This window comes from Eubalaena glacialis, chromosome 9 (assembly GCF_028564815.1).
Source record: "Eubalaena glacialis isolate mEubGla1 chromosome 9, mEubGla1.1.hap2.+ XY, whole genome shotgun sequence".
Lineage (NCBI taxonomy): Eukaryota > Metazoa > Chordata > Mammalia > Artiodactyla > Balaenidae > Eubalaena > Eubalaena glacialis.
Window position 1 is genome coordinate 34117224 of NC_083724.1, and position 60948 is coordinate 34178171.

At 46.0% G+C, this 60948-nt stretch overlaps 1 protein-coding gene and 1 non-coding gene across 2 annotated transcripts; one reads left to right on the forward strand and one right to left on the reverse strand.

The window, feature by feature from the left end:
* Positions 1-16925: 16925 nt before the first annotated feature.
* GALNT12 (polypeptide N-acetylgalactosaminyltransferase 12) lies at positions 16926-55788 on the reverse strand. The gene is made up of 10 exons (XM_061200201.1): positions 55362-55788; positions 41729-41898; positions 36870-37059; positions 33915-34100; positions 31023-31140; positions 29461-29637; positions 27247-27378; positions 25212-25325; positions 20043-20189; positions 16926-18052 (listed from the first exon to the last, which is right to left on the reverse strand). The coding sequence occupies exons 1-10, from the start codon at positions 55724-55726 to the stop codon at positions 17912-17914; spliced, it is 1740 nt and encodes a 579-aa protein (XP_061056184.1). The 5' UTR covers positions 55727-55788; the 3' UTR covers positions 16926-17911.
* TRNAE-UUC (transfer RNA glutamic acid (anticodon UUC)) lies at positions 44203-44275 on the forward strand. Its single transcript has one exon. It is a non-coding gene; the product is annotated as a tRNA-Glu (tRNA).
* Positions 55789-60948: the final 5160 nt, after the last annotated feature.

Genomic DNA, 60948 nt, shown 5'->3' on the forward strand with positions numbered 1-60948 from the left:
ATATTCCTCCCACTCATTAGCCTGTGAAATTACCCAGCCCATAGAAACTAAGCACACCCACACCTCAGTGCCAGTCTCACCTTTTGAGATATACCGCATTCTGTCTATGGAATGTGTATCTCCCAGGGCTGCTCTTGCCTTCTGAGATGACCCACACTCTGAGCATTCAGGGAGTGTGTATCTCCCTGAATAAACCTGCTTTCACTTTACTATGGCTCGCTCTTGAATTCTTTCCTACTCGAAGCCGAAGACCCTCACTTGGTGGCCCACCCCAGGGACTCACTCAAGACCTGGGACGTGACCCTCCTCTCGTACCCCATTTTTTCCTACAACAAAAGGAAGCTGAGATCACACAGGTGTTTACAGGAGACGATCTGGGGGGTCTGAGTTGAACCCTAGCTCAGTGTATCTGCTGTTGTATGCCTGTCCCCAGAGCTAGTGTTCAGAACAAATGGGTGAGTGGTCAGCTTTCCCCAGGCTGGTCAGGCTGCACCTGGAATGCTGTGTTCTGGGGACCAGCCCTTAATGGGAACACTGAGAAACAGAGGCTGTCTGGGGCCAAGATGGGCTGGGAAGTGTCTGGATGTCCCATCCTATAAGGAAAGAACCACAGCTGAACATTGTGGAGAAGGGCAAACTCTGGTAGATATAATTCCTTATCTTCTCATCTCTGTCACAGGGAGGACTAAGTGACCTCATCTGTGTGACTCTGCAGAGCAGGACAAGGACCAGTGGAAAGAAGTCACTGGGAGGCATAACCAGCTCCAAGAAAAGGCGGTAACCAGAGTAGAATGCAGGTGTGGCAGGTGCGGCAGGTGGTGAGAGCCTGCAGGGCTCTCAACAAGGCTGGAGATGCTACAGAAAGGATTCTTCTAAGGCAGAAGTTTTTACCTGGAGGCTCCTGTGGGCGTGTGCAGTCAGCTGTGATTGTGTGCAGGGCAGCCACATGCACACACACATGCATGCTCTCCTAAAGATGGGGCCCATAGCTTCCTTGAGATTCTCAAAGGTGTCTGTGATCCAAGCAAGATTCAGTGGGCTGGTCACTGGGAACCTCCAGGGTCCCTGCCCACTCTAAGATCCCACGGCCCCAGTGTAGGTGCACAAACATCCCCAGGGATGAGGGATAAGGAAGCTGGATTTTTCCAACTCTATGCCTCTGTCTACACCGCATTGCTGTTCCGTCCCAGTCCTGAGGTCCAGGGAATGACCTGGAGGGAGCCTTAATGACTGTCCAGACTTCAGTGTGCCTGAGAATCACCCAGCGAGGGTATTAACATGCAGATTCTGGTTCGGTAGGTCTGGGCTGGGGCCTGAGAGTCTGCATTTCTAATATACTCCCAGGCAATGCCAGGGCAGCTGGTCCATGGCTCACGCTTCGAGTAGCCAGGGGCTGGTTGGGTGGTAAAGCTGGATGGGTAAGTGAAGAGGGGAAGCCTGGCACCCAGAGTCCTGGGCACAGGTCAGAGATCTGGTTCTATGATGCTGGGCAGCAGGGGCCTGACCTCCCGGCTGCTTTCTCAGACCTTTAAGTTCCACTGGTTTTGTGGGCCTGGCCCATTTGAGCAGTTCTGTGCCACACTCAGCTGATGGTGCCAGGGTGGGACAGCACCAAGAAGAGGGAAGGAGGCCCCAAAGACCAGCTCTGGCAACCTCATGCTGTCATACCCACTCTGCCCAGGCCACTAGCAGCAGGCTGGGGCCAGGTCATTCTTTATGTGAACGAACAGAGCTTGGGGAGTGGTTGAATACCGTGCCATAGTCAGATTAGCTTTTAGAAAGACAACTCTGACAAGTGGGAAGGAGATATTGAGACAGTGAGTCTGAAAGGGAGGCCACTCAATGGGTTGTTTATTCCGTGGCTCAGGCAAGAGAGGACACAGGTTTGACCTGAGGCGATAGCAATGGGATGCAGGGAGGAAACTAAAGGGACGGCCCAGGACTGAGCCTTCTTGGATGTGGGGAGTGAATCTAAATGTGAACCCCAGGCTTCTGGCTTATTTGGTTAAGTGCTGCTGCCATTCAGTGAAACAGGTGTAGCAGAACACTTCTGGTTACAATTGGCTGAAAACCTAATCAAACTGACCTTTAAAAAGAGGAAAAGGAAAGTGTACTGGTTCATATGACTAAACAACATGAGGGTAGATCTCAATCATTTCAGGCCCACCTGGATCCAGGGACTCAAACCACATCATCAGTATATTCTCTCTCCATCTCTTGTAACTCAGGTACTCTGTGCTGACTCTGGTCTTGACAGCTCCTCCTGCAGTGTCACAAGATGGTCACCAGTCTCATAGTCACAAGGTGGCTGCCAGCCAGCACCTCTCAGAGCTGTATCCTTCCAGGTTTAAATCCAACAGAAACAAACGAGAGCTTGTGTCCTAGCATTTGCATGAAAGTTCTGAGATTCACCAGCCTAGGTCACATGCTCACCACTGAACCAATCGCTATGGTTGTGTTAACTGACTTAGATCCATGAGTTTTGCTGGAGTCATACAGACCACAGAGACTAAGAGGGAAAGGGGTGGATCCCGAAGAAATACTGGGGCTCTTGCCAGAGTAAAGGGAAGTAGAGGTCAGGGAGACAAACCACATCTTTCCAGCTTTGTGGACAGCAGGGGAGAAAGAATAGCAGGTTGGGGAAAGAAAAGATGATGAGCCCAGGTTAGAATGTGTTGTTTCTTCAGGGTGGATGGGACAACCAGAGGGAAGTGCTCAGCGGGCAGCAGGTTGGGAGAGACCCAGGCTGGGAGGAGATCTGCGAGTTGCCAGTGTGTACATGGCAAGAGAGAGGCTTAAGAGGGCGAGTAATGCCGTGGGCTTTGGAAACCATTCTGGGCTCCCTGTCTCAGGAACAGCACATCCAGTCTAGTGAACGTCTCTTCCTTCCTTTGCTCCTCAGGATTTGGTGGTGGGACAGCCCCTGCAGCCCTGAGGCAAGCAATGCCCCAACTTCCATCTTACAGCTCTAGCTCTTTCTTCTTGTCTTAGATGCTTTGCACCTTCCTCTCCCTTAGTTGATATTAGGACCTGAATATATTTGACAGCTATCTGAGCTATGGATACAGCAAAGGCAAGAGATCGAAGCCAGGTCTTGGTGCCAGGCCACGATGTGACAGAGCCAGGACCCTTCAGGGCTGATGAGCATGTGCTGGGAATGACACAGGCCAGCACTTCACTAGAGACAGAAGGACAAGCAACTCCAAATGGGGATGACGTCGATGACTTCTCCCACCTCTCCTGGTAATGTTCTCCCATGCCCTGGTGCAGTGGGACTTATGACAGCACCAAATAAGGGAGGTTTGTGAAATGTTGCAACAGGAGGAGGGGACTCGGTGGCCACATAAGTCTTGTGGTACGGCCTGTCTCTGTGTCCTGGTGGCTTCCCAAGGATAATAAATGTCACTAGTGTCACTGCCAGCCAGTGTGTTCTCTAACTTCATTATTTTTTACCTGGTAGTTCCTGGGACACAACTATTGAAAAAAGTCCTGCCAAAGTGTGCCTACCAGATTTCCGTTCTTCCCTCCTTCCTCACCATCAAAACCTTGAGTTTGTTTAGGATGGCAAAGTGCCAGCCAAAAAGCCCACACTTGTCGGCCTCCTGTTCAAGGAAGGGGTGACAGGACACAGGACTGGACGGAGACTGTGTGAATGTGGATATTACTCCACAAACATGTGCTCTCCTCTGCCACTGGGGATGGAGGGTGAGTACTCACCCACTGGTGTTGGACTTAGCTCCATGACTTCCTTTGGAGCGTTCGCAGAAGGAATAAGCAGAAACCTTAAATTTGCTTGCGCAGTTTGGCTTGCTTGCTCTGATGACTCGCCATGAGAAGAATCCTCCCTGGCTCATCTCTGCTTGTTCAGCCTGGGTTCCAGAACTAGTGCACTTGGAACCGACCTAGACCAAGACTGGCTGGCCCAAGTCTGGAGTGCTGCCCAGCTGAGCCTGGCCAGCTGAGTTTGGGGGTGGTTGTTACAGAGCGTTACTGTGGCAATAACTGACTAATACAGAAACAGGAAGGGTCTTCTGGGAAAGCTCTTTAATGGGGGACAGACTCAGTTAGCAGGTCTTTTGCTCTTTACCCTTCTCATTCTCCTTGAATGACGACCAACTAAATGCTTGGTGGGGGGTGGGGGAGCATATTACAACTACAGGGTGACAGGCACATGCTAAGCATGGCTGAATGGGAAGACAGAATGAGCACCATCCCTAATAGCACCACAAAGCCACCAAATCAGCCCTGAAATGCCTAACTCTGGACGTCCTCTTATGTAACAAAAATAAAGCCTTGAATTTGATTAAGACACTGGTTTTCAGGTTTCTGATACTTGCAGCTGAATACAGTTCCTAACTGATGGACACAGGTAACCGTTGGCATTGAAGCCACATCTGTGTTTGAGATCTCTGGGGGAGAACATAAAGGGTCCCCTAGGATCCTGGGGAATGTGGCTCAAGGATGTTGGAAAGGAAGCCCACAGAAGTCTGGGTTGAGTGGAGAACTAAGAGATGTGGTAGCCAGAAGCCTACATGGAGAGGAGGAGAAAATGCCAGGAGACAGGGGTGGACCAGGCCAAATGCAATGGTGAGATGCAGGAACCTAAGGAAGAAAACTTACCAATGGATTTAGCAAACAAGAGGTCCTGGACTTTGGCAGGGGTGGTTCAGTGCAGCGTTGTGGACAGAAGCCAAACCACAGAATGTGATAGAAATCTGCAGCTCTGGGGGATGGACGCTCAAGGGAGGATGATGCAATGGGAGGAAGCTGCCCCTCGGCCAGCTGCAGTCTTGTCCTGACTGCAAAGACCATTTTTCCTCGTTGCCTCCAGGATGACCTCTAAACTCCTCAGCTTGGCATCCAAGCCCCCCACAAGATGTGGACCCTGCCAGGACCTGGCCTCACCTCCCAGCCTCTCTTCCTCACATTCCAGTAACACCACTGCCCACCATTCCTGGCCAGGCTGCCCTCCCCTTGGACCGCCTTCCCCCTACCTATCCACAGGCTGCTCAGCCTTTCAAGATGGCACAGATGTCACCCCTCTCTGAGGAAGACGAGATCAGCCCTTTCTTCAGGCTCTTCCCATCTCTCTGTTTCCACCTTGAATCATAATCTCCTGGGTCCAGGTGGGAACAGGGTCTGTGTTGTCTGGCACTTGTACGGGGCCAGTAGCCTTGGTGAGTGTCATCAGGGGCCGGTGACAGTCTGCCCTCCATGAAGTTCCCAGGTCAGGGAGACCATGCGGGCATCTTCAAGTCCACATCTGTCCCTTCTACTCCCACAGAGAGGGCTTTCGAGAGCTCAGGAAGGAAGCAGAACAATTAGCAGGGAAGCCTGAGGGCTTTCTTCCCTTCCTTCTCCTCTCTGAAGCCTTCCCAGAGGGCAGCTGCTTCCTCCCTCTCTTTTTAGAACAAGACGACATGATTGTGACCAAATTTAGAAAACAACCAAAAATTACAATAAAATACAACCCATATTTTAAAATCCACTTTGACAGCTCCACGCCGCTAAAAGGAATGTCTCTTCTGAGGGCAGCAGCAGGAGCAACGGCAAGGCAGGCTGCCATGTCATGCGCTGGGAGGCTGGTGGGGGGAAGGGGGCCCTTCGCACCAAAGACAGACCTACCATATCAACCACCGGCTGGGATGATGAGACCCCAGCGGAAGGGCAGGGCCAGGCATGGGGCAGAGGGGTCCAAATTCAAGGGAGCATCTTCTTGGCTTCTTGTTTCTGCCAACAGCTGGAAAGGAAGGATGTTCTAGAAGCCATCTCAGAGACCAACCATGGTGGATGGACCCCTCCTTAGCACGATGCTACTTTTAGCACATTGTTCTGTGTTTTGTGGGGAACAGAGGGAAACCCAGGTAACCAAACAAACAGTGTCACCCACCCCATATAATAATAATAGCAACCAGGTACTGGGTGAGTACTATGTGCCAGGCACTGTGCTAGGAGGGTTTTCTTTTCCTTTTTTTTTAAATCATTGCTAGGAATTCTACATGAGTCATGTTGCATCAGAGAGATTATCACAAGAGAAAAAAAAAAAAGATCTTTGTGGGCCAGAATCAAGGAGATAAATTTGTCAGGAACAAATGTAAAGGTGTGATTTGCAAGTCTGGCATTCAAGAAGCAGTTTTAGTAAGGCTGCATTAATAAAGATAAAAAGGCCAGATTAAGGGAGGTGATAATCTCACTGAACTCAAATTCCCATCAGTTCAAATGGGACCCATTCTCTCTGAGCCTCAGTTTCTTCCTCTATAAATTGAAGCTAGAAAATACCTCCTTTGTAAGACTGTTGTGAAGATTAAACAATGTATGAAAATATTAGTTCAGTGCCTTTTAAGTAGCACGCTCTTAATAAATGGCAATGACCCTAACTGTTAAAAACCTTGGCATTTAAAATGGAGTTGTGGTTTTCTCCTAGAGGAGGGAAGAATCTGGGGGTGCATATTGTTGTCACACATCTACACCCCTGTTATAGGCAGAGGAAGGAGACTAATTCTGCATTTCCCCAAAGGACAGAACCATGTTCATTTGGCAAAAGCTAATATTGAGCCAATTCCAGACAAATAAAAGGAATTGTAACAATGAAAAAGGACTGGAAGGAAATGCTTCCAAATGGTGCTGTCATTGGGTTGTGAGAACTTAAGTGATTTCTTATATTCTTGCAGTTTCCAAATTTTCAGCTGAGCATATATATTTTTTAATAATCTGGAAAAAATAAAGTGTTTAAAAAAAAAAAGAAGATGGGACTTCCCTGGTGGCACAGTGGTTCAGACTCAACGCTCCCAATGCAGGGGTCCTGGGTTTGATCCCTGGCTGGGGAACTAGATCCCATGCACATGCCGCAACTAAGAGTTTGCATGCCACAACTAAGGAGCCAGTGAGCCGCAACTAAGGAGCCCTCGAGCCACAACTAAGGAGCCTGCCTGCCGCAACTAAGACCCAGCACAACCAAATAAATAAATAAATAAATATTTAAAAATTTTTAAAAAAGAGAGACATGTCAGGAATGCTGTAGTAGAAGTGGGAGACCAGACTTGATTCGAGATTCTGCCAAATGTGAATCTCATTTCCAAGCTTCAGAAAACTGAAATCTGGGACTTCCCCGGCGGTCCAGTGGTTATGACTCCACGCTTCCAATGCAGGGGGCACAGGTTCGATCCCTGGTCGGGGAACTAAGATCCCACGTGCCCTGAGGCATGGCCAAATAAAATAAATAAATAATAGCTGTAATATTTTTTAAAAAACTACATTAAAAAAAACTGAAATTCATTCCCAATACAGGCAATTCAGTAGGAGGGCATCCTGCCCTCACCCTCAGAGGACAGGGAACAGGCACCTGACAAAGTACCACTTCCAGCTCCAGAAGCACAGGGACTGACTGCTCCAACAGAAGGTGTCACCCAGGGTCTCAGCAGCCCGTGAAGTGGGGAGGGAGCTTTCCCCCCAGCATTAGGGTGAGCCTGGTCTCCTCACTGGGCAACTTACCATCAGAGTGTGGCAGAGTTAAGTCTTCCCTCAACTTTTGATTAAGAAAACAACCTTGGGCTGGATTCTAAAAGGCAGGAGTGAGAGGCAGGGGTGGGTGATGAGACAGATGTTGGTACCGGCAGCAGCAGATGTGGCTTCTGGGTCCAGCCTTGTCTCCCCTCCATGTGTGATGCTGGGTAAGCCCCTTCCCTCTCTGGGCCTTGGGGTCCCCATCTGTAGTTTCAAGAGGTTGGACAGAATGAGTTCTAAGCTGTTTTACAGCTCGGAATCAGCAGCTGGAAGCCACAGGCCCTTGGCCATACTTTCTCAAAGTCTCCATGGCCCAATGGACCTCGGAAGTCTTTCAACCCCATTGTTCTACCCCTGCCCTTAATGAAGCCACATCTGGAGTATATCTCCTCTGATCCCTGTTTTGTACAGTTCCTCACAGCTGGATCCCCATAAATCAATTTGTTTTGCAGACAAGTTCCCAGAACTGTCCAGAATCCTACCCAGAAAAGGCAGTTTTATTTTGTCTCAGTTTATGGTTCCAAAAGGAGTGAGCTGGGCCTAGTCTACCTTGGGACAAGCTCCCCGAGTCTTCCAAATCCCGTGGCCTGCTAGGGTTTTGCAGAGAGGCTGAGGCTATTGCTCCTGTCCCCCACCTGCAGGCACAGAGGATGAACTGGCCTGGTGGCCCCCTTCTTGGTCCCTCTCAGGGAGCACTGCCCCCACTTCATGGCAAAAAGATTGGACTGAAGTGACCCCCAACTCCCTGCTGCTCTTGGGTTCAAAGTTTTCCCAGAGATGAACTAGTTATGAGAGGAGAAGGGTTAAAAAGCTAATTTCCTTGAGGATGGAGAGGGAAGGAGGACTAGGAACCACTAAGGACTCCTGCTTGTTTGTTCTGCCATAAGGCACTGAATCCAGGACTTCTATGAAGAGCAAACATTCTGCGGGCAGGAGTTGAGATACGTGTTTTTTCTGACAGCTGCTCTGGTCCTCTGGATATCTCTGGGATCGAGCAACAGAGAATCTGTGGTCAGGAAATGGTCCCTGAGCCCCTATTCTGCTGGGTGCCCTGAGCCTGCCTCATCTCATTTAATCCTCACAACCCCCTAGAGTTAGCTCCTAGCACTGCCTCTGTTTTACAGATGAGGAACTGTGGCTCAGAGAGGTTAAGTAACTTGCCCGAAGTCACAAAGCTGGCAAGTTCACCAGACCAAATTTATATCCAGGTCTGTCCTTCTACACATCCCAACGTCTTTTAAATCTACCCTGCCAAATAAAGCCAAACCTAGGCCGCTAATTGTTTCCCTACTAACAAGACTTTGAGCCCAGACTCCATTTGGGAGAATTTTTAAAGATAATTTTCAACAAATATACTTAGCTTAAGTACATGTACTTAGCTTAAAAAGTCTAATAGTACTCAAGGTTTATAATAAAATCAGCAGTCCCCTGTCCCACCCCTCCCCAACCCTACCCAGATCTGGCTCTCAAGAGAGCCCCTCCTCTCAACATTTTCAGCAATTTCTTCCAGTATTTGCCTCAGAACTTGAAATAACACATTAGCCCTGCTTTCTTACGATTTTTCAGTTTTAGACCATTATTACTGACTTCCTATTATGGAAAATGAAATTTCTCTTATACCATTTCTCTCACTCTTGCTGTCCCACCCTACAGCCCACTAATGTCGTTTCACTGCCCTCAGAGCATTTGGGGGATCCTGAGCTAGACGAGACTTCTCTGCAGGGATGGGGAATGGAGTCTTGACCTTCGGTTAAATGCAGAAGATTTAATGCAAGCTTCTATCTTTACTCCCTCACAGAACTCCAGTGAAAACCACATTCCATAATGATGTTTTGAAGAAGGGAGGGCTGACAGCCTGGAGGAGAGAAGACTGAGACACATATCCTCTCTCCTTGAATCTCTGAGGGGCAGAGAGAGCACACATGCTGGGTGGCCTCCAAGCGGGGGGTCTAGAGCAATAAGGAGGCTACAGAGAGACAGATTTCAGCCTCATAAGAAGTTGTCCAAGAACACAACGGATGACCTGTGAAGGGGGGAGCATCCCCCCACCAGCAGTGGGCAAGCTAGGGCTGGCTGGCCACTGCTGGGGACAAGGAGGGACTCCTGCTTAGGAGGGAGTTGAACACATGACTTGTGAAGTCCCTGCAAATTCTATAACCCAGTAACTTGCTTCCTTTTATAACAGTTGGCAGTCAGAATCCAGTGGTGCTGTGCAATCACTCTTGAGTTAATAACCAGAGCTGCCCAATAGACACACCCATCGGGCAATTTCTTTTTAGGACACTGAAATAACCATCTTAACAGTCCGATGAGCAATCAGTTCCACTGACCCTTGCCTTGTAAAAGAAGGTTCGAGATGATTCACAGAGCAATCATGACATGGCAGACGGGACAGAACTCTCAGTCCCATGGACTTTAAACCCTCCAAAGACAGCAAAGTGCTGGATGGGGCAACCGCAGGGGATCTGGCCACGGACTGTGGGCCTCCTTGGCTTTGCAGCAAGAATCTCAAAGGGGAAACTGAAGAAACACCCCCCACCCTCTTCTTGAATCCTGCCTTCCTACTCTTGCCTGGTTTTAAAGAGAAAGAGGGCAGAGTGTGGGTGTGGGCAAAATGGAGTCCACCAGGACAATGGCACCTGGAGGAGCAGGTCTGCGCCCCCAGCGGCTCTGAGCCTGGAGCTCTATGCCTGGCTCTGCTCCCTGACTTGGCACTTGCCCAGAGACGTGACTCTGCTGTGACCCCTGTACTCTCCAAGCAGGACAGACTCATTAATTCTCGTGCCATGACCAGCAGTGTGCTGTAACTGGACTAAGAGTGAGGGGAGGGCTGTGGCCAGGGTGTACGAGCTGCCTGGCTTGGGCAAGTGGCCTCCCCTCCCCTCCAGGAGGTACCAGGTCCCAGCAGTTACAACTGAGCTCTGGAGTAAGACCATCTGGGTTCAATTCTAGCACTGCCACTGATTAGCTGTGTGACCTGAGACAAGTTCCCTACACTCTCTGAGCCTCAGTGTCCTCACCTTTAAATTGGGGATGGGGGAAGCTGGGAGGAGGGGAGGGGAGGACCAACACCTACCTCACTGGGTGTTTTCAGCATTAAATTAGCTCATTTACATGAAGTGCTTAGAGCAGTGCCCAACTTGTGGTATTATTATTATTATCAGCAGATGCTGATAATAAAACGGAGACAGCAATCCTCACTCAGTTGACTTTATAGGAGCAAACAAAATAAAACTCTTGAAAACGAAACTCTAAAGTTGTGTATAAGTGTGAGAAATTTGGTGTACAGTGCATTAAATGTCACAAACATTAGGAGACTGTAAGAGGCCAGCATTTCCAACCCCACTTGCTAAATAAACATTGTGGCTATGATACAACAAACCATGTGGCAAAGTCTTTAGAACTTCTTATCAAGATAGGAAACGAATTTTCCTTTATAATTTAATGTAATACAGCAAAGCCAATATTTGAAGATACAATTTTTTTTAAAAAGAGTACCAATTTAACACTTTAAGAAAAACACACCCAGGCCAAATTTAGAACACTGATTACTACATAGACTGACAGGTATTGACAAAGAAAACGCTGTCCCTAACTTGTTGTGTGATCTCAGGCAACCCCCTTCCCTCATGGGCCTCATTCCCACCTCCACCCATCAGCTACACTGGGCAAAGGATGATCTCTGGGTGCCTTCCAGGCCTGCATCCCATGGACCTGAGATTTGGAGGATTTTTTTAGATCAACAGACACGCCCGCAACTAAAGCATTGTGGTATTTCCTGAGCTGACAACACCATCTAGTGTGCGTGGGAGAATAGACACCAGTGACCAGGCAACCAGGACCTGCATTCTTATTCTCGCTTGACTAATCTGCTACTCAAAATTTGATCCACAGAGCAGCAGCACTGGCCCCATCCGCGTGCTTGTGAGAAATGCAGAATCTCCAGGCCGATCCCAGACCTACTGAACCTGAATCTACCTTTTAACAAGATGTCAAGTGATTCCCACGCACGTTAAATTGTGAAAAGTACTGCTTTCATAGGAGGGGAAAAGGGAAGCTAGTTAGCGCAGGAAATTTCCCTTTAACACATATCCAGAATTGACCCATATAAATAAAACAAATCCTTCCCAACTCACATGTAAGGAGACTGTCATGCAATGAAGGTTCAGGTTCTTGGGAATTTTTACAAGTTTTCAAAAAGGAATCTTCTGGAATGGTAAGTAGGCATCTGATGAGATGGGCATCCCTGAACCAGAGTTTCAAAATGCACCTGCATTGTCTACATTGTTATTAATGTAATAATCATACTGATGAGTCTTTGTTTCCACAAATTCAACATGAACTTGACCACTCTGAGCTCCCAGAGGCCACCTCAGGTCCCAGCCACATGGCCCATCACAACATGGCAGCTGACTTCTTCAAAGCCAGCAGGAGAATCTCTCAGCAAGCGACCTCTAGAGGCTGAGGTTTGCAGTCCCACGACCTCAAGGAACTGAATTCTGCCAACAAACAGTGGGCTTGGAAGAAGAGCCCAAGTCCCAGATGAGGTAGCTGCCCTGGCCAACACTTTGATTTCAGCCAGTGAGATCCAGAGCAGAGAACCCAGCTAAGCCATGTCCAGACTTATGACCTACAGGAACCACTATATTTGCCACTATATTTGAGGCAATCTATTACACAGCAATAGAAAACTAATAAAGATTTTGGTACCTGGGAGTGAGATGACACTGTAACAAATACCTCAAATGTAGGAGCAGCTTTAGAATTGGGCAGTAGGAGGAAGCTGGAGGAATTCTGCAGCACATAATAGAGAAAGCTTAAATTTCCTTAATTAAACAGACTGTTAGCAGAAATATAAATGTTGAGGATGCTGCTGGTGAAGGTTAAGAAGAAAGTGAGGAACATGTTATTAGAAAGTGGAAGAAGGAGATCCTTATTATATAGTGGCAGAAAGCTTAGCAAAATCGTCTCCAGCAGTTATGTAGAATTTTTAAGGGATGAACCTAGTTATATAGCTAAGGAGATTTCCAAGCCGTGCTGAAGATGCTGCCTGGTTTCTTCTTACTGCTTATGGTAAAGTGAAAGAGGAGAGAGATTATTCAGAGGGAAAACTGTCATATAAAAATTAAGTAGGACTGAATTATTTAGAAAATTTTCAGCCTCTCCAGATGGCAAAAGAGGCTAAAAATCAGAATGGCTACTGAAAATGTGGCATAGAGAAAAGACTGAGTGTGTGACTGTACAATCTTTTGTTAAAACCTCAGAAAGATCAACAGCTCAGAACGTTCAGTCACACAAAGGGCCCTTTTAAGAGATAAAGAGTGTGTGCATGTCATGGATCTTCTTGACTACACCAGGGGCATCCAGGAAGCTTAAGGTCATTATCACTCAGGCTTCTCAACAGGAGGCCAAGAGAGAAAAGGGATTTGTTTGAAAACATCTAGTGGATGTGGCTTCTGTTTAATGGAGTGAAAAGCAGTGAATCCATGCAAGACCACAAAGTTCTTGAGAATTATCTCAGCAGAAATCCTACCAGCTTGGGGGCTCTCCTGGTGGTCCAGTGGCTAAGACTCCATGATCCCAATGCAGGGGGCCCAGGTTTGATCCCTGGTCAGGGAACTAGATCCCGCATGCCACAACTAAGACCCAGCACAGCCAAATAAATATATAAATAAATAAATACTAAAAAAAAAAAAAAGAAAAGAAATCCTGCCAGCTTAGACTAAATGGGACAGAGAGAGAGAGAACAAAATGAAAAGAGGAGGTTGGACACCCAAAATTCTACTGGTGGGAAGCAGGCTAACAAAACTACTCAGCTGCAAACACGTGTTACTTTTCATAAAATAGTAAGGATGACAAGAAGGTGGAACCACTTGCCCAGAGGAAAGAGCCAAAAGCCCCTGATGATTATTCCCAGGTCTTGAAATTGAATCAAGAAAAGTCAAACACTTACCTGATTTCAAAACAATTATGGACCCATGACTCATTTTGACTTTCATTTCCCCCTGTTTGAGCCAAAATATCTATAAACATTATCCTATGCCTTCCTACCACTGTATGTTGGGAGTATTGGGGTGGATAAATGGCCTCTTCAGTGTAACAGATGGAGAGCAACGGTGTCCTAGCAGCTGCATATACTGAAATGATACCCAGGAGCTGCACCTGTACCTGGACCTGATTTAGATTTTGGACTTTTAGCTGATGAGATCTAGATTTAGATGATGAAAATTTAGACTTTAAACTCATGCTGTAATGAGATGAGACTCTTGGGAACCTTGGGAGGGAGTGAATGTATTTTGCGTGTAAGGGATGTGAATTACTGGGGATCAAAGGTGGACAGTGATAGGCAGAATTCTAAGATGACCCCCCAAGATTCCTGCCTCCTGGTATACATGCCGAATATAATCCCCTCCCCTTGAGTGTGTGCAGGATCTGTGAATATGATGGCATATCACTCCAGAGAAGGAATTACCTGGATGTAATTAAGGTCCCTAATCAGTTGACTTCTGAGTTAACAGAAGGAAGATTATCCTGGGTCAACCTGACCAGATCAAGTGAGAACTTAAAAGAGATAAGAATCAGCAACAGACACTCTCCTACTGCCCTTGAAGAAGAAAACTGTCATGTTGTGTAGAAGGCCATATGGCAGGGAATGGAAAATGGCCTTTTAGAGCTGAGGTCCTCAGTTCTACAGCCTCAAGAAATTGAATTCAGCCAACAATCAGTGAGATCACAGATGAGATCACAGCTGTGGTGGACACCTTGACTGAAGCCTTGGGAGACCCTGAGCAGAGAATCCAGTCAAGCCATGTGCAAGGGACTTCCCTGGTGGCACAGTGGTTAAGAATCTGCCTGCCAATGCAGGGGACATGGGTTCGAGCCCTAGTTCGGGAAGATGCCGCGGAGCAACTAAGCCTGTGTGCCACAACCACTGAGCCTGCGCTCTAGAGCCCGTGAGCCACAACTACTGAAGCCCGAGCACCTAGAGCCCATGCTCTGCAACAAGACAAGCCACCGCAATGAGAAGCCTGCACACTGCAATGAAGAGTAGCCCCTGCTCGCCACGACTAGAGAAAGCCCGCGTGCAGCAACGAAGACCCAACACAGCCAAAAAAAAAAAAAAAAAGCCATGTGCAAACTTTTGACCTACAGGAATTGTAAGATAATATATTTAACGTTTTAAGCTGCTAAGTTACAAAGGCTTCAAAGCAGCTGTTAAAAATATATTCAAATAATTAAAGAAAACTATAATCAAAGAACTAAAGGAAAATATGCTAACAATGAGTCAATATATAGGAAATCTCAACAGAGAAACAGATACTACCAAAAAGAACCAAATGGATATTCAGAGTTGAAAAAAAATGACTACGAAAAATGACTACTGGAATAAAATGACTACATAGCTTAATAGTAGGTTTGATTTGACAGAAGAAATCAGTGAATTTAAAGATAGATCATCAGAAATTATCCAATTTGAAGAACAGAGAAAGGGGCAGAAAAAATATTTGAAGAAATAATGGCTAAAATCTTCCCAAATTGATTTTTAAAACATTAAATTACATTTCAAGCTCAACGAACTCCAAGTACAATAAATACAAACCACATTTACACATATCTTAAACTGCTGAAAGACAAAGAGAACATCTTAAAGGCAGCAACAGAAAAATGACTCATCCCATACAGGTAACAAAATGATTAATGGATGACCTCTCAGTCAAAACAATGGTGACACTATGGTAGTGTAATCCCAAATTCACAGTGCTGAAAGAAAAAAAACGTTGTCAACTAGCATTCTATATCCAGCTAAACTATCTTTCCAAAAACTGAAAGCATAATAAAATCATTCCCAAATAAACAAAAACTGAGAGAATTTATTGCTAACATATCTATCCTAGATGAAATACCAAAGAAAGGCCTTATGCTGAAAGAAAATTACACCAGAGGGTTACTCAGATTCACAGGAAGTAATGAAGAGCATGGAAAATGGTACATAGATGGGTAAATATAAGAGACTGTGTGTATATTGTATGTGCATATTTTTTCTTTTTCTCTTACTATTTAAAGCAAGACGTAAACCACTCTGTTACTGAGTTTATAACATACAGATATAACATATATGTCCATAATAGCACAGGGGAGGACATAGGAGCTATACTGATACAAATTTGCTAAATTTTACTGGAATTAACTCAATACTAAGAATGAAGAAGATTGTAATAAATCCAGGAAGCATAATATAATCCCTTAGGGCAACTGCTAAAAAAGTAACTAAAAAATATATCTGAGAACTTAACAGAGGACATTCTTATCCGTATCATGCAGATGAGGAAATGAGTGCTAGCAGGTGAAGCAACCTACCATAGCTGGGGCTGGCCCCCAGGATCCTGCCTCCACACAACAGGACTGGAGGCCAGTCCACACCTTCCAGTGGGGCAGGTGGAGACCTGCCCAGGCTGAGACTCCTCATCCATTAGTGAAGGGAAGATTCCTCAAAATATTGTAAATTGCCTTACAGTCTGAAAATATCTTCCTGGACACCCTGAATATTTTTATTAGTTCTTCCATCCTAAAAATTACCACATAGAAACTGCCGGCGAGTGTAAGAGGGATGACTTCCCAAGCAAAGCTAATTACCGGCAGTGCTTGGTGAACACACCCAAAAATGCTTGTGTAGACTCCCAGCACTCATTATGAATTTGATCAGCATTAATTTTCTGTCTGCCTGAACTGTCTTCCTATACCCTGGGAGGGGCTGACACCCCTTCAATGGAGCTCAGACTGACACTGCAGGAAGGGCGGGAGGACGGGGCAGGGCAGGACTTCTTACCTCCATTACAGGCCGAGGGGGCATCTCACCTGCTTTATAAGTTACCACAATGGAGGAGGGAAGCTCTGGCCTCACAGCATATTACATTTACAGGAGAACTGAGCTGTGCTGGAAGGAGTTCATATCGTATTCCTGCCTGCTGAGGAGCTATTTAATCCTGTAAAGATAAAATAACTAAATTATTTAATATTTATTTTTGAATAAACACCTACTGATGTTTACTGTGCTTCACATTTTATAAAGTGCATTTTTGAAAACAGAAATTTAATGAACCCATACTGTATGCCAGGGACTAAGCTAAGCCCTCACCTGCTCTATGTCATTTAATCCTCACAAGTGCCCCACAAGCTTGGTTTCATTATTCTCATTGCACAGATGAAGAAACTGAAGTTCAGAGCGGTTAAGATGCATCAGATTGATCCAAGCCAGGTCAACTGGATTTGTTCCTGGCTAATTGTTAAACTGCATCCCTCAGAGGGGAATGTGTAAAAAAGAGCCTGAGACAAAATTTGATGCTTTTTAATCAATTGAAGACATGTGTCATCTCTCACATCTGACTGACTGCAAAAACAAAGATTGGCAATGTTCTTGCTTTTTTTAAAAAAATCACTCATATTGACTTCATCAAGTTGACAAGATCTCAGAAGTAGATCTGGGATCGTTCACAAATCAGAATTATGAAGAGAAACTGCAACAGCTGCTGCGGCACAAAATCTAACATGGATTGAAATGACCAAATATTATTAATGAACAAATCTGAAAACTGAATTTCACATACAGCATTACATTTCTCTGACACTAATGTGTGATAAAAATTAAAAATGATATCAACATGTTTTAAAGGCATTGTGGTAATTACTAAAAGTAGCCAGCCATCCCATAGCTAGGCATTGTCAGAAGTCCACTCTGTGCAGTTGAAGTTTACATTAGCCCAGTACATCAAATTGTTCCCTTGAAGTTTCAGCTTTGGTGAGTCCTCTTTGACTAACATAAAGTTTTGACTATGACAGCAACACATAACCAAGTAGCATTCTTTATTAAATAAATCTAGATTATCTCAATGACCTGAAGGAATCAATATAATGTTCCAGTGTCCACCTATCTACAATGAGAAAAATCTAACCCAATGTTTGAGGTATTATCAATTTATGCAAAGTACATTGCATGAGTCTAATTTCCATGCAAACATCTTCATACCTGGGAATCCTTTCAAATACCAAAATAAAATATTTACCTTTTTGCTAAGGGGAATAAAAAGACATGACCGCAGAATATACATCTTGATAGAAAAATAGTTAAAGCTTTTAATTCTCTGAATACCTAGAGTTAACATTTTATGACTACCCTTTGAAAACAGGGTATTTGGGAACAATTTTAAAGTTTTCAAAATCAGTACAAAGCTTATTCACATTTTTATTAAAGCCAACATCACTTTCACAAATCACAAAATGATTTCCTTATGAAAAGAAGAGCAGCCAAGTTTTTGGTGTGTCTGTCTCTGTGCTTAGGTAAGTCTGTTAAACACGGAGTCCAGGGGCTCCCCCCATCTCCTCTAGATGGGCTCCGTAGTACAGTGACATTTCATACCATGTGTTCCTTGAAGAACCATTTCTGATGATCTGAGTTGGTACAGTCTCGTAAGAGTGGTACAAAACTGTCGCTCAATTCCTTCCTCTCAGCCTGAACACATTTCTTGGACTGTACATGAAATAAAGAACCATCCTACAAAAGATAATAGACATTGGGTGTTCAAGATTATTATAAGCAATTCCTCAGAAAGTATCTTTTCCTTAAAATGTGTTGTTAAGTGCTCAGGGTGATTTTTATTATTTCAGAAATATTTATTGAGTAATGAGTGTCTGCAGGTATGAAGGCAGCCCATGACTGTCTGGGCATAGAGAGGGCCAGGCTTGTAGAAACGTATGTCATGCTTGTCTCTCCCCGGAGCTCTTCATGGGGTCCTTGACTCTACCGGCAGGGCCGATGGTGCCACCTGCTGGCCGTTCTGGGATCGGTCAGACCCTATATCTCACCCTTACTGATGTTCTTTTCCTTCAGGGTAACCAGGACCAAAGATCCTTTATTAATCTCTTCCACTTCTCTTAGGTCAACTAATTCCATCTCTGGTAGTCTCTTTCTCCTATGTATTTAAGTGGAGAATCAGGAAACTTGGCTTTAGTCCCAGCTCAGCCACAGACCAGCTGGGTGAGGGGACAGGTCACCAGAGAGGAAGCGGGTTCTGCAAACTATGCCAATTCCCAAACCCCGAAGGACAATGACCCTCTCTAACGCCTCTCCCATTTCTTCTTTCCCCAACTGTTGCTGAGTTAACTCGGCAAGTCTCTCCCCAAGTTCTGGAGTTTATTTTCTTCCCTCTGTCTCTCTCTGGTGTAAGCTGTACAGCCCCAAGGAACTTCATCATGGTTGAGCAGCAAAAGGGCAGAACAAGTGGCATACCTGTTCCAGGGAAACAGAACCCTTGGAAATAAAATTAGATGCAAAAGAATCTCAGCAATATTAATCTGGAAAGCCCTTAAAGGTGCTCATAAGTTGCCTTTAGAATAATGTGCAAATAAATAGTTAAAACTTCCCTCCTCCCACCCTTCTAAAGAAACTTGCTTAAATGGTCACTGAAATTAAAGATTTTTAAGGTAAAATTTTAACGACATTTCAAACCAATTTCATGATTTCTATCTTGCACTACTCTTCTTTGAGGGCTTACAATGGCTTCCAGTTGGAAGAAAGAAGGGAAGGACAAAACTTTTGGAGTTTACAAAAATATTTTTCCCTATTATTTTTTATATCACATAGACAGCACTATGGTGCCTGGCTTTTCCAGGAAACCTTCAAATTTCATTGCTAATCATAACACTTTCTACAGGAAAGCATATTCCAACTTCTAATTATACTTAGAATTAATCCACTTATAAGTAGTATAGATGAATCTTTCTATCTCTGGGGCCAGGCTGGGAATGAAAGCTTTCCATTGAGATAAAAGTGAACTAATTCTTTCTTTTGAATTATTTTCTTTGGATTTATTCCCTCAAGTGCTTTTTTAGTGAGTCTTTGGAGATGACTGATGTATGAGTCCCACCACGGGCTTACTGCAAACATGGTAGAGGTAGTGCCTTTCAGGCGTGAAATAACACCAGTTCCAAATCAACAATGGCTCTTCTGATAGAGAACCAATTCCATCAGAGAGGTTTTCTTGGTTATTATACAAGTAACAATTAATGTCTATAGAGCTTTACAGCTTCCAAAGACTTTCTGGCCATACATCTACTCACTAGAGGTAGACAAGGCTGTGATTACTGTCCCCACTTTAGAGCTCGGAAAAATGAGACTTAGACAACGGAGTGGCTTCTACTTGGATCTAACCTCATGTCCTTACACTTGGCAATTTGTTTCTCTCGTTTGAACCCCACATGATCTCTGAACGCATCGGGGACAGCGCCTCTTCCCATTCCAGCCAGTCGCAGCTCAAAGTGTAAGGAGGTCAGGAAGACTGAAAGGGAGTGGACAGTGAGGAAAGAAGGAAAGTGCTATCGGTGCTGGATGCCATGGGATCCCTTGGGGTCACTGTGAAGTTCCTGGTCTCCTATAGGGGCCACATCCCGGAGACATTCTAGGGACTCGCTTTACCTCCAGACTCCCCTCTGCAGCCCATGGGACCAGGAGTGACAGCAAGGAAGGTGTGAGACAGCTCCCTTACCTCCTGCAAGATGAACTTCTGATCCTCTGGGGTGGCTCCCTCGCAAAGATGCATGATGAGAACATCCATTCCGGCCTCCACCGCCACGCAGCCTTCTGGCTGGTGGGTGTTATAGCGTATTTCATTCTGCGACGTGTACTCGAAAAACTAGAAACAGGGCGGCCAACATGTGCCAGTTACCCTCTGATGTGCAAAGAGGGAAGTCTTTAGAAAGAGGGATGAGAACCTGGGGTCACCAGGGCATGGGTGCTGGGATCCAGCCTTCTCCCCTCACCCACCAACACCAGCCTGTGTCCCCGGAGCACCACGTGCACCTCTGGAGGGGTGCTTAGCAAGCATGAATGGAGGGGCCCTTTCCCATGCCCTTCTCGTTTGCTAGATTGTGAGGGCGGGGCTGGTTCCTGGGTCACCCCACACCCGCTGTGCCTATCCCCGGGCTGTTGCAGAACGGCAGGAAAGAAGATGGACCGGTCCCAGCACTCAGGGGCTCTCTGTGACCTTGATCAGCCACTTCCTCTCCTTTCCTTTCCTCCTTCTTCCCCCAAAATATAATGGAGGCAACCATGCCTTGGAGACTATAAAGTTCTGTGCACAAGCAGGCAACAGGACTGCTAACAGGAGGACTTGTTCTTCAGAGCAATGGTTTTCCTACCCTAGTGTGCCTAGGAAAAATGCTGATTCCAGGTCCCACTCCCAAAGAGGGAATGAGGATTCCTTCTGTGTGAGATGGGGCCTAGGAAGCTGCACTTTTACACTTCTAACAAGACACGCAGCCACCCATCCACCCTGATCCATCCCCTTGCTTCCAGGAGATTCTGACACAGGTGACTGTTCTTAAGGCATATGGAGCACTGCTTCTCAAACAAATCTCCCTGAAAGCTGGTCAAGACAAGAGATGGGTTGGGGAGGGATGGGATGGGTCTGAGAATCTGCATTTCTAAGCTCTCAGGTGATGCTGATGGTACCAGGTGGGGACACCTTTGAGGAGTGCTATTCTAAAGGGGGTTGAAGAACCTGAAAATTTTAAGGTTGTAGGGGTCTGAATTATGAAAGCTTACTGTTGACCATAATGGGGCATAATATTCAAATGGAATTGGGGTGACTCCAGGTTGGAGGAAAACTTGAATGCCCACTCCTCGTCTCCAGTGTCTGACACCTTACTTAGGACAGCAAGGCTTTGAAGGTCCAGAACCAATGCTTCGCTCTCTCCAGCATCCTCCCCTGGGCCCGCCCTGGCGGGTTTGCCTGCTTCCCGGGCCAGGGTCCTGTTATGGTCCTCAGAACTTCCAGGTCTTGCTCCCCTGCCCAGCTTGCAGTTCAGCACTTAACCCAGACAGATCTACCTGGGCCCTGACTGATGAAACTGCTCTAAAAACCGCTTTGCAATGTGGCACTACACATCAAATCCTATAATTTCATTTAAGAATTAATTCTGGAGAGACCTTCAAGATGGCGGAGGAGTAAGACGTGGCGATCACCTTCCTCCCCACAAATACATCAGAAATACATCTACATGTGGAACAACTCCTACAGAACACCTACTAAATGCTAGCAGAAGACCTCAGACGTCCCAAAAGGCAAGAAACTCCCCACGCACCCGGGTAGGGCAAAAGAAAAAAGAAAAAACAGAGACAAAAGAATAGGGACGGGGCCTGCACTTCTCGGACGGAGCTGTGAAGGAGGAGAAGTTTCCACGCATTAGGAAGACCCTTTACTGGCGGAGACAGGGGTGGGGTGGGGGAGAAGCTTCGGAGCCACGGAGGAGAGCGCAGCAACAGGGGTGCGGAGGGCAAAGTGGAGAGATTCCCACACAGAGGATCGGTGCCGACCAGCACTCACCAGCCCGAGAGGCTTGTCTGCTCACCCGCTGGGACGGGCAGGGGCTGGGAGTTGAGGCTCGGGCTTCAGAGGTCGGATCCCAGGGAGAGGACTGGGGTTGGCTGCCTGAACACAGCCTGAAGGGGGCTAGTGTGCCACAGCTAGCCAGGAGGGAGTCCGGGAAAATGTCTGGAACTGCCTAAGAGGCAAGAGACCATTGTTTCGGGGTGTGCGAGGAGAGGGGATTCAGAGCACGGCCTAAACGAGCTCCAGAGACGGGCGCGAGCCGTGGCTATCAGCGCGGACACCAGAGACGGGCATGAAACACTAAGGCTGCTGCTGCAGCCACCAAGAAGCCTGTGTGCAAGCACAGGTCACTCTCCACACCGCCCCTCCCGGGAGCCCGTGCAGCCCGCCTCTGCCAGGGTCCCGAGATCCAGGGACAACTTCCCCGGGAGAACACACGGCGCGCCTTAGGCTATTGCAACGTCATTCTGGCCTCTGTTGCCGCAGGCTCGCCCCGCATCCGTACCCCTCCCTCCCCCCGGCCTGAGTGAGCCAGAGCCCCCTAATCAGCTGCTCCTTTAACCCCGTCCTGTCTGAGCGAAGAACAGATGGCCTCAGGCGACCTACACACAGACGCGGGGCCACATCCAAAGCTGAACCCCAGGAGCTGTGCGAACAAAGAAGAGAAAAGGAAATTCCTCCCAGCAGCCTCAGGAGCAGCAGATTAAACCTCCACAATCAACTTGATGTACCCTGCATCTCTGGAATACCTGAATACACACGAATCATCCCAAAATTGAGGGGGGTGGACTTTGGGAGCAACTGTAGACTTGGGGTTTGCTTTCTGCATCTAATTTGTTTCTGGTTTTATGTTTATCTTAGTTTAGTATTTAGAGTTTAGTATCATTGGTAGATTTGTTTATTGATTTGGTTGCTCTCTTCCTTTCTTTTTTTTTAATATATAGATATACATATTTTTTTTCCTTTTTCTCTTTTTGTGAGTGTATATGTGTATGCTTCCTTGTGTGATATTGTCTATATAGGTTTGCTTTTACCATTTGTCCTAAGGTTCTGTCTGTCCGTTTTTTGTTTCTTGGTTTTTTTTTGTAGAGTTTTTAGCGCTTGTTATCATTGGTGGATTTGTTTTTTGGTTGGTTGCTCTCTTCTTTCTTTCTTTTTTTAAATTACTCTTTAATTTTTTATTTTTAATAATTTTTTTTATTTTTTATTTTAATAACTTTTAATTTTATCTTATTTTTTTCTTTCTTTCTTTCTTTTTTTCTCCCTTTTCTTCTGAGCCGTGTGGTTGACAGGGTCTTGGGGCTCCGGCCAGGTGTCAGGCCTGTGCCTCTGAGGTGGGAGAGCCGAGTTCAGGACATTGGTCCACCAGAGACCTCCCAGCTCCACATAATATCAAACGGCGAAAGCTCTCCCAGAGATCTCCATCTCAATGCTAAGACCCAGCTCCACTCAATGACCAGCAAGCTACAGTGCTGGACACCCCATGCCAAACAACTAGCAAGACAGGAACACAACCCCACCCATTAGCAGAGAGGCTGCCTAAAATCATAATAAGGTCACAGACACCCCAAAACACACCACCGGACGTGGTCCTGCCCAACAGAAAGACAAGATCCAGCCTCATCCTCCAGAACACAGGTACCAGTCCCCTCCACCAGGAAGCCAACACAACCCACTGAACCAACCTTAGCCACTGGGGGCAGACACCAAAAACAATGGGAACTACGGACCTGCAGCCTACGAAAAGGAGACCCCAAACACAGTAAGTTAAGCAAAATGAGAAGACAGAGAAACACACAGCAGATGAAGGAGCAAGGTAAAAACCCACCAGACCTAACAAATGAAGAGGCAACAGGCAGTCTACTTTCCTGAAAAAACTTTCAAGAAGAAAGTTTTTCTACCTGAAAAATAATTCAGAGTAATGATAGTAAAGATGATCCAAAATCGTGGAAACAGAATGGAGAAAATACAAGAAACAAATACCGTATGCTAACACATATATATGAAAAAAAAAAATGGTTCTGAAGAACCTAGGGGCAGGACAGGAATAAAGACACAACTGTAGAGAATGGACTTGAGGACATGGGGAGGGGGGAGGGTAAGCTGGGACGAAGTGAGAGAGTGGCATGGACATATATACACTACCAACTGTAAAGCAGATAGCTAGTGGGAAGCAGCCACATAACACAGGGAGATCAGCTCAGTGCTTTGTGACCACCTAGAGGGGTGGGATAGGGAGGGTGGGAGGGAGACGCAAGAGGGAGGAGATATGGGGATATATGTATATGTATAGCTGATTCACTTTGTTGTAAAGCAGAAACTAACATATCATTGTAAAGCAATTACACTCCAATAAAGATGTAAAGAAAAAAAGAATTAATTGAGTAAGTCATCTGAAATGCAGATCTGTTGGTGTTTTTTCCCTCTTTTTTTTTTTCTGACCAAAGATGTCAGTGGCAGGGTTATTTATAGTCACAAAAACAGAGAGGGAGGGAATCAGTTACCTCAACAGTAATTAATATAGCCACACAAAGGAATATCAAGGGGCCGTTAGGAACGATATTCTCAAAGGGTGTCTAACAACACAAGTAAAGTATGATTAAGTAATGGAAATAAGAGACTATAAAACATGTAGACATTATAACAACTATTTAAAATACATAATACCAAGGTCATGCATTAAAAGACATGGGGGGACTTCCCTGGTGTTACAGAGGTTAAGAATCCACCTGCCAATGCAGGGGACATGGGTTCGAGCCCTGGTCCAGGAAGATCCCACATGCCGTAGAGCAACTAAGCCCGTGTGCCACAACTACTGAGCCTGCGCTCTAGAGCCTGTGAGCCACAACTACTGAGCCCGCGTGCCACAACTACTGAGCCCGTGCGCCTAGAGCCCGTGCTCCGAACAAGAGAAGCCACCGCAACGAGAAGCCCGCGCACCGCAATGAAGAGTAGCTCCCGCTCACCGCAACTAGAGGAAGCCTGCGCACAGCAACGAAGACCCAGCGCAGCTAAAAATAAATAAATAAATTAAAAAAAAAAAAAGACATGGGAAGTAAATATATCTTAATTATAATGGTGGTCGCTCTGGGTCCTGTCATTTACTACTTGCTTCTACTTTTTATATTTCCCAAATGTTCTGTGATGAGTATATATTACCTTTATAATAAAAAAAGTCACATATTTAATGCTTTAAAAACACACAGATTTCCCCTCATCTCCCTCTTTAAAGGCCCACACCAATGATCCCTTGAGCACTGAGCGTCCCATTGTCCATTGTCCCAGAGCTTGAGAATGTTAATCTATTAAAGAAGCAGCACCTACCTGGTTCTGACCCATCCCATGACAGTGGTACAGAATGACCTGATGTCCTGTGATCTGGTGTTCATTGGGAGGGTTATAGTCAAAGCAGTAATCTTTTAGTCCTTTGTTCTGGAGCTAAACAAAACATAAAGGTGTTTTAGTCCAGATTCCACCTAAGGCTGTGAGGGCGGGTAAATGGAGTAAGAGGAGTGGCTGCCTCAAGAACTGGACTCATTGCTAAGAGCCCCTGCCATTTCTAGTTTTAAAAGTGTTTTCCCATTCTCTACCACAGGCAGGAATCATAACCTCCATTTTAAGATGATAAACCTGAGGAGCAGAGAGATGAACTCTTTATGGCCTGAGAGCTCATACCACTTCATGTCTCATTAGTGCAGCCTTATTGCGGCACTAGGCCAAACACAGCTGGATTGTCACCTTGCGTATGTACCAAGGAGCTCCTGCTATTGCGCATCTGCAAAGGACACCCCAATTGAGAGACTCGGCATTCCAAAAATCAGAAGTCCATCATTGTAGATTACAGGAACAGCATAATACAGAGCCAATGATTCACACACAAAGTCACACAACAGGTAAGCGGAGATACCTGAGTCTTGAATCCAGGACCTCAGACTCCAAGTCCAGTACTCTCTCCATCACTCAACATTGCCTAATCTAATGTCATCTCTAAGGTACTTTTGGATCTAAATCCCTTTAACCATTCTAAGAGCAAAAAACCATGGGAGGTTCCATGCTCCTTCCTCCCTTCCAGGAGCCTCCAGAGAAAGACTCAAACATCTTGCAAATCCCTTTCTGGAGAGTTTAAAGAACCTCCTTCTGAACCCCACTCTTGCCCTGGCCCTTGTCCACCTTTGACTAGCCTGGTCCTGAGGATAAGACCCAGCCATATAGAAAGAAGAATCCACAATCCACTAGCTCATAAAACACAGACCAGCATGTTCTTGATGTCCCTTTGCTTGTGAAGGAACCTGGGAACAGGAGATGTGAATAATCAGAGCATCTTATATTTAGAAGAACTCAAATGTCATTAAGCCAAGTTGTCCCCACTCTTGACCACCAAAGAACCTCAACCTCAAATCAGCTCTCTATGTTCAAAAGATGTGGTCTACCAAAGAAACTACAAAAAAAACTAAAAGAGAAGAAAATAAAGGAGAAACCCCTAAAGATTAAAACAGATTGATTAAGCTAACTATATCAAGTTGGTGATAGACATAGAGAATGATTTTGAATGACTTTAGAGCATAGTATGTTTGACTACACCTCCTTAGTGAAATATATTTTATAAATAAATAGAGCTGCAAGAAATCTTAAACCTCATTCAGTATCACACTGTCAGTGGGAGGGTGGAGCAGAGAAGAGGGAAAGCAAGAGAGGCAAAATCTTGGTAATTGTAGAATCTCAGGGACAGGGTTCATTACACCACTCTCTCTGCATTTCTGTATGTTTGAACATTTTCATAATGCTAACTGAAATGAACACACCAATACCCTGCTTTGTATTTATCAAGACTTCCAGAATGGAACACAGCTCTTCTGATGAACACAACACAGAAGAGGAGGCCTCCCTAAGTTGGTGGAGTTTCAAGCAAAAGCCAAAGGTGCTGGACATTTTAGTTGACCTCATCCCAACAACATTTCTTTTAGGTTTTTTGAAATAACACAAGTGACTCTCCTTCCCTACTACTGCTTTTGTGGATCCCTGAGTTGGGAATTAGTAACTGGTCCAGTTATTGAGACTTGAAGTCATGTGATAGGAGTTAGTATAAAAAAATAGGACTTGGGAACACCAAGTTCCCAAGCCTCAGTTTCCATCTGTAAACTAGGAGGCTGTACTCACCATTTCTGAGATGCTTCCAGTGCTGACATTCTGGACTTGAGGCCCAGAGACTCAAGGGGAGAAGGAAGGACAGTGGATGAAAAGGGGGGAGGGGTGTGGGAGAGGCCAGCTGTCGCCATGAAGGGGTCTTTCTTTCACAGGGTTCGTCAATCAGACCTGGAGGCCAGGAGCACCCTGCCCAGCATGGGCCCACCTTGCTCACCATCCCGAAGAAGCCAGGCCTGTCCTCAGGCACGTGCAGTTCTGGATACACGGTATTCAAGAACCACTTGAAGTCCTTACACTGGAGCTTTGCACGGAGCTGCCTCCTCTCTGTCACATCCCCAAAGGGTTCCTGAGAAAATGACAAAACGGTGAGCCCCTGCAGGCCACTGTGCTTCCTATCAAAGCCCCTCTCTCACTCACTCAGTAAGCTTTTATTGAGCACCTATTGTGTGCGTAGCCTGCACGGGGCACAGAGGATAAGGAACGGCCTCAGACATAGTTGCAGCACCTTAGTAGGAGAGACTGCTGCACAAACAATGACACCCCCAGGTGCTCTCACTGCAGGGAGGTGTGGCCAGGTACAGGAAGGAAGAACACAAAGCACCTGCAGATGCAACAGGGAGCTGAATTCTGGGGCTGCACCAGCATCCCTGGTCCCATGTGTCATCCATGAGCGTGTGATCATAGACCAGGAACAAGTCAGTAGCACACGTATGCTATAATGTTCTGATTCACCACTGATACCTGAACACTCACTTCCAAACATAGGTAAGTATTCTAGAGGTAATTATGAATGAAAACCTTATATGCCCAATCTATTGAAGTCTAAATATATTCTTCGGATAGTAAGAGCAAAATGCTGCAATAATAAATACTGGTAGAAGTTTAGTTTTATGGACAAAACCATGATTAAGAACTTTTGAATAATTAAATAAAGCACGCATTTATTTAGCACAGCAAATGTGCAACCACAAGAGCAATGCTGAGCGCAAAGATATGACTGTCCCTGCATTATGACGTTAAACTATTAAAATTTGACAAGTTAAACATTTAACAAAATGGTAATGATAAGGAAAAACATTTGAATAAAATTTCAAATTTCTCCTTATTTCCCAGAAGTTCATTCTTTGATGAGAGTCACTATGCCCTCATTTTCAACCAAATATCCATTTCAACACATGGCCACTGGTCATTCAGACAAAAGGTGCATGCAGTGCCCCTCTTTCTAACATATTATTCTTTGGGAACCATCAGGAAGAGGGATCTGTGGGTTTCAGACTGGGTGACAGGGAAAAGCAGATGTTTCTACCCTGCAGCCCTGGGCAAGAGAGAGGATACAATGACCCTGGAGCCCAGAGGCAGAGAGAGACCAAAGGGGAGGTCAGGGTGAGGGTCCCGAGGGTTTCGCAGAGCAGAAAGAGGTCCACTGGGGTGGACCCAGTTCTACCCGCATCAGCTATGAGGCCTTGGGCAAGTTCCTTAAATCACTCTCTCTGAGCTTCAGTGTTCTCACCTATAAAATGAAAATTTCAGAGCTACCCTGAAGGGCTGCTATAAGGATTCACAAGAAGAGAGTTTCATCAAGTGGCCAGGAAAGAGGTCTTGGGGCAGACCTTCTTGTCTTGCCACGTGGCCCCTTAGTTATGTGAACACAGGTAAGTGGGAACCCTGTCCTGGGGTGTGCAGAGGTGGCCTGTCAGAGGCAGTGGGGCTCTTTGCTAAAATGTATTTGTAACCCCAAAATCAACACTTGTGGTGTCTTCATGCTTTCAGTCATTCTCAAACATGACAGTCACCCAACGTGCACGTTCCCAGCTGAGGTCACATCTCAGCTCTTGTCCTGAAAGCAAGTGTCCTGTTCATGGTCTATTTAGTGGCATGGTTTTCAGATTGTTCTGCATTGTGTTGGTGATTTCACTGTTTTAAATGGCCCCCAAGCGTAGCGCTGAAGTGCTGTCCAGTGTTCCTAGTGCAAGAAGGCTATGATGTGCTGGAGGGAGAAAATAGGTGCATTGTATGAGCTTCACTTGGGCGTGAGTTCAATGTAGCCAATCAACAGTGTATATTAAATAAATTATTTAAACAGAAACACACATAAAACCAAGTTATGTATTGATCGATCGACAAAAATGTTCACCTGCGAGAGGTTTGCGGGAATCTAACCCTGTACTTCCCCCACGAGCAATGGCTCAGTAGTTGGTTCCAAATTCAGTGACTGCAGTGACTGTATGGAGCATTAACTACTGCGAATAGTGAGAATCAACTGTCTGTTGTTATTGTAAGTGAAGGAATAAAGTTTTCCCATACAAGTGTCATGAGCACCCAATTTCCTCTCTATTTCTGGAACTAGATCTACTATGGTAGGAGGACAGAATTAGCTGCTATTGTTCGGATGCAGCCAGATGGAGCGTGGGTAGGCCGGGGAACTCACCAAGCGGGCCTGGGGGTTGCGATGGTAGTAGAGCTCTTTAAATTCATCCATCCACACTTCAGCTGCGCGGACACTGTTGGCCAGAGCCTTGTTGCGGGAGTAGGGAGCTTGCCTGGGGAAAACGTGGCCAACGTGCGAACACGGGTGTGTCTCCAGGGTCCCCCCGCACTGCCAGATCTGTACACAGAGCGGGGAGGAGGTGTGGGGTGGGGAGTGAGCGGGAAGTCAGCTGCAGGTCCACAACGCCCAGAGCAAGGAGACTGGACACACGGAGGTCATAGTGAACACTGCCAAGGCCTCACCCTCCATGGGGCAGGGGGCCACTCCCCCAGCATACTCAGGACACAGGATGCAGTCAAAGAGCAAGAAAGCAGCCCCAAAGACAACTAAGCCATCGGAATCCAGACCCCGAAGTCCATGCACTAAGGCTCATGCGCTTGACTCCTAGGAGCACCCACAGTGGACCTCGCTAGGAACTTACTTACTTACTTATTATGTAAAGCACAGGCTGATTACCTGGTCTCCTAGCCACAGAAGATAGGAAAGCAGCAAGTAAGAAGAGAGGTTTGGAAGGGGGACAGGAAGAGCTTCTAGAGGCAGACAGAGCAGCCTGACACCTGGGGAAGAGGTAGAAAGACCATTAAAAGCACACCCCAAAACTCAGCAGGTGGGGTCATCTGGAGCCTTTTCATGCTGGGGCAAACGGCTGTGAATACCCCATTGTCCCCTGGATGTATGACCAAGGATAGCATCTGGTGCTTATAATGGGGGGGGTGTGAGTCCTCAGTGGAGAGTCAAAGCCTTGTTTATTAACTCTTTTAAAGCAGGAAACCATATAAAATATTTGTAAAGTTTTAAATTTTCCATTTAAAAGCACGAACATCGACATAAGGTTTTGATACTTAAAATGCAAGATTCAGTTAACTAGAAAATCCACCCAAATGCTTGGGATTTCCCAAAGGGGCATCTGTGGATCACATACAGCAGAATCAATAGATGGGCTCATTACAAAAGGCAGATTCCCAGTCCCTACCGTAAATCTATCAAATCTGACTTTCCAGAGACCATGCCTGTTAATCTGCATTTTTAACAAGTTTCCCTAACAATTCTTCTATGTGTCAAAGTTTGAAAGTCACTGTGCCAAATAAAGAGGCTACTTTATCAAGCAGTCAAGCAAATCAAGGCTCCAAAACATGGGATCAGGAGGCAGAGACCTGTGTTTTGGTCCAGTCTCTGCCATGCACTCTTTGAGTGACCTTCAGCCAGTCACTACCCGCCTCCGGCCTCTGTCTCTCCCCTTTGTGGAGTGAGAGGAAAGAACTAGGTGAGACTTGCAAGACCCTTTCCAGCCCCAAATCTATTAAAAGTGTATTTTTTTAAAAGTTTACACAAGAAGACAGGCGTGATTACAGGATATGTGTGCCACTGTCATCTTTGAGGATCGTTGGATAAACTGCCAATATGGAGAAAAAGTCCGCCAGGCTCTCCTAGCAAATACATCCTTCCCAGAGAGAAAGAGAACAGGTTAAGAATGAGTCCAAACAGAAGACTGGAATACTTACTCTAAAGGAGAATTCGAGGTTTTCTCCGCCCCAAACTTCCATTCCTGTATCATAAGACCCCAGGTATTCAAAATATTTCTTACTCACGGAAAACAGCCCACCAGCCATGGTTGGAGACCTAAAAGCGTGTGAATCATAATTCAAGGTAAGCAGCAGGAAACCATCACAGTTAGTTGAATCCCTTCTCACCATAAGCCTGGAGTCCATTCATCCATATAAGCATACCCTGAGTTCACGCTCTGTGCCTGGTGCTGAACTGGGCTGGAGGCACAGACGTGTCCCATAGCCCCTGCCCTGGGGAAGCTCGCAGACATCTCACCAGGCAAGCACAGAGCAAGGTGTGGGATGACTAAGGCCAACCTAGGGCCCAGCGGGAATGCAGAAGCAGCCATGAGATGCGGAGAGGGGCGTGTAGGGCTAAGTTTCTCAGAGGAGGCACGGTCTGCAGCACAAAGGGGAGTGAGCCAAGAAAAGGAATGGAATGGTCCTCCGAGAAGACAGGGGCATGAGCAAAGGCCTAAGGGTGAGAGAAACCCTTGTACTTCTAGGAGCACAGACAACAAGGAGAGATGAGCAGAGAGAGACCAGGTTCTCAGAGGGTGGCAGGAGTAAGGGTGCGGTGGCCTTGCTCATGCAGTCACAGTGCAGCCCTCACAGATGTCCTTTAGGGGCCAGTAGAGGCCACTCTGGCATCTTAAAGCTCCCCAAGGGCTTGAGCCTCTCCTGCTGGAATGGCCTCCCCTCCAGGACCCACACGGCCAGCTCTGGCCTGCTGCCTCAGCCAGCCCTGTTTTCTCCCTGCCGGGTTCATCTAGGAGACGGCACTGGTTTCAGAAATGGCCCAAGGCTTCCATCCTACCCCCGCAGAAAGCTATAGGGTCAACACACCACAGGGATGCAGAGGAATAAATTTAAAAATGGGGAAATATATAACATGAAGAGCCTAACAGTTCAAAATTTTAAGGTCCTCCAGTAGTGCTTCCGGGCCTTGACAAAGTATTGGCTTTTCCTGCACTCCAAGCTCTGGGCCAATGAGAACAGGACAGCAAGACTATGGAAGAGGAGGTTCTAGGCTACAAAGCATTTTCATGTGTGTTCATCCTAAAGGCTAGGAAATAGGTAGGGTGGATATGTTCATACCTATTTCACAAGTGAGAAAACTGAGGCCCAGGGATATTACGGGAGGGGAAGGATAGCTGGCCACAATGTCCCCGAGCATGTGCGTGTGTGCGTGCGTGTGTGCGTGTGTATGGGGGGGCAGTTCGTGTCAGCATCACAGGCTGCATATGTGACCCTTGATGTGATCCTTCCTACTTGGTGCCTCAGTTTCCAAACCTGCTAAATGAGGGGTTGGGCAGGATGCCGCCCCTCAGGGCTCCCACAGAAGCCTACATGTCATCCTCGAGTCCTCCTCCCCTCATTCCCATTCAATTCCTCCCAATTTTCCCACCACAAAGTCTCTGGAGTCCACCATGTCCCTCCATCTTCTCCTGCACCATCATCTCTGAGCTGGAAGACTGCAACGCCTTCCAGTGGTGCCCCTACCTGCAGCTCCACCCCCTCCAGGCCCCCACCCCCATCATGTGGCATCCAGCACAGACTTTAAAGAATGCAACAGGCTAAATAAGGTCACTTCCAGCTCAAATCCCTTCAGTGGCTTCTGAACACCCAAAGTAAAGTCCAAACCCCTTTCCTTGGCCTTCAAGGCTGGATATGACTTGGCCCCATTCACCTCTCCAGCCCTGTCTCTCAACACCGTCTCCACAGTCGTTCCTCTCCAGCCAGCACTGGGTCATCTCAAGGTCTGGACTCAGGTGGAAGGATTCAGAAGGCCAGCTGTCAAACATGGGTGCAGATCTACAACACCACTTCTGGGTCAATACCCCAGTGATAAAGCTGAAGTCCGACCTCCACCGGCCTGACTCCCACATCTGTCTCCCATTTGGTGCTAAACTTGGAAGGAGAGGAAGAAGCCAGACTATGACTTCAACACCTCAAGAATGAGGGCAACCCAGCACCGCTTGAGCCTTCTCTTCTCAGACCCAGGCTCACCCACTGGCCAAAGTTGGCCCCTGTACCCCCAGGTCTACTCATCCCCTCAGCTCAGAAGGAGCCTGACAGTGTGTCCTCAAAATATTAGCCATGGAATTACCATAGCAAGTCCAGTCCTAGGTATATACCCCCGGGAACTGAAAACAGGCACTCAAACAGATAATAGTGTACCGCTATTCACAGCAGCATTATTTACAATAACCAAAAAGTGGAAATAACCCAAGTGTCCATCAACAGACAGATGGATAAATAAAATGTGGATGCATACACAATGGAATATTATTCAGCCATTAAAAGGAATGAAGTTCTAGAAGGACCTTGAAAATACTTTGTTAAGGAAAAGAAGCCAGACACAAAAGGATAAATATTGTGTGATTCTACTTATATGATGTACATAAAATAGGGAAATCCATAGAGATGGAAAGTAGAGTAGAAGTTACCGGGGGCTGGAGGAGGGGAGGAAAGGGAATTATTGCTTAACAGGTATAGAGTTTCTATTTAGGTTGATGAAAAAGTTCTGGAAATATGTAGAGGTGATGGTTCTACAATACTGTGAATGTGCCTGATGCTAGTGAATTGTGCATTTAAAAAATGGTTAAAATGGTAAACTTTATGTTATACATATTTCACCACAATTTTTAAAATAAATTAAAAAAAAATATATATATATACACCAATATAAAATCCACATATATAGCAATGATTTTTAATAAAAGTAAACAAATACTCTGGAAAAAGAAAGGAGAGGCAACAGCTAACCATCCCTCCTGAGGGCCTTCACTGCCAAGTTGGCCAGATGCATGCTCAGAGAAGGCACGCTCAGAGAAGTCAACCCCTGACCTGATGACATCGATGGGGGACCGCATGCGGATCCTCTCCCTCTCGGGAACCACGTGCCACGTGAACACCAGCCTCCAGTCGAAACCGCCAATCTGGGGCTCCCCAGCGTTCCCCAGGTACTCGAAGGTGTTCCAGTCGATCACATCGATCACAGGGCACACCACTGCCAACTCCTTTTCATGGATCCTGAAAACAGTCAGAACAGCCCGTTGCTCCATTGTGTACAGGCAGCAGGAGGACAACTAGGAAACCTGAGAATTAATTCTCCTTAGCCTTCCACTAGAAGGAGGAACACCTGTCTGAGAAAGGCCTGCTTCTCTTATTCCAGGAGTCTACAGCCAAGTCAGCCCAGGCAGGTGAGCAAAAGGGGGCTGCTGGGCGGTGGGGGGAGGCAGGGAGCTAGGACTCTGGCCCTGGTATGAAAAGTCCCATAGCTTTAATATTCTGATTCCATCTAGGGATATTCTGGTTAAATTTGAATCCCTCTATGAAAGTCATGATGTCAAAATTAAAGCTAAATTTTAAAATGGAAAGCACATTTTCAGTTTCTCAAGACTGCAAGAGATTTCTTCATTTAATTAAAATGAAACATCTTCAAGTCAAGAAATAATTATCTCCCTATGAACAGAGATGCACCCAGACCAAAACGTCTGCTTTGGAGTTAGAAAATAAATTTTAATCCTGCCTCTTATTTGCTGTGTAACATTAGCATTGTCACCTAACCACTTAGAGTCTGTTGCCTCATGGGTTACACTGGAAAAATATACCTACTCATAGGTTAATGTGGACTCTCTACGGGAATGTTTGTAAGAGGCTGGCAGAGAACCCGGAACTACTGCTATATTTTTCTTTTAACCTTTTTTATTATTAAATGTTACACGTAGTGCAAAATGTGATAATTTCCTTTTGCAAGCATCAGCCTGTGCGTAGTCTTCAGCAGTTCTCTCCACAATCATTCTTACAAGCCCAGCCATCCTTCAGCAGGCTTCCAGACTGTGTTTCTTTGCATTTGACAGCACACCAGGAAACATGAACTGAGACTGAACCATGTATGAACACTAGATTTCTCTGGGTTACATTCTGGGGGCAGTTCTCTAGAATTTGAGATCTATAAATCATAAACTTGTGACTTGCAGTCCAGCTGGTTGGAACCATGGGTAGTCTAATTTTTACAAGAAAGGGAAAAACGGGGGGATCCTGCACTGGAGTAAAGAATTCTAAATCATGGTTAGAGAACGTGCAGGCCCAGTAGCAGTGGTTACTGGGTACTGTGTCCTGGCATCTTGTGAGCCAGGGACCAGGGATGCCAAACATCCTGCAGTGTGCAGTCCAGCCCTACACAGCAAAGAATGGTTCTGCCCCAGATATCAACAGCAGCTTATAAAATGCCAGGAGCACTACCCAGTTGATGTGACAACCAAAAACATCTTCCACTTCCAAAAGCCCCTGGAGGAAAGGGGTTACTGTGCCTGGTTGGGACCACCTGAGGGACAGTCTACACTCCAGTGTCTCAACTCTGGTGCACCCTCAAGTCTTCAGGGAGCTTCTGAAACATCCAGAAAGCCAGGATCCACCCCAGAGATTCAGATCCAAATAGTCCAGGAGTTTTTAAGGTTCCCCAGTTATTTCTAAAGGGTAACCAGGGGAGAATCCCTTTGTCTCCAGGTATGGAGCAAGGACGTGATTATGGGGAATGCTGCCTCGCTCTCTCCAAAGGGTGGGACGGAGTGAAGCGGAATTCTAGATGGCATTAATAAATCAGCTGAAGGGGAAAAGTGCCCCTACCATGACTTTAGACAGGCCTAGAGGCAGCCCTCTGTATGCACAGTGGGGGACGGGGGGAAGGGCGAACTCACTAGTCCAGGTTCCAGAGTGAGCACCTAGCTGTCACTATGTCCTAAGTAATCTCAGAGTCCATCACTGGCCTGAGGAACCCTGAGTCCTTTCTGCGGGTGAAGCTCACCAGAGCTGGGGGGGAGAATGAGGCAGCAAAGGACCGGGACAGCAGGAAGTGGCAGAGCAGAGCTCGGTCTCATGCAGGAAGAGAGGCGAGGGTGTCCCTAGCTCTTCCAAACAGACCCTGACAACCAAGCGTTGGATGCCAAGGGAAAGCAGTTTTCCAAATGCACAGACTCTGATCCCCCAGCCCTTCACCCACTCCACAGGGAGGGGACCAAACAGAGACACCCCCAGACTTTCCTCTCCCACCCAGAGGAGCTCTGGGCTTGCCAGCTCAGCTCCTGATGCAGAATCAGTAGGATGGAAAGGGAAAGAGAGAAGAGAAGAGAACAAAAGTAGGCCCAGGGGCAGGTGGGAGGGTGAGTGTAAGAGACTGTGGGACAGCAGGGGAAATATCCTTGAAGACACAGCCATATTTATACTTTCATGACTCTAAAAAATATATTAAAACAATATTTTATGACTATATTGGTAAAAAGACAAACAATCCAGGCTAGATTCATTATTATATATTCATTATTATGATATTCATTTTCCATTCTGATTTTAAAAGAAATTAACAAAAAAAATTTTTGGGGGGGTCCCTTAAAGTTCCATGGGTGGGCCGTAGGCATTGTAGGTACTGCGTGTAATGAATAAGTCAGCCCAGCTTGAAGGAAATACACCAAAATGTATACCCTCCAGGAGTGCAATTCTGTGTGATTGACCATATTTTTTTCTTGGTTGATCATACTAAGTTTTCTACAATAAACGTGTATAATAAGCAGTAATGAAAGCAAACACTCATCTAGGACCTCCCACATGCTGGCATGTTCTAAGCACTGTCCATGTATTAAGTCATTTAACGGCGTCCACAGCCCCAGGAGGTAGGGACTGTTACCACGCCCAGGGACAGAGGCTTTGCCCAAGGAGCATCCGAGCCCAGCGCCCCTGCCTCTCATGCCAGTTTGGTCAGGGCCCCCCCCACCCCCGCCCCCCCATGGACAGTCCACGCACCTCTGCAGCAGCGGCTCCAGCCACCCTTCGTGGCACTCGCAGTGGCAGTCCAGGAAGGTCAGCACGTCGCCCTTGGCCGCGGAAGCCCCCAGCAGCCGTGCCCGCACCAGGCCCTCCCTCTTGTTGGCGCGGATCAGGCGGACCTTGGGCAGCCTGGCCAGCTCGGAGACCAGGCGTTCCTTCAGGTGCTCTGGGAAGGCAAGCGGGACACCGAGGGTCACCGCCACACATCCCCAGCCGCGTCCTTCCAGGGCCTCCCTGTCCCCAAAAGAAGACTAAGTAGACACGAGCCTCCTTTGCTCTGCACCAGGGACGTCCTCACCGCACCTGGAACCAAGGCTGGAAGCCCCTGAAGGCCAGGGAGGCTGGAAGCCCCTGAAGGCCAGGGAGGCTGGGGTGGAGGATTTCAGAACCCCCAAACGCTCCTGCTCAAAACACACGCACATTGAACTGTACTCCTGAAATGAATGAATGTGTCATGTGGATGCATCTCAATAAAGCTATTACCTCCCAAAATTACCTTGACTTGTGAACATTTAAATAAGAAGCACAAGAACCATCCAACCACGATTTTTCCAAAAAATCGTGTTAATATAAACTTTGTTCATTTATGTTAATTATGCAATACATCATAAAATTTTAATTTATATGGAATTATATTAACATAAATTTTATTTATAATACAATTACGTTAACACATTTTCTCAGAAGCACATTTCAGTTGACACAGTAATAATAATAATAATGGCAGCCAACATGAGGAAGCCTACTGTGCTAATTACAGTCCAAGTGATTCATATAACTCATTTGAGTCTTATAACAACCCTATGAGGTAAGTACTACTACTGTCCCCATTTTATGAATGAGAACATTGATGCCAGAGAGGCTAAGTGACGTGCCGAGGTCCCAGACAAGTGAGCTGAGGAGCCATGATGTGAACCCAGGGACTCTGGCTCGAGTCTACAGGCTTAACGCTGCCTTCAGAGCTTTCTTCTAGAGCTGCCCATCCTTGTTAAACAAATCCAAAATTTGTCAGGAGGACATGCTTATCCCATTTTGTAAGAGAGGAAATGAGTCCTTAAGAGTTGAAAGGACGTGCCCACAGCTAGAGCTGGCCCCAGGACTCCCAACTCCACACACAGGCTCTGGGACTAGAGGCCCCGATTCATGCCTCTCGATGGGTAGGTGGAGGCAGGTGAGAACCAGTCAGGTAAAATAAAAATGAGAGAATCTCCCCACATCAACATGGGCTTCATCTCAAAGTCCCCCTCATCATCAGTGAAGGGAAAACTTTGTAAAATGTTCTAAGTTGCTTTGTTGTCTGTGAAATGTTTCCCTAAGTACTCTTGATACTCAAACAAAAAACAAAAAACATTCATTGGTTGATTTTTTTTCAACCCTAAATATAACTGCGTATAAGCTAATGGCAGGAATAAGGGAGGTGACTTCCCAAGCAAAGCTAATTAGTGGCAGTGCCCAGGGAACACACAGGAAAACTGTGGTGCAGCCTCCCAGCACTCATTATGGGTTTGGTCTGCATCAATTTTCTGTCTGCCTGAACTGTCTTCCCCCATCCTGGAAGGCGCTGACATCCCTCATCAGCTCAGACTGACCCTGCAGGAAGGGTGGGAGGAGGGGGCAGGGCAGGACTTCTTACCTCCAATATACGCTGAGAGGGGCATCCTGCTGGCTTTACAAATTACCACGATGGGGAGGGGAAGTCTTGGCCCCACAGAGTCTTACATTTATGGGAGCACTGAGCTGTACTGGAAGGGCTTCATACTGTATTCCTGTCTGCTGAGCAGCTGCTTGATCCCATAAAGAGAAAATAATCTGATATTTGCTTCTGAATGAATACATTTCTGAAACGTTTTTGGCACTTTGCAGTTTTTTAAATAGTTCATAAAAGCAGAAGTTATCGTTGAACAAGTGCCAGCAATGGGCCAGGCCCTGATGTAGCAAGCTACCGCCTTCATCTCATTTAATCCTCAACAATGACCCTGAAAGGTAAGAACTACTATTATGCCATTTTACAGGGCTGGAAGACAAGGTTGAAACTGGTTAAGCTCCTTGCTCAAGGCTATACGGCTGCAAAGTGTTGGAGCTGGGATTCTAGGCTATGCGGTGTGACCCAGAACCAGCGTCTACACAGACATATTGAAAACAACCCTGGGAGGAAAGGAAATGGAGATGCATGCCTACTATAAGCTGGCTGCTACATGGGGTTCTGTCTTACACATGATCTCATTTATTCCTCATCACAGGTCTCTGGTATTAGTGTAGATAAACCCATTTACAGATTAGAAACTAAGGCTCAGAAGACAAGTGACTTGCCCAAGGTGCCATGACGGGTTATGGTAAAGCTCACCTCAGACCCCTGACCCCAGAATTCAGCACCTTGTAGGCTACACTAGGCCTCAACCCCCAGTCTGGTTTGCCTGCTGCCATGGGGAATGCCAGCTTCCCCTAAGACTCACTCTCCCCATGCTTTTCAGCTGAGCACATGGCCACCCTCCACAGAGACGGCGTTCCTAGCCTCCCTCACAGGTAGGCGTGGCCAGGTGACCCTGTTCTACTCAGTGGGACTGAGGGCAACTTCCAGGTGTGGCTCCCAGTCCCCTTGAAACCCGTCTGCTGACGGGAGTGAGCAGGAGGTGGAGACCCAGCCTGGACTATGCAGACGGAGGCAGTGCACCATCCTCGAGAGGAAGGAGACTTAGGGCAGGAGGAGCTGGGCCCTAAAAGCATGGAGGGGCCACACCTGCCCTAGACTATTACCCCAGATTTGTGATGTGAGCGAGAAACCAATTTTTATCTCATGTAAATCACTGTTATTTTAAGTCTCTGTGAGAACAGCCCGGCACACCCACCAATTAGGACCTATACACCAGGCTCTGAAGTCAGACAGACCAGCCTCAGAGCCTGAAGCAGCAGATGCCCAATAAGCAGTGGCTCTACCCTGATGGGTGGTCCAGGGGTGGTGATTTGGTTTGAAACAGGCTCTAGCAACCAAGCCCACAGCTCTCCCTCTTGCAGGGCCATGACATTTCCCCTCACTTAAGCTTAGCTGCCCTCACGTCAGCTAGTGGCCAAAGATGTGCTGGCTGACTACCGCTCCATGGACACGGCTAACCCCAGCCAGGCAAGGCCACGGCAGCCCCTACACCCCTCCCCCTTCCATCCATGTCTGCCCCCAACGTCAGCCTTGCTCCACAGGGCAGCACAGTGAGTCCCCAAGACCTAGCGACCTTCCAGCTCTCCCGATAGCCCTCAGGCAGCTCCCAAAAGGCTCCTATTTAAGCTAAACCCCTTAGATTGGCCTCCGAGGCCCCACCTGATCTGGCCCCGCCCACCCTGCAACCTCATCCCCCAGGTCACCCTCCACCAGCCGGTGGTCTGACCTGGAGAACGGCTGCTGTTCCAGCTTCTGCACCTGCTGCTTCCAGCCCGGCCCCTCTCCCCAGACCTTCACTGGGCTGCCTCCTTCTCCACACTGTAGCTTCTGGCTTAAAGGCTACCTCCTCAGAGAGGCCTCCCTGACCTCCACCAGCTAGAGTAGGCCTGGTGCCCAAGCCCCACTCACTCTCCTGCTCCCAGTATTCTTTCAGAGCACTTCCTACTCGTGCTATGGTACAGTATCACGTTCTATTATGGTATGCTATGTTATACTGTGTTGTACTATGTGATGTATATATTATGTTATGTTCTTTATATGTTTATTGACCATCTCCACCCACCTCTCTAGAATGTGAGTTTTATGAGAGCAGGGATTTGTCTTGTTTCCCACGGAATCCCCAGCGCCTAGCACACATTCAAAAAACATTCACTGAATAATAAAGGGCCAGCCTTGGACTGCCTGTGAATTGCTGGATCCCAGGTCACTGGTTAGGTCTGTAGGGACAACCACCACCCTTTCAATGGAATGCCTCTCCCTGGCTTCAGTTCTTCTGTCTAGGCTGCCCCTTTTTGATCTCATCCCAAACTCAACGTGGTCAAGGCCAAATGCCCCCCTTCCCCTGCCAGACCTGCCCCTCCTGCCCTAAATGGCTTTCTTAGCTCTGGGACCGCATCACCATTCACCAGGAGACCCAAGCTGGAAGCCCGAGGGTGTGCCTCGCACCTCGGCCAGTTTCTGGGCCTGTGGATGCCACCTCCCGGGCATCCCTCCTCTCATCCGCCTGCCCTGCCCTCCCCTCCCCTCCCACCCGACTCCAAGCCTCCATCTCCCACCTGGGCCACCTCCACAGCCCCCTGGCCTCCCTGCAGAGCTCCCTAGTACCCCATTCTCCACACTCCAGCCTAGAGGGATTCCCCAAAGGGCAAAACTGGTCTCCTGCTTGAAATTCTGCCTTGGCTCTCCCTGCCCTCAGGACAAAGCCCCAACTCCTCGGCCTCAGGTCGAAGGCCTGAGCCCTCTCCCCCAACCCCACCCCACCCCCGCTCCTCTCTTGCTACTCACTGAAGCAGCCGGCCCTCCGTCCTTCCTGAACTACTTGCAGATCCTACACAGTCCACACAGCACTGCACCTCTAAGCCTTTCCATATTCTGTGCCCTCCACTTGAAACGCCTCCCTCCACCTTTGCTGTCTGCAAACCCAACCTTCAAGATTAAGGTCAACCATCCCCTCCTGAGCACCCAGGCGGGGTGAGTCCCGTAGCACCGTGTGGTAGAGCCCTCTGCCATCACGTCTGCCTCCCCCCATCTGGCTCTGAACTCCCTGAGGGGAGAGGCCAGGCACAGAGGGGTGCAGGAAGCCTGTCCTTCCAGGCCTGTTCCATATGTCCCACGTCACACTCTCGCCTCCCAGGCATAGCCACAGAAGGGCAGGCTCTTCCAAGAGCCCATGTCAGGGGCTCACCTCGATCGCTGTAGTCATCTACAAGGATAACTTCTTCTAGCAGGGTGTCTGGGGATGTCTCAAGGACACTGTAAACTGTCCGAAGGAGAGTTGACCAGGCTTCATTATAAAATGTTATGATGACAGATGTCGTGGGCAACTGATCATAATTGTATTTCTTCTCTTTGCACCTGCGAACACAACACAACTTCAGGAATCAAGACCCCACTGTTGACTGTATGTACCAGGCCCAGGCTGGTGCTGGGGATGGAGTGATGAAGGGGACATAGGTCACGGTCCTGGGGCCTCCCCTTGGGGAATGGCAAATAGCCTGCTGGGATCTTCCAGAGTCCCCCGTGTTCCATTAGGAGACCCAGCAGATTCTTTAAAAAGGTTTTAAATACTTAACGAGCTTGAACTGCAGATGCTGTTTTTAAGCCTTAAAGCAATTTTCAGATTTGTGCAACATACAAACTCAGCAGAATCAGAAGGGAGGGGGACTGTCACTTTTCCCCGCCCAACAGCTCTCCCATCTGTCCACGCCTTTCCAATCCCACTGAGGTCTTTGCTCAGACTGCGCCCTTTCCTCCCTTTCCTGCTTGGCACACTCTCTGTCCTCTTTCAAGAACAACTCACCCCGCCTTCTCAGGAAAAGCGTGGGGACACCTGTGTGGGGCAGGTGCTTGCCCCTCCTTGCTCCTCCAGCACCTTGCCCACGTCTCCGTTTCAGCAGGTGTCACTCTCCATGCTCCAGAACTCACCACCACTTGAGTCTCCCCCTACCTTCTCCTAGCATCTTTCCTACTCTGCATCCCAGCAGGGGCTATGCTTTCAAAGGTGATGCACTGAATGCATAAACTGGAACCATGGCTAGGATGCATGAACATTCCAGGAAGGGCTCTGTAGAGAACACTGACTACCCCCCAGCCCCCATACCACTGCCACCACCCACCCTCCCGTTCCATTCTGCGGCAGTCTCGTGGTGAGGGGGGTGCTGAGCCCACCCATCTCTCTGGGGTTAGGGCTTGGCTGGCAGTGATAAGAACCATTTAGCTCCCTCTTTCTTTGGTAGGGTTTTCTGTTACTTTGCACAAAGGTTCCAGGTTGACACAGAATTCTCTCCTCAGAGTAATGGATGACAAACTCCCAGTGTCATCCCAGGGAGTAGGCAGTGCCTGGAAATCAGGACATGGCTGACAGCAAGATAGGGGAGGAACAGAAACCCACAAGGGACACCAGAAGGACCAGGGTTTGAAGGCTGGCCTGGCTAAAGGCCAGACCAAGGGATGGGGTGGAAATGCGAGAAGAAGATAAATGTTGAAGACTGGACAGCCTCCGGGGGCAGAAAGGGAAGGTCTTACAGATAAGCTAAGTGCAAGATCAAAGAGATGGAGAACCAAGCAGGGTGAGGGGTGAAACCAACGTCTATTGACTATCTACCACGTGCGAGGCACTGTAGCAGTGGGCCCTGTATCAGTCAGTCACCGATCATTTCCTGATCACCTACTATGTGCCAGATAGGCAAAGTCCCTGCTTCCCAGAGCTTACAATCAGGGGGACAATAATCAAATAAGCAAACATATCAATAATTTCAGAAAGTTAGGGTGCTATGAAGAAAAGGAGAGGGATGAAAGAGAGAGCAACTACAGAGGGGAGTAGGAAGGGGGAATGGAGGCAACCACAGAACAGGTAATCAGGGAGGGCCCCTCCAGGAGGTGACATTTAGGATGAGACCTGAATAATGAGGGACCCAGTCCCACAAAAAGCAGAGGAAAAGCCTTTTGTGTACACAACTTATTTCTTTGTTTTTCCTTTTATTTCATTATGAAAATTTTCAAACATGCAAAAAGTAGAGAGAACAGTATAAGAAAGTCCTGTGAACCTTTCACCTAACTTCAGTGGACCTTAACACATGGTCTTGATTCATCTTTGTCTTCACCCACTCCCCTCATCCCAGACTATTTTTAAGCAAAACCCAGCATACCACAGCATCCATAAATATTTCAATATATATATCTAAGAGATAAAGATTCTTTTCATAATGAACACAATATCATGGTAACACTTTAAAAGTTAGCAATTCCTTAGTGCTATCATATCTCCAGTCTATAAGCTTTCATCAAAATTAATGGTGTGTCTTCCAGTGGTTGGAAGACACACCATTCTCTTATGAACCAATAAGAAAGACAAATGCTACCAATCATAACTGCAGGATGCTCTGATTTTAAGAGACATCCTAATTTCAGAAATGTTTAAATATTTTTTTTAAAGTGCCTTAGAGCAGCGGTCCCCAACCTTTTGGCACCAGGGACCGGTCTTGTGGAAGACAATTTTTCCACGGATGGGGGGTGGGAGGGTGGAGATGGTTCAGGCCGTAATGCAAGCAATGGGGAGCGGCAGATGAAGCATCTCTCGCTCCCCTGCCGCTCACCTCCTGCTGTGCAGCCCGGTTCCTAACAGGCCCGGGGTTTGGGGACCCCTGCCTTAGAGGGAATTCCCTGGTGGTCCAGTGGTTAGGACTCTGCACTTTCACTGCCGAGGGCCCAGGTTCAATCCCTGGTCAGGGAACTAAGATCCCACAAGCTGCACCACATGGCCAAAAAAAAGAAAAAAAAAATGCCTTAGAATCGATGAAATGTAGTACTTTATTTCACTCTCAAAACCTCTTCCTATGTTAGTATTTACTGTTCCTATTTTAAAGACAAGGCTGAGAGGCGGGGTAGCCTGGACAGTTCTCAGAGCGCCTGCAAGTGTGTATGTACTTGGCTGAGCTCCTTGTGTCCCTGTGCGATCTTGTCACAGGGTTCTGGCTCATACCTTTGACCCTGCGGGAGGCTCAGGTGGGCCATCAGAATCTAAATAAAGATCCCTACATCCCCTCTCCTCAACCAGCCCTCCCTCCTACCAAGAAACAGGCAATTTCTCCTCTCATCCCTCAGGGTCTCCTAAGTAGCTCCAGGTCCCTTTTCCTAAGTTCCAGGACAGTTTCTGTAGAGGGCTCCGAGGCTACCCAGGCAGCAGCCCAGGCTCTGCTGTCACTGGGGTGGCCTTGCCACATGAATAGGCTTATCTGAGAGCCTCTGAGAGGGGCTGGCTCTTCTCAGCCCCCTTTACATTCTCATGCCCGCTTCATCTGTAGGCTGGAGGCATGACCACGCTGGTGTCCTGAAGCGATAAGGCGTTCCCACCAGCCCTAGCCAGCGGGACCTGAATTCTTGGACACGCTGGTCTTCTGAATCACAGAAGTGGTTACTTAGCGCTGTGCTCCACAGAGGAGAGTCCAGCCCATACTCAAGGGGAGGAGAATTAGGCTCCTTCTTTTAAAGGGAAGACTATCAAAGAATTTGTAGGTATATTTTAAAACCACCACACATGAACAGAATGCAGCAGGAGAAACAGTATGTGGCTTCTAAGACCAGGTCATAAGACACCGAAGGTTCCTCTTTGTTCCCTCCCATGGACCATCCATTCTGGGGAAAGCTAGCCACTATGTAGTGAGGACACTCAAGTGTCCCATGAAGAGATCTATGTGGAGAGGAACTGAGGCTTCTGACAGCCAGGACAGCCCAGATAGACTTTCCAGCATATGATGGGCCATCCTAAAAGCAGATCCTCCAGCCTCAACAGCCCCAATCAAACCTTGAGATGACAAAAACCCCAGGTAGCATATCGACTACAATCTCATGAGAGACTCCCAAGCCAGACCACTCAGATAACGCATTCACAAATCCCTGACCCACAGAAATTATGTGAAATAATAAACGTTTATTGCTGTTTTAAGTCATTAAGTTTTATGGTCACACATATGCTGAAATAAATCGCAAGGAAACTATCAGACAGGCCTGAATTGACATTTTATAAACCAACAGGCCTGTACTCTTTTAAAAAACGTGAATGTCCTAAAAGACAATGAGAGTCTGAGGAACCATTTCAGACTAAAGGAGACTAAAGAGGCAGGACAACTAAATGTCCTACTTGATTCTCAATTAGATACCGGGTAAGGAAGAAAAAAGATTGCTCTAAAAGTTGGGACAGTTGGAAACATCTGATATTGTATAAATTTCCTGAATGTGATAACTACCTTCATGGTATCAGGAGAGAATGTCCTTGTTTTTAGAAAATACACACTGAAGTAACAAAGGATAAAAGATTATCATCTCTGTAACTTATTCTCAAATGTGTATAATATTATAGGATACATATAGAAAGAGAAAAATTAAGTAAATGTACCAAAATAATGAGTGGGTCTAGGTGAAGGATATAGAGGATTTTGGCTATTCTAGCAAATTTTCTCTAGGTTTGAATTTTTCAAAATTAAAAGTTTAATACAAAAAGAAGAAAAGGAAATTTTTAATGTTGCAAAGGGTGTACCCAAACACCAAGGCAATTCTGACCTACACATATCTCAATCTTAGTGGCCCTGTCCAAGGCCCTCTCCTTTCTCATTCATTCCCACTTCTACCAAAACAGCTGCCCTCTGAGCATGTGGAGAAAAAGGAACCCTTGTACACTGTTGGTGGGAATGTAAGTTGGTGCAGACTGTGGAAAACAGTATGGACATTCCTCGAAAAACTAAAAATAGAACTACCATGTGACCCAGGAATTCCACTCCTGGGTATATGTCTGAAAAAAAACAAAAACACTAATTTGAAGATACATGCACCCCAAATATTCATAGCACCATTATTTACAATTGCCAAGATATGGGAGCAACCTAAGTGTCCATCAACAGATGAATGGATAAGAAGATGTGGCAGATATATACAATGGAATACTACTCAGCCATAAAAAAGAACAAAATTTTGCTATTTGCAGCAATGTGGATGGACTTGGAGGGCATTATGCTAAGTGAAATAAAATAAGTCAGACAGAGAAAGACAAATACTATATGACATCACTTATATGTGGAGTCTAAAAAATACAACAAACTAGTGAATATAACAAAAAAGAAGCAGACTCACAGATACAGAGAACAAACCAGTGGTTATCAGTGGTGGGGGGGTGCAAATTATTGGGCGTAAGATAGGCTCAAGGATGTATTGTACAATATGGGAAATATAGCTAACATTTTGTAATCAATCTAAATGTAAAGTAACCTTTAAAATTTGTATAAAAAATCTGAAAATTTTTTAATTTTAAAAATAAAATAGAACAAAATAAAATTTAAAAGAATAAAAAATCAGAGACAAAAATTTTAATTAAAAAAATGTTGATGAAAACAAAAACAAAAAACAGTTGCCTTCCTCCAAATATATGTTAGAGCAAATGGAAAACACACACATATATGTATAAGAATATTAATAATTATGTCCAGATTTAATATTCTCTGAGTACTAGACAGGGTGCATAGAAAAGCCACCATAGCCCACTAGAAGCATCAGAAAGAACTGCTTACACTACATGAAAAAAAAATGTGTTTTTGTGAAACTAAAAATATTTTTTTATCTTTAAAAACAAGGTAAAGCTAAAATTTAGTTTCACATATGCACCAGTCCAAAGAGAAATGAGTAGAAATAAGGACAATGAGGTTTTCAAACATGAAATTTATTCAATTTAAAGAACTGTCCTTTAGTCTGAAATCACATCCTTACTGTTTTGGATTAAAACTTATTTCTTCTCATGATGGGAGTAAATAGGAGAGCAGGACAAGCTCTGTTTGACCAAATAGAGTTGGGACTGTATGTCAGCCCCTCCTCAGTGTTTTTGTTTATGTGTTTTCACTGCTGTGCAAAATCCAGAAGTTCAAGGGCACTGTTCTCAAATGTCCAGGTGGGCTATTTGTGTGCTCTTAGATTACAAGATACCAATTTAGCAATATACACTCAGAGCTTTCTTTTTTATTATTATTAAACTTTTTTTTTTTTTTTTGGCCACGCTGCGCTGCATATGGGATCTTAGTTCCCCAGCCAGGGCCCTCAGCAGTGAGAGCTTGGAGTCCTAACCACTGGCCTGTCAGGGAATTCCCTACACTCAGAGCTTTAAAGTGTTCCTCTTCTCATTCATCTCATGTCAATACATCTAAGAATTTCTCACCCAAGTGAATAATCAGAGATACCCTGAAGGAGGCTTGTCGTAAAAATTTTTCTTTGTGACATTATTTATAATAGTGAAATTCTGTAAACAATTTAAATGTAGGAGAATAAATCTTCATGGTTGCATGAAGAAACGCTACATGGCCATCCAAAGCCATGTCTTCAGAGAATATTTGGCAGTAAAAAAAGGATGACCACACTCTGACGTTTAATCAGAAAAGCAGGGTACAGATCTATAAACAGCATCATGTCAGTTCTTCGAACAACAAAGTGTGTGTGCATGCACTCACACATAAACAGTAAACAATAGAAAGAAATATGCCAAGAATGTTAACAATGGTGATCTCTGAGCAGTGGGATTATCACTGATTCTTATTTAATTCTTTATATTTTTCTGCATTCTAAAATTGTTCTATAGGGCTCCCCTGGTGGTGCAGTGGTTAAGAATCCACCTGCCAATGCAGGGGACACGGGTTCGAGCCCTGGTCTGGAAAGATCCCACATGCCGCGGAGCAACTAAGCCCGTGCGCCACAACTACTGAGCCTGTGCTCTAGAGCCCGCGAGCCACAACTACTGAGCCCGCGTGCCACAACTACTGAAGCCCATGTGCCTAGAGCCATGCTCTGCAACAAGAAAAGCCACTGCAACGAGAAGCCCACACACCACAACGAAGAGTAGCCCTGCTCGCCACAACTAGAGAAAGCCCGCGTGCAGCAACAAAGACCCAACTCAGCCAAAAATAAATAAAAATAAAAATAAATAAATTTATTTAAAAATAATAAAATAAAATAGTTCTATAATGAACATGCATCATTTTTATAATCACAAGAAAGATTTTTAAAAAGCTGAATCATATTTCTTTAGCTTCCCATAGCAAATGTCTTCACTGAGTAATATTTAACATTCTGCCCTCTCCTTTTTTTGTTGTTGGCATGGTATAGTTTCTCCTTTGTTCTTTAAATTATCCCTTTACAATAGCCAAGACATGGAAGCAACCTAAATGTCCATCGACAGATGAATGGATAAAGAAGATGTGGTATACACACACACACACACACACACACACACACACATATATATATATATATAATGGAATACTACACAGACATAAAAAAGCATAAGATAATGCCATTTGCAGCAACATGGGTGTACCTAGAGATTGCCATACTAAGTGAAGTGAGTCAGAAAGAGAAAGACAAATACCATATAATATCACTTATATGTGGAATCTAAAATATGACACAAGTGAACTTATTTACAAAACAGAAACAGACTCACAGACATAGATAAAAAACTTATGGTTACCAAAGGGGAAAACGGGTGAGGGAAGGATAAATTAGGAGTTTGGGATTAGCAGATATAAAGTACTATAAATAAAATACATAAACAACAAAGTCCTACTGTATAGCACAGGGAACTATATTCAATATCCTGTAATAAACCAAAATGGAAAAGTATATATATATATATATATATATATATATAACTAAATCACTTTGATGTACACCAGAAAGTAACACAGCATTGTAAATCAACTATACTTCAATTGAAAAAAAAAGAAGATAAAACATCCTTTAAAAGCATTCTCCTTCATGAAGTTCAATATATCCTTCCTGAATATCTCTAAATTTGCATCCAGGAAAAACACTTCCCCCTTTTCCTGAGTGATAAAAAGCTGTGCATCCTTCCATTAGGCAAGGGCAGCTATGCATCACTCAGGGTTCCACTTCTGCGTAGGAGATAAAAGAGAGCTCAGAACCAAATGCACTGCTAAATCATAGTAAGCCATCCTTTCCTTAACTTTCTGGTATAATCCATGTGCTTTGTAAGGGCAGGGGCTGAATTGTGTTTTTCCCTGTATTTTCTGCATGCTTTGCACTGTACCTAGTAATAATAGTAACATTTATTGAGTGCCTACTACATGATAGTGTGCTAAGCATTCTACATGCATTATTCCTTTTAGCCTTCATAACAACCCTACTGGGTGTGGACTACCATAATCTCCACCAGTACAATATATGTCTATGTATTTTATGGATATGAATGAATGGGTGTGGCAAATACTTCCATATCTTCTTTTATATTATATTTAGGTTATCACATAAACATCTTTTAAAAAATGAAAATTCATATCCTTTGGAGAACAGGCCAGGGAGGTCATAATATACATAGATGTGTTTTATTGGCCCAGAATGCTTTCTCCTTTCTTCATCTTACTGCCCTTTGCTCTTTCAGGAACCATGCCTCCTGGACTCTCAAGCTGTATGGTTTGTGCAGGGCTGGACACACACACACACACACACACACACACACACGCATACATACAATGTGTGTGCACACACTTGTGTATACATACGCACATATACACACCCCTCTGGGAAGGTCACATGCCCCAGGCCTGACCAATCAACATTTTCCTGATGAAATCAGTTGAGTCCCTGTATTCAGGGCCCAGAATAATCTGAACCCAGTTCTAATCCCAGACTTTTCTGTCATAGAAGTCAATATATTTTCTTTTATATTTAAGTCAGTTTGCATTGAGTTTTCAGTCATTTTCAACCAAAGAACCCTAACTAATAGAGAAAATAAGTTTTTTTTTAAAGTGAATATAGGACTTCCACTCAGGGCAGTATGAAAGATTTAAAATATCTGGGAACGCCTCTTGGTAAAAGACACCCAAAAAATTCTTGATAAAATACTTTAGAAAAATCTTTTAAATGCATGGATCAGCTTACAAAAAAGTAAAAGAAGTCCTCGGAGTACAGGAACAACAAGGAAATCTATGAACCTGGATATTAGAGGTATCAGACAGAGCATAAAATAAGTATGCTTACTATGCTTAAATAAATAAAAGAGGACCTCAAATGAATGACAAAGAAACAAGAATGACAGGCAAATTTAACTCAGTATAGACATCTCACAGCAATGGAGCAAGCCAGGGGACAGTGGAATACTATCTTCAAATGCCAAACTATCAACCTGGAATTATATACCCAACCAAACTATTTTTTGAGAACAAGAGCAAAATAAAAACATTTTCGGATAAATAAAACTGAGTGTTTACAACAATAACCTTGTCTACAGCAAGAAATACATGATATATTTCAGGAAGAAGAAAAGAATCCCAGAAAGATATCTGAGATCCAAAGATGACCATTCAGGAAAGAATGATGGGAAGAGAAAATGGTAAACGTGTGGATAAATGTAAACAAGTACTGCATTTTAAAAAATGTCTAATGTGTTGGTTTAAAAAGCAAGACAGAATTAAAATAGTGGAGTAAAATGACATACAAATTGGGAAAGAAGGTGATCAATGTTAAAGCATTCTAGGATCCATAGTTATTGATTAACTTTAGACTTTTTTCAGTTAAATATATACTTTCAAATTATACCACTAAAGATTGGAGATAGATAACTGCCAAATTAATAGAGAGAGAAAAATGGAACCAGAAGGTTCTATCAATTCAAAAAGCAGTATGGAAAAAAGGGGAAAAAACATAGAAAAAGCATAACAAATAGAAAGCATAAGTAAGATGGCATAATCAAACACTAAAGTATCAGTAAGCACAGTAAGTATAAATGGACATAACTATCTAGTTAAAGACAAAGACTGTCAGTCTGGATTTTTTTTTTTAATGACAACACAAAATCCAGCAACATGCTAATTAGAGACATGCCTAAGGTCACAGAAGAAGTGAAAGTAAAAGGATGGGAGAAGGTATCATGACAACTCTAATCAAAAGGAACATGTTCTGTAGACTTAAAGTACTGATTCAAAGAAAGGACGCCACTCTGACAACCACAAGATGGGTCTAGTAAAAACTAATAAAATAGCCTCAGTTTACAACCTTGTTGGGGAAGCAAAGAAACATCAGTCTAATCTCCACACCATGTGTGATGTTTCTCCAAAGGTAATGTTAAGAGAACAGACAAGCAGGCTACCTCTCTGCAAAAAGAGAAATCTTAACCAACTCCCTCCTGCCAACCCCAGCAAGACACAAACACTTTCTTTTGCTGAATTACCTATTTAGAGCTATTTTGAGACTCTTTGCCATCCTAGCACCCAAGTCCTAGTCCTTAAACTCGGATACACACTCTGCAACTATAGCACTAATACGGCTAAAACCAGAGCAAGCGTTCAGGAAATGCAAACACCTGTGTGTATTATTTACACACTTTTCTAACCAGCGGTTCACAACTCCTTGGCAGTGGCAGAGAACAGCTGATGGTCACATGCGTGGTATCCCCGTGGCATCCCCATACATGTGCGGTGGAAATGCACAGCCCCAAGGGCGCTGTCACTCCACCTTTCTCTCCTGTTAAAGAGGTCAGAATGCAAATGAGAATAACAGTATAGGATTATCTCAAGGCTTCCCTTATCTATGAAAACTAAAACTTCCTGTAAGTATTGGTACATGATTAGCCACCATCCACTTGTGACACACCTTGTAACTGACTGTGATGTCACCACTAGTTTCATCTGCATTTGACCTGTTATCAATCCCCACTTTGTCTAATTCTGGTATTCTCCCACACCTTCAAAAGCACCCACCCTTAATCTTCGGAGTGAGAAATCCACAGGCTCTAAGCCAGTAGCTTTCAACACTAGTTGCACATCAGCCTCAGCCTAGGCCCTACCCACCAAAACTCTATTTAATTATTCTGGGGAAGATCCCTCACATAATTTTTCAAAGTTCCCCAAGGCCACAAACCCAGCTATCTGGCTCCCCACTTTGGCCTGCTGCCATCTCACAGTGAAAGTTCCCTCTCCTTGCTAGGCTCAAATGAGACGGTATTTGTGAAAGAGTTTTGCAAACCCTATACTTACTATACTACCATGCAAGAATTCCTTGTCATCCTCCTCCTCCTCCTCCTTTCCCTCCTCGATTCAGTGCCGTAACTAATAGAAAAAAAGCGATGCACTAATCTACTGGCATGTGAATTATTAGCCTCACAGAAGGGCCAGGGTCTACACCAAGTCTTGAGGAATTAGAGCCAATACTTCGAAGTGTCTATTAGCTACCAAGGCTTGCAGATGCCAGAAGAACCAAGCCAAACAGTCCCTTGCCTATGATAACACATTTATCCCCTGTAGTGCAAAGTCTTTGGTTAAAAACATGTGTGGGCCTTTGTACATACTCATGTCTGAATATGTTCTCACCCACTTACCCGTGTGTATCTTTTTCAGAATCTATTTCTATACCTGGAAAAGTCTAGAAGGATACACAGCAAAATGTTAATAGTGGTTCTTCCCAGGATGGTAGGTTTGTGGATGATTTTTCTTTCTTTCTTTCTTTTTTTTGCTTCTCTGTATATGCAAACTTTTCTAGAGTGAACATGTATTGCTCTTATAATTAAAATTAATAGATAAATAATTGCCTCCATCTCAAAAGGGAGGAGGGAATGAAAGATTTGGGTTCTAGATCAGCTCTGCCCCAGATCTGTGTGTTACCTTGGGGGCATGGCTTTTCCTCTCTGGTTAGACTGGATGCTCCCTCAGGACCTTCCCTCCTATGACATTCAAGGATCCTAACCACACCTTTGCTTATTAATTAGTTCCAACCCTCCCCCTCACCCAGGACCCCGACTGTGAACTCAATCTGCCATTCTGGTTTCTCAGGCTAAATCTCAAGACCTTATTAGGTCCTCACGCCCTTATGAACTATAATAAAAGTGAGTCTTCGTGAAAGGCCTGGACGCTACTGGCTACATCTAAGTTATACCTCAAGGCCAGGCTGGGCTGAGACCGACACAGATGGAGCTCACCTTTCTCTCTAGACAAGAATGACCCAACAGGCCTTGCTGTAGGAATTAAAGGCAGGAGGCATTCACACTCCTTATCACGCTGGGTTTGGATTAACTTCCCAGGGTCATTGCAATAGCAGGATCTATAAGCAAATCCTGATAGGACACAGGGCAGCTGTGTCACCATGGAGATGGGCCACCATAAGCCCCACAGGTCATCCACAATGTTTCAAAGAGACTTCACAACCTGGGACAACAGAGGAAGTTGGAACCCGGAAAAGAAAAACTTTATGACCAATCCCTGGATGACTCTTAAAAGCAACCTCCTGAGTGTATTGTTGGCAACAGGGAAGGCAGGAAAAACTAATAAGAACTGAGTACACAGTGTGTTCCCAGGTGTTAGGTGTTTTATTAACTCCTAGGTTGTGTTATTTCTACTCATCCCCTATTTTGCCGATAGGGAAATTGAGGCTGAGAGGCTAGATTAATTGCCCAACATCACAGAGCTGATGAGCAAAAGAGCCACGATTTTATTTCACATGAGCTGGGTCTGAACCCTGAGTCTGACCTGAAAGGTTCCCCTAGACCTTGCCTCAGTGAGCACCCTTGGCGTTTCAAGGAGATAAACATATATTCAGCCATTTGGCTGAAGAGGAAGAACTACCACCAACCCCAACAAACAAAGCTCGACTCAAAAAGATAAACAGTGAAAATGCCTAAGGTAAAAGCATAGGCTAGGCATGAGCAGATCCTGAAAAACAGCAGAGACAGTGAGGTGCAAATCCATTCAAACTTTGCCAGTGAGGGCAGAGGTGGGGCCTCCTCCTGCAGACATTCATGCTCTCTCTGACCAAGGATGCACAGAGCAGTTGCCTAAAATCCTGAAATCAGCACAGTATCATGGGGGCCAAGAGGGTCACAGTCCCCCAAGGCCAGTTCCACCACTTTCCAGCTGTGGGGCCTTGGGTGAGTCACCTGACCTCTCTGGGCCAATTTCCACACCTGTAAAACAGGAGGGACAAGGGGCAGGGAGGAGTGGCAGATGCCTGGTACATACAGGAGGCTGCCCACTTGGCTCCAGAACCCCCTCTCTGAGCCCTCTTTCCCTCAAAGTCTTTAAGGAGGGGGCTCCAGCAGGGACCTGGAAGATCCCTACCGAAAGAGGAAAGGCCAGGAGGGCCATCCTCCACCTGCCAGCTTGTTCCCTTCTTACCTAAGCAGTGGGTACAACCCCTCCAGACAGCAGCTCCAACAGGAATTAGGCCTGTGACCACACAGGTTCCAGGACTGTGTCACCCACAGGAGTGAGCTCTGCTGGACCACAGCCAGAAGGAGCCCTTCCCAGCAGCCGCTCCTTCCTGACTTCCTCCACTTCAAGGTCAGGAATCCAACTCCCAGAGAGAGGGCAAGGAGGCTTGCAGCTTCCGACTTGCCCTTCCAGGCACCTTTCATCTCACCCGCCCGGCGGGCCCTCCCCTCCTGGTTGATTCATGGGCCCTGGTGCACACAGGTGCACACAAATAAGTGAATGAAGCCTGTCTCGAACCCCACAGGTCCTTAGCTTCGCCAAAGCAGGACGTTACAGGCGTAATTGGACTGGGGGTGCCTTTGGACCCAGGAAGGGCACCCAAAGGGTCTCATGTGAAACCTGCCTGCAGATTTGTCAATTTCTGAGATTTTTCTATTTTCATTTTTTAAATCTTTCTCCCCCATCCCGCAGTATGAACACTTTCACTGCCCACTTCCGAGTGACTCAATAAGACGCGAAAGCCCCAGGTCTTTCGAGACCCCGGTTCCACCTTGCCACTTCACAGCTGCAGAAAATGAGGCCCGGGGACTCCGAGGGCGGTGCTTCTCCCGCCACCTGGGGACTCACAGAGGGTTCCAGCGCTCGGGCAGGCGGCGGTGCAGCGAGATGCGGTCGCTGAGGTAGATGTTGATCTGATGCAGCCGCACGCTCTCCTCCTGCAGCCGCAGCTCTTCGCCCTGCAGCTGCAGCCGCACTGCCTCGCCTCGCGCGCCCAGAGCGTCCTCCCGCACCGGCGGCCGCGCCAGAACCGGGTCTCGCCGCCCGGAGCGCGGGGTGCGTGGGAGTCCCGGCTCGGCCATCCCGGTCCCGCGCCGCGCCCGCAGCACCGAGCCCAGCCCTGACAGCGCCAGCAACGCCAGCAGTGCCAGCAGCGCCTCCCGGCCGCGCCGCAGCCCTCGCGGGCAGCACCTCCACGCCGCGCGCCCCCACATACGCCCACCAGCTGTGCCCAGCGCCCGGCGCGCCCCGAGGCGGTGGCGCAGCCCGCGACCCGGATCCCGGAACCGGCGCGCCGCCCCGCCCCCGGCCCGCCCCACCTGCGCCCCGCCCCCTTCCCGCCCCGCCTGCCCGCCGAAGGGGCGAACTGTTACAGGGTCCCCACGAGGGCTCGCTGAGACGTGCACCTTCTTGGTGCGCTGTGTGCTTTATTAAAAAGGTAACGGCCGTAAAACCCTCAGCTCAGCGCCTGGCAAGTCGTAAGCGCTCCGTAAATGTTGGCCGAACGCGCTGTGCAGGGCGCTATGAATTTCACTGCCATTATCTCATCTGACCCCTACACAGTCCAATAAGAGAGGTACATTTTACAGATGAGGAGACTGGGGCACAGTGAGGCTAATTTACACCGGGCTATCTCATGGAGGCCTGCAGGCATACCGACCTAAGACATACTGCTCGGATCCCTTGAATAACAAACCCTCCCCTGGCTCCCTATTAGTCGGTAATCTGTTTCTTATTCCTCACTTTACAGACGCCTCCAAGAAACTTATCAAAGAAATGAACTATCCTCTCAGAAAAACACACGCAAACACACCCATGATTGCACACACCCCAGGCCATCCCTTCACGTTAAGTAGCCCGGGTCTTGGCTAGAGGTTTCCTTTGGGAGGATTGGGAGAATGAGGAAGCCACAGGGGTGCCGGAAATATTTAATAGGGTCCAGACTAGAGTGAGGCATGAGGCTCTCTCCAAGGCGGAAAATTGAAGTGTGGGCCAAATAAGCCTCAGTAATCAAAATAAACAATATTTTTCAAAATCAAAATGAATGCAAAAAATCCATGACAACAAAATACCAAAATTTTAAAGGCAGAATCTGACCCTGTGCTTGCACAGCTCACTTCACTCACCTCACCCTAATCCCAGACCTGACTCTATATCTTGATTTTAGTGAGGATTACATGGATAAATACATATGTAAAAATTCATCAAGTTCTTCTTTAAAACCCATGCACTTGACTTATGAAAGTTATATCTCAATTTTTAAAAAGCAAAAAAGAAAGAAATAAAAGAACAAAGAATAAAAAAAGGAGAACCCCTAGCCTCCAGGACAAGTGCTGAAGTCCTCAGCTTGACAGGAGAGACCCCCAGAATGTGACTCCAAATTCTGTAATGCCTATCCCCAGCCACTGGGGGATAGGGGAGGCACGGTTTCACTCCAGGCCTTTGCATAGGCTGTTCTCTCTGCTGGAAATGCCCTTCCCCACCTAGCAAACTCCTACCCATCCTTCAAGGCCCTGCCAAAAGCCACCTCCTCCATGAAGCCTTCAGCAATTCCATCGTTTTTTAGGTAAATGTATTTAAAGATCACATCATCCTTTTGTGTATTAGTCAGGGTTCCACAAGAGAAACAAAAGCAGGAAGAGATATATTAAGAGATTTACTGCAAGAAATTGGCTTATACAATTGCGGAGACTGGTTAAGCAAGTCCAAAATCTATAGGGCAGGTCATCAGGAAGGACAGGCTGAAACTCTCTGACACAAGCAGAAGCTGCAATCCACAGGCAGAATTTCTTATTTTCTAGGGCAATCTCAGTTCCGCTCTTTAGGACTTTAACTGATTAAATCAGGCCCACCTAAACAATCTTCCTTAAAGTCAGCTGATTGTAAATGTCAACCATATCTACAAAATACCTTCACGGCAACATCTACATTAGTGTTTGATTGAATAACTGAGGATTAAAGCCTAGCCAAGCTGACATATCAAACTGACCATGTCTATTAGTTTCCGAGAATTGCCATAACAAAGTACCATAAACTAGGTGGCTAAAAACAACAGAAATTTATTCTCTCACAGTTCCGGAGGCAATAAGTCTTATTAGCAGAGCCACATTCTCCCTGGAGGCTCCAGGGGAGAATCTGTTCCATACCTTTCTCTTAGTTACTGGTGTCACCAGCAATCCTTGACATTCCTTGACTTGTAGATGCATCACTCCAATCTCTGCCTCCATGGTCATATGACATTCTTCTAGTGCGTTTGTCTCTGTGTCCCTTCTACTCTTCTTCTAAGGGCGCTGGTCATTGGATTTGGGCCACTCTAATGATCTCATCTTAACTTGATTACATCAACAAAGACCCTATTTCCAAATAAGGTAACATTCATAGGTATCAAGGATGAGAACTTCAAAGATCTTTTGGGGGGACACAATTCAATCCATATCACCATCATATTTTGTTACAGCCCTTGCTACATTAGGCTGTGTTTAATTCATACCCTGGCCTTGTAAAAAAAAAAAAAGAATGTAAAGGACTAAGAGTATGGGCTGTGGTCACTTTATGATCCCAAAAGTTGGTTCAGTGTCAGACACAGTAAGTGCTCAATTCATGGCTGGCTTTGTGTCTCACACTCACTTACGTAGGCATCTGTGTGAACTCAGTGGGGAGGTACCTGATGGAGGGCACAGCCTGGTTAAGTGCAGAGAAGTTACTCCCAAAAGGTAACAAACATGAATTCTTTAGGTCTTCTTGCTGGAAGGGCCTCAGCAACTCAGTCTGGATGTTTTCAAAATCTGCTCCTAGAAATCCCAAGGGAAAACCATCCAGGAAAGTAAAAAGGAGGCTGACTGGACAGGGCTCCAGTTATTCTCCCTGAAACCAGAGCATTGACACATTTATTTGCTTAATCCTTCGAGCTTCCTTATTAGATTGTCTCAGCCTCGTCTCTGATTACCAGAGGACTTGGTAACCAGGCCAAAGGAAGTATGTTGTCCAGGCCCACAGCTGATCAGTAGCAGAACAGGAAATAGAACAGAATAAAAAGGTATGGTACAAACTGCTAGATATCTGCCAATATCCAATCTTCTCTTTTTCCTTCTCTAGAATCCTTTTTTAAAAAATGTGTTTGTTTCTCTGGACCCATTGTCTTCCAAAATAAAGACTATATTTCCCAGCCCTCCTTGCAACTAGGCATGGCCAAGTGACTAAGTGTGCCACCAATGGGCTATAAGTGGTGGTGTCAAATGGGGCTTCTGAGTAATGTCCTTAAAGGAAACTTCCTTACCTTTCCTTGTTGCTGGCTGGATTGTGGCTATGAAGACTGGAGCTCAAGCAACCACCTTGGGTCATGCACTGAGAACGGTGAAACACCATGGCAGAAGGAGTCCAGTTCCCTAACATTGTGGACACTGAACCAGTCCTGCTGGCCTCCTTCCAGGCTTTGTTTATGTGAGAGAGAAATAAACTTCTATCTCATTGAAGCCACTGTTTCTATGGGTTTTCTGTCTTAGGCAGCCAAGTCTAATCCTCACTGATACAGATGATTAATTGCAAGAGAATTCTCCCCAAATCTGACTCTGATGGTACGGTGATTTTAAAACCAGGCTGCAAATTCTTTGATACTCCCTTCCCTTGAAACAAGGTAGACTTCTAACTGCTTCAACCAACAGAATATGGTAGAAGTGAAGTTCTGTGACTCCTAAGGCTAGGTATAAAAGGCCATGAAGCTTCCACCTTGTTCACGGGACCACTGTTCTTGGAGCCTTGAGCTGCCAGGAAAGAAATCTGACGATCCTGATGCCATCATGCCAGAGAAGCCACAGGCAGACATACAGTCAACAGGGTCAGCTGAGCCCAACCTTCAGCCACCCTAGACAGCCCAGGCATCAGACAGGTGAGTGAAGAAGCCATCTTAGAAGTGGCTCCTCCCCAGTCATTCAAGTCATCTCAGCTATGGCCCCAGACATCACAGAACAGAGAGGTGCTATCTTCAAATCCCTGACCCACAGAACCCACGAACATAATAAGATGATTGTTGTTTTACACCATGACGTTTTGGGATGGTTTGTAACACAGCAGTAGATAACTGGAACAAATGGATGATTTTAATCAACATATTTCAAGAGGAAATATTATTGAGCATCTAAACACGTGCCAGGTACTGTGCTACAGACTAGGCAAACTACAATGAGCAAGTGTCGATGATAAACAAAGCTGGACACTAGTTAAATGGGAAAGACAGATTTGAATCAGTAACATACCATTTCAATAGGGAAGGAGGTCCAGTATGAACTGATTCAACTTTGATTTGCACAGGGGTAACTGGGAGTTTTAAGTAGAGTTGAGGAAATGAAAAATTACAAAGGATTGGTCAGCATAAATGCTGATTAGCCCAGACATGTCTGTTGGCTTGCAGTCATCGAAGTCAGGATTCTATCCTCCCACTGAGACTGGCAGACAGAGGCCCTATCCTTCCTGACGATCGCATTTTAAAGGAATGACTGGGATTTCCCTGGCGGTGCAGTGGTTAAGAATCCACCTACCAATGCAGGGGGGACGCGGGTTCGAGCCCTGGTGCGGGAAGATCCCACATGCCGCAGAGCAGCTAAGCCCGTGTGCCACGACTAATGAGCCTGTGCTCTAGAGCCCGCGAGCCACAACTACTGAAGCCCGCGCGCCTAGAGCCCATGCGCCACAACAAGAGAAGCCACCTCAATGAGAAGCCCGCGCACCGCAACGAAGAGTAGCCCCCGCTCGCCGCAACTAAAGAAAGCCCGCGCACAGCAACGAAAATCCAATGCAGCCAAAAATAGATAAATAAATAAATAAATTTAAATAAATAAATAGAGGAATGACTTTCAGGTCCTTGAGAAAGATACTCCTGAATTGTAGGAGATACATACACATCTCAAAGGGACAGAGAAAGGATTCACAATTGTAAGCCCTTTTTAGTAAATGTTCTTAAAAAGGGTGGTCAGGGGCCTCTGGTTAGGTGTTGGACAGAGCAAACAGCAAATTCTTTGGGTAGTCTTCAGCTTTCTCAGGCAGGCACTTAAGGGGTGCTAGCATCACAGTCTTGGAAACTATGTTAGTGTTTAAGTCTTTTAATGTGAGGGGAGGTGGGTGGATGAAATCATTTGTGTTGAGAGTCTGTAGTTTTTACAGGCCAAGGTTGAGCCCTAGTCAAGATGAAAGCTCAGAGGAACCTGTCTAGAGTTTGGTCAAGGAGAGAATCTTTGTCACAAGACAGATACTTTTGGCATCATGGTGCTGAGAGTGTAATGGAATGGACAGATAATAAAAAGATAACTTATTAGAGTTGTGATAAGTATTTTAAAGAAGAATTGCAGGGTTCTAAAAGGACTTATACTAGTAGAACCTGGTTTAGTTTAGGGGTTTAAGAAGGTTTCTCTGAAGAAGTTATGTTTACACGGATACCTGGATG

Excerpts from the sequence above, each read along its gene's own strand:
- GALNT12 (XM_061200201.1), bottom strand. The coding sequence starts at position 55,726 with ATGTGGGGGCGCGCGGCGTGGAGGTGCTGCCCGCGAGGGCTGCGGCGC. Across the intron at positions 37,060-41,728 it reads AGATGACTACAGCGATCGAG|AGCACCTGAAGGAACGCCTG; the intron begins GTGAGCCCCTGA and ends TTGCCTTCCCAG. Across the intron at positions 25,326-27,246 it reads GGCCTGGCTTCTTCGGGATG|CTCCAGAACAAAGGACTAAA; the intron begins GTGAGCAAGGTG and ends TGTTTTGTTTAG.